The sequence below is a fragment of the Mastacembelus armatus genome, chromosome 16 (genome assembly GCF_900324485.2).
Source record: "Mastacembelus armatus chromosome 16, fMasArm1.2, whole genome shotgun sequence".
NCBI lineage: Eukaryota > Metazoa > Chordata > Actinopteri > Synbranchiformes > Mastacembelidae > Mastacembelus > Mastacembelus armatus.
Window position 1 is genome coordinate 13,467,139 of NC_046648.1, and position 61,787 is coordinate 13,528,925.

The following is a 61,787-nucleotide window of genomic DNA, read 5'->3' on the forward strand; positions in this document are numbered from 1 at the left end:
CACGTACTTCTCCAAAGTCGTCACCCAGGTTTTTCATGTTTAGGCGCTTACTCACATTACTACTTTTCTTTACTTGAAAATCCCAACATACAATTCTTCAGTGCAATACTTTCATATACATAGCATTTATCCTATCCCAATTTGATCATTCGCTCCTTACCTCCAGAACACTCACTTAGAATTTAGCAATTGCTTACCTTTTACTTTGGGGCCAAAAGGTGAGTGCCAGGAGGTCCGGAGTTCAGATCCAGTCCTTGCTGGAAATCCTCAGCCTCAGACTGTGTCCAATCATCCCTTGCAGATCATGTCGGGGTCATCAATTTTGTAAGCGCATTTGTTTTCTTCAGTGAGGACTCATCACAGTAACTCAATTTAGTAGGTTTATTTGCATTGAAGAATCATCAGCATGTACATGGACCTCTCCTTGTTCAGAAAATCGCAGTCTGCAAGCAGTTAGTTGCAACAAACTTTCCAAAGCGAAGATGCTATTCTTAGCATTACTCAAACTTTTGTATGAAAATGTGTGACTATCTGATTGGTCTATACTGGTGGGGAGTAACTGTGGTTTAGACTTAGCTCTCCCTTCGTTGGTGCTCAGGCCGGTCCCAGCTTCTTGGCACTTTCTTCAGCCAATCCCGTGAGACAGCGCTCATCTGTGAAATCTAAAAAATTCTTTACTGACCGTTTCTAGGTGCCCCTCATTCTGAGGTTATCTGACTTGTAACACGTTTACTAAGACAATGGTTTCTGAGTGTAGCCACTTCTGCCTCTCTATTTCTGTTCCTAGTCATGCTATGCTGCACTCAATGTCACTTTCTTTTGCAAGCAGTTGATACAAAGCATATAATAACTTCTAATCCCTACACTAGCAGGGAGGATAGATTAACTAGGGATGAACAAAGGAATGGAAAGTGATAGTTATGTTTAAAGAGGAAGGCGTGGAATTCCACCCTATTGAGATGTCGAAGGAAATAGAGAAACTAATGGGCAAAATTAAGTATGCAAAGGTCTTAAGCAACAAGAGGCTGTTGAAAGACAAAGAACAGAGATTCATTTTTACGCACAGATAACATCGATGGGAGAAAAAATTGGGTGCATATCCCAAGGAACGCAACCAAACTCAGGAGTCATTCGGGATGTACCGATGAATGTAGCTATGGATGAGATTATACAAGAAGTAAAAGAAGGGAAAGTAGTGAAAGCTACAAGACTTGGACATACTGCAATGTAATGCAGCAGGGCCAGGCTCAATTTGTGGCAGTAGCAGTGAGAAAAGAAGAAAAGAAAAAAAAGAAAAGAAAAGAAAAGAAAGAAAGAAAAGAAAAGGATGGAATGAAGTCGATAATGCAACCCTAACCAAAGAATACTTAAGGAAAAGATACTATAGCTATTTAAGAATATACACAGATGGCTCAAAGCATCCAGGGACGGGACATGTCGGAGCCAGGGTGTACATACCAGAGTTAAAAATATCAATCTGTAAAAGAATCACTAATAACCTGTCAGTGTTCACAGCAGAAATAGTTGCCATCATGCTGGCACTACAATGGGTATAGAAGGTTCAGCCACAGAGAGTTGTTATCTGCTTAGACTCAGCTGCAGCTATAAACAGCTTAAATGCAAAGGAAACCTGTAGAGACGACATAATAATAGAAATTCACTTAACCCTACTGAGAACACAAAGAGCTGGAATTATTGTAGATTTTTGTTGGATCCCTGCACATATGGGAATAGAGGGGAATGAAAAGGCAGATCACATAGCGAAAATGGCACTTAAACTAGCAAATAAAGTATCATTTGGAAGAGGGGAAGCTAAAGCCTTAATCACAGCAGCGGTGAAAGGGTCATGGCAAAGCATGTGAATGCAGACAACAGAGGGAGACACTTACAATATACAGCAGTCGCTCAGTATGATGGCATTTCAAGGGAGGTGTAGGAGAGAGCAGGTGGCGTATTCACAGCTTAGGCTGGGGTACATGGGCTTGAGGAAAACACTTTATTTAAAGAGACAACAGACAAATGTGAGGTGTGTGGTATTACAGAGAATGTATAGCACATTTTAATAGAATGCAGGCAATATGCACTGCAGAGAAATGTGCTAAAGGATAAAATATGCAAGTTAGGAAGAGGTTGGAATCTACAAGAAATACTAGGAAAGGGTGACAACACCAAAGAGTGTAGCCAGGCCATTATGGGGTACCTCAATGAAGAGGAAGTAGTAGAAGAAGTACTTTATTATGGATAGGGGAAATTGAATACACAAGACACAGGGGTAATACATAGAGTGTAGTATGGTTTTGTTTTTTTTCTTTCTCACTCTCTCTCTTCTCCCATAGTACTGCATTATCATCCATCAATTTTTTATACCCGCTTATTCCTTAACCCTTAACCAGGGTCACAGTGATCTACTGGAGCCTATATTATCATACATATAGTACATATACATAGACTGTAAGCTGAAGTACTCACCCTAAAGGATACACACTCCGGTACAGTAGGTGGCGGTATGCACCTCTAAAAGCCGGTTGCGACCCGCCAATGAAAAAAGAAGAAAGAGAAGAACAAGAAGAACAAGAACAACAACAACAACAACGAGGAGGCTATCATCAAGTCAGTAATGTTGACTAACCTATGCCTTTAGCTCGTTCAGTAGTTAGGTTATAATTCTTTACTGTTAAAACAGTTGTTTCGGTAGCTAACCAGGTTAATTAGCATTAGTATGCGATTTCTGTAGCGATTAGCTGATTGGCGCTAGTCTTGTTGCTAATGTAGTTAGCTCTAACGCTAGTTAGATGAAGGTACGTGTAATAACTGACATCATGATCAGCATATTTTGATCATACAAATAATGATTTCAAAACCGTATGATTCACAGTGCTTTTGGAATCCCAACGTTAACGTTAGTGCCCAGTTCATTGTTGTTGCTGATGCTTTTACGTCCAAATCGTGTGTTCATGCTAAGTGAAAATAAGCTATTTTTCTCGGGTGTCTAGCTAGCTTATTTAGCTAGTTCTTGTATTGTTAAATTATTTGGCTGACATTAAAATGAGATAGTTTTGTTGGTGTTTGATAAGTGCTTTTGTCTTATAGCATGGCGATCAAGTCAGGAGAAGAGCGTCTGAAAGAGATGGAGGCTGAGATGGCTCTGTGAGTACATCTATTTTAAATGTTTGTTCACCAACACAAACGATCTAATGTTTCCGTCTTCTTCCAAGTGGTATCTCGCAACAGTAATATTAGTGTCACCAAAAATCATGTTGCAGGCGGCCTCAGGTCTCCAAGAACTAGAAAATAAAATAAAAGAACAGTGTCTATAAAGATATGGACTGATACGAAAACATCACATGCTAAATCGCTTGTGGTTATTTCAGCTACCTTATGTACTAACTACAATGACCAGATACAGACACATACACCTGCTGTGAAAAAGTATTCACCTCCTTCCTGATTTTTTTTTATTTATTTATTTTTTGCATATTTGTCACACTTTAATGATTCAGACCATCAAACAAATTTTAATATGCCTAAAGAGTAAATACAAAATGCCATTTCTAAATGGTGATTTCATTCTGTGTGTAACTGAGCTGCTGTGACGAAGGAATTTCCCTTGTGGATCGACAATGTTTATCTAATCTAATTATTAACGGAAAAAGTTGTCCAAACCTGCTTGGCCGTATGTAAAAAAAAAAATCAATTTCAATCAATACCCCCCACCCCCTTTTACTAAATCATGAATGAACTGAGATTAACCAGATTTTTGAAAATTTCACTTGCTAGACCCAGGCCTGACTACTGCCAGATCTGTTGAATCAAGAAATCGCTTACATAGAACCATTCTGACAAAGTGAAGCTCACTAAAACATTTCAAAAAGCAACACATCATGCTATAATCTACAGAAATTCAAGAACAGATGAGAAAAAGTAATTTAAATGTATCAGGCTACAAAGCTTTTTTTAAGGCTTTGGGACTCCAGCGAACCACGGTGAGAGCCATTATCCACAAATGGAGAAAACAGTGGTGAACTTTCACAGGAGTGGCTGGGCTACCAAAATTACAACGATGACTCATCCAGGATCTCATAAGAGAACCAAGAACAACATCGGAACAACAGAAAACTGCAGGTGTCACTTTCCTCAGTTAAGGTCAGTGTTAATGATTCAACAATTAAATTCAATTCAATTCAGTTTTATTTGTATAGCACCAAATCACAATATAAAGCAAAGCACTTTATAAAAAAACAAAGAAAACCCAACAAATCCCTTATGATCAAGCACTTGGCGACAGTGGAGAGGAAAAACTCCCTTTAACGGAAGAAAAAACCTCCAGCAGAACCAGGCTCAGTTTGGGCAGCCATCTGCCTCGACCGGTTGGGGTGAGTGGATAGAGGAGAGAGAAAACAACAGCAACAATAAACAACAAATATACACAATGCATAGACACTGCAGGTTGGTGGGGCCAGTAACTGCACATCAGCAATATACAGGTATGAAGGTAGCGGGAGAGAGGACAAACCGATGGTCCTCGGGCAGTTTAGGCCTATAGCAGTATAACTAAGGGATGGTTCAGGGTTACCTGAAGCCAGCCCTAACTATACGCTTTGTCAAAAAGGAAGGTTTTAAGTTTAGCCTTAAAAGTACAGCGAGTGTCTGCCTCCTGAACTCAGACTAGGAGCTGGTTCCACAGGAGAAGAGCTTAATAGTTAAAGGCTCTGCCTCCCATTCTGCTTTTGGAAACTCTGGGAACCACAAGTACACCTGCACTCGAAGAGCGAAGTGCACTATTGGGATAATATGGTACTATGAGGTCTTTAAGGTATGAAGGAGCTTGATCATGAAGAGATTTGTATGTGAGAAGAAGGATTTTAAATTCTATTCTGTATTTTACAGGGAACCAATGAAGAGAAGCTAATATAGGAGAAATATTATCTCTCTTGCTAGTTCCTGTCAGGACTCTGGCTGCAGCATTCTGGATTAACTGGAGGCTTTTTATGGAGTTACTGGGACATCCAGATAGTAATGAGTTACAGTAATCTAGCCTTGAGGTAACAAATGCATGGAATAGTTTTTCTGCGTCATTTTGAGACAGAATTTTGGCATCTAATTTTGGCAATGTTGCGCAAGTGAAAGAAGGCATTTCTAGAGATTTGTTTTGTGTAAGTTAAAGGACATGTCCTGGTCAAAAATAACTCCAAGGTTTTTCACAGTAGTGCTGGAGGCTATGGTTAAGCCATCTAAAATAGCTATAATTTTAGAAAAGTTATTTCTGAGGTTTTTAGGCCCAAATACAATAACTTCTGTTTTCTCTGAACTTAAAAGTAGAAAGTTACTGGTCATCCAGGCCTTGATGTCAGTTAGACACGCTTGAAGTCTGGTTAGCTGGTTTGTGTTAACAGGTTTCAGGTTAACTTGTGGTCTGAGCTGGGGACCTCAAAGCGAGCATAAAACACATTCAGTTTATCTGGCAGCGTGGTTTGGTTGGTTATAGCTCCCCTGCTCCTTTGCTAGTAATCAGTGATGTGCTGTAGACCCTGCTACAGGTGCCTGGGATCTGAGCTGTCATAAAATTCCCACAGTTTCTGCCATCTGCATAGCAGTGGTAATTAATAGAGTGCTTCCTAATAACATTGCCTAAAGGAAGCATGTACATGGTGAACAGAATTGGTCCTAGCACAGAACCTTGTGGAACTCCATAACTAACTTTTGTGCATGTGGAAGGTTCATCATGGACATCAACAAACTGGAATCTTAAATTGGAACCATTTTAATGCTGTTCCTCTGATACCAGTCACATGCTCCAGTCTCTGTTATAAGATAAAATAGACTGTTTTTCCAGGCTAGATAAAATTCCTCTAAATTTGTGGAGTACGAGTACGAATATGTAAACTGTACCATGGAGCTAATCTCCTTTGATTCACTAACTTCTTTTTCAGAGGGGCCACAGTATCAAGCGTTTCACGCAGTGAAGCTACAGCACTGTCAACAATATGATCAATTTGGTAGGGAGTAGGATTGAGGCAGCTGCCCTCCACTGTGTTGGCACATGGCATAGATGTAAATAAAGATGGAACCATTTTCTTAAATTTATTAACAGTGTTGTCAGATAAACATTTGCTGTAGTGGCATTTTCTTACAAATGCTGCATGATCCATTATCTTAAATTCAAAAGTTATTAAAGAATGATCTGACAAAATAGGATTTTGGGGAAAAACTATGAAATGTTCAATTTCGATGCCATAGGTCAAAACAAGATCAAGGGTGTGATTGAAACAGTGGGTGGGTTTATTAACATTTTGAGTGAAACCAATTTAATCTAAAATTGAATTAAATGCAGTGCTGAGACTGTTATTTTCAACATCTACATGAATGTTAAAATCTCCCACTATAATGACTTTATCTGAACTAAGCAATAAATCAGACAGGAAGTCTGGAAATTCAGTTAAAAACTCTGAGTAAAGGACAGGTGGATGGTACACAATGACAAGTAGAACTGTTTTTTTGTGTTTTCCAGTTTGATGTTTGGATGTGAAAGGCTAATAATAAGAAATTGTTAGAGATTGGGCAAAAATAGCATCCATGGGAGAGTTCCACGGCGATAGCCACTAGTGACTAAAAAGAACACAAAGGCTCATCTCACATTTGCCAAAAAACATCTTGATTATCCCCTTTTGGCTAATTACTCAGTGGACTGATGAGACAAACGTTTAACTTTTTGGAAGGTGTGAGTCTAGCTACATTTGGCATAAAACTATCATACCATTTCATAAAAAGAAGATCATACCAACAGTGAAACATGGTGGTGGTAGTGTGATGGTCTGGGGCTACTTTGCAGTTTCAGTATCTGGTTGACTTGACAAAATTGATAGAACCATGAATTCTGCCCTCTACCAGAAAATCTTGAAGAATACCTAACCATGAGTTTGTGACCTCAAGCTTAAGTGCAGTTGGGTTATGCAGCAAGACAATGTTCCAAAACATACCAGGAAGTCCACCTCTGACTAGCTCAAAAAAAGAAGAAGAAAAAAAAATCTAAAGTAAGGTTCTGCAGTGGCCTAGTCAAAGTCCAGACTTAAATCTGTTTGATATGGTGTGGCATGACCTTAAACAAGTTGTTCATGCTTACAAACAATTCTGCAAAAAAGATTGGGCCAAAATTCCTTCACATTGGTGCCAGTGCTTGATGGCAGTTTTTGCTGCCAACCGAGGGCACAATCAATTATTAGGTTAAGGGGAATTATTTTTTCACATAGGGCCAGGTAAGGTAATGCGGTCCCGCCTTGTACACTGTCCACTGTTCACATGTAAATAATCTCAGGTGAACCAGGTAAATATGTGCACACCCCCGAGAAATGACATAAAACGTCAAACTTCATCATAGAATTTACTCACTTTTTCGGTGCGTTTGGATGATGGCGCGTCACGGACGTGAAGAAGCGCTTCTTGTATTCCACACAGACAAATAGTTTAGCTTGTCCTCAGAGTAAAAACACTGATTTTAACTCAAATGAGGATCGTTTGGCTCCTCATTGTGTTGTATTGTGCTGCACCAATCCGTCCCATCTACATTGACTGAAAGGCTCATTATGCGCGTCTTTGTCTGGTCGTTCAGTGCGTCTTTTGTGTTCTCAGGTAAATCACATGACTATTCATCCTCAGACATACCCTCTTGTATATGGCCTTTCGGGACAAAAAGTGTCTTAGAAAATTTAAATCAGTGTATTGTTTACTGTGAATGTGTGAACAAGATGACATTCACAGCACTCTGAAGTAAACACTTTAGCCTACAACATGCAGGTCTCCAAAGTCTTGTGAACCAATGTTCTGTTTATGTTTTATGGTCTTATTTCAGTGAGTAAAAAATTGTAGTTTTTCACTAACCATGCATAAACACTTTTTTCTCAAAAACACAATCATGTATAAACTTGCTGCTCACATATTATTGTAGCCAATTTTGTGCTGATTACAGTGTTATCAGACTTTAGACATTAATATGTTTAAAAGACACTGAAAAAAGCACAAATGTCAGGACATGTCAAAATTTGTCCAGGCCCCCAAAACCCCCTCAGACCCCAGAGGGTTAACATTTGTTTGATCTGAACCATTTAACTGTGACAAATAAGCAAAATAAATCAGGAAGGGGGCAAATCTTTTTTCACAGCACTGTAATTATTTTTTATTTTTGGTAATATAATCCAAGAAACCATTGTACTTATTGACTGGTATTTTGTCATTCAGGTTTGTTTTTGTCCCACTCAGGCCCAACTGTGGCTCTACATTAGGTCTGCACAATTCTGGGGTTAAATTTGAATCATGAATCATCAATCTGAAATATTTTTTTTCCCCAACTGACATAATCATTTTCTCTCATAGGTGTTAGAGTAATATATTTTAAAACGTTTGGAATTTCACATTGTTTTTTATAAAGATAGAACAAATAATATGATCATTATGCGGAAGCTATACTTAAAATTACATTATAACATCTTCAGTCAAAGCTATTTCTCCACATATAGGGGGCAGACATTTTAAAAATTAATAAATACATCCCATTTTGGGTCTTTCAACATGGATAGCAGTTGCTGCTGAGTTTTTCAGTTGTTGAAATTTAGTGGCCTGAATGTATACTCATGTCTGTTGACACTACACGACTGATGCATTAAGGTAATAACAGAAAATGCAATTTCTGATGAAATCACATTGGGATTGCTGACTGCAGAAAAAAACTTGGAAATCTGAACAGTCGGTTCATTAATTGGCAAAAAATGTTGAATATTTTAGAAAGTAGGAAAGATGAATGAAAAAAGTAGAAGCAATAATGTCCTAAATGTTTGAATCATTTTTCTATTTTGAGATATGTAGACGGAGATATATATAATTGTTTTTTATCTCTTACTGTAGTTTTGAGCAGGAGGTTCTTGGTGGACCAGTACCCATATCAGCAAGCCCACCTCTCTTGGAGGCAGTACCTGTAGCTCTGGCTGTTCCAGCAGTTCCAGTAGTGCGACCCATTATAGGCACCAACACCTACAGACAGGTTTGTACTATTCTAGTAGAATCTGAATACAATTATAATTAGGGATGGGATAATTAGCGATCTGCTTGTGCTGTAGCTGCACAAGTAAAAACAAAACACCAGTTCTTCCTTTTTAAAATATTGGATAGTAGAAATTTGTCACTTGTCATTCCTTTTTTGTGAGTGCATTTCTGTAAGCGTTACATTTACTACTACATGGTACATGTATTGTACTAATATACTCCTGCCTGTGTATATGGGAGTGCAGCAGTAGGGTGGCACTTGTCACTCTGCAGCTCACTGCACATCTGTGAATCTGTTTGCTTGCATTGTTCTACTGTCAGCAAAGCAAATATTAATTTCAGTTGAGTTATTTCTACATAGGCCATATTATAGAATGGCACCTGTTAGGTGGCAGCCAGTTACAGCAGCTCCTCTGTTTGTTTTTTGCAAGTTTTTTTACTAAATTATCCTCTGTTAATCCAAATCAAGTCAAGATCTATGCTTTCTCTCTGATAACGGATGAAAGTGGATGAGTTGGGATCTTCTAATTCCTGTGGAGAGATATATGGATATTATGGAAACTGCATCAGAAAATATACGTTTCTGTGGCAACGGCATCTATTCAACAGAGCAACTGTTAGCTCTCAAGGGAACAAGTCTGCTTCTTGGTATAAAACCTGAAATCCCCCAAGACCTGAGGAGGCTGAAGAGCAGGAGTGAAGCATTGAGAAAAACGTAGGAGATTTAAACCATTTCTCCCAAAAATTATTATGGGAAATGTGAGATCACTCTGCAACAAAGTGGATGAACTTACAGCTTTAGCTAGCAGCCAGCGAGAGTACAGAGAGTGTAGCTTGCTTTGCCTCACCGAGACCTGGCTGAATAAAATATACCGGACAGCTCACTTGAACTGCCTGCTCACTAGTGTGAGCGGACAGAGGCAAACAGAGTGGCAAGAAAAGAGGAGGTGGTCTTGCTGTTTTTGTTAACTCCAAATGGTGCAACTCTGGACATGTAACAGTGAAAGACTGTATCTGTACTCCAGACATTGAGCTGTTGGTGGTTGGACTGAGGCCATACTACCTGCCCCGTGAGTTTTCACACACCATTGTTGTGACTGTTTACATTCCTCCATCAGCTGCAGCACAGAGTGCATGTGACATCATCCACACAGTTGTCGCTGGTCTCCAGACAAAACACCCCAGTGCCCTTATTCTAATTAATGGGGATTTTAACCATGTCAGTATTTCGGGAACTCTGACCAACTTCAAACAGTATGTAGACTGTGCAACATGAGAAAATAAGACTCTTGATCTTCTTTATGCCAATGTGATGGAGGCATACAGCTCTTCCTCGCCCCCCCCCCACTTGGTGGATCAGACCACAACTTAATATATTTAGTACCACCATACAATCCCATAGTAAGACAACAGTCTGCTACCAAGAGGTATGTGAAAGTTTGGTCGAAGGATGCTGAGGAGACCCTGCAGGAGTGCTTCAGGGTTACAAACTGGGACCCTTTCATGGACGCTCATGGTGATGACATCAAAGGCATCTCTCACTGCATCACAGATTACATCCACTTCTGTGAGGACAATGTTGTTCCATCCAAAAAAGTTCGTTGTTTCCCCAATAATAAGCCATGGATGGATGGCTTTCATGTGTCTTGCACTGAGGAGAGGCTTCCGTCAGGCCACTCTGCCATAAAGCCCCGACTTGTGGAGGTCTGCAGTGATAGTTGACTTTGTGGAACTTTCTCCCATCTCCCTACTGCATCTCTGGAGCTCAGCCACAGTGATCTTTGGGTTCTTCTTTACCTCTCTCACCAAGGCTCTTCTCCCACGATTGCTCAGTTTGGCTGGACGGCCAGGTCTAGGAAGAGTTCTGGTCGTCCCAAACCTTTTCCATTTGAGGATTATGGAGGCCACTGTGCTCTTAGGAACCTTGAGTGCTGCAGAAATTCTTTTGTAACCTTGGCCCGATCTGAGCCTTACCACAATACTGTCTCTGAGCTCCTTGGGCAGTTCCTTCGACCTCATGATTCTCATTTGCTCTGACATGCACTGTGAGATGTATGGTCTTATATAGACAGGTGTGTGCCTTTCCTAATCAAGTCCAATCAGTTTAATTAAACACAGCTGGACTCCAATGAAGGAGCAGAACCATCTCAAGGAGGATCAGAAGAAATGGACAGCATGTGAGTTAAATATTTGCAAAAATTTCTACATTTCTGTTTTTTTCTGTCAAGATGGGGTGCTGAGTGTACATTAATGGCTGCAATGGCACAAAGAGTGAAAAATTTAAAGGGGTCTGAATACTTTCCGTACCCACTGTATGTGAAAGTTTGGTCAAAGGATGCTGAGGAGGCCCTGCAGGAGTGCTTCAGGGTTACAAACTGGGACCTTTTCATGGGCGCTAATGGTGAGGACATCAAAGACATCTCTCACTGTATCACAGATTACATCCACTTCTGTGAGGACAATGTTGTTCCATCCAAAAAAAATCATTGTTTCCCCAATAATAAGCCATGGATAAATAAGGACATTAAAGGTCTCCTCAACAAGAAAAAGAGGGAATTCATGGCAAGAGACAAGGAGGAACTCAGAGCAGTGCAGAAGGAACTCAAGAGGAAGCTGAGGGAGGCAAAGCAGCTCTATAGAGACAGAGTAGAGCACAAGTTGAGACAGAATAATATCAAAGAGGTGTGGAATGGGATGAAAATAATGACTGGCTATAAGAAGTCGCACACTGCTGTGGAAGGAGACTCAAAGTTTGCTAATGAACTTAACCTGTTCTTTAACTGATTTGACACCACCTCTGCTTCTTACTCTGATCCATTGTCCTCACACACCATCCCTCCTCCCTACACCACCTTAGCTGATGCCTTGGGTTCTCTTCACATTCCCCCACCCAACATCTCTGCCAGTGCTGCCTCCCCATTGCCCACTGATACCATCTCCTCTATCAGCAACCATACAACATTGAAGTATACCTCACCTCCAATAACTCCTCCCCTGCCCTCATCATCTGACTCCTCATCAACACAATACACAGACCCAGCCTTTGCCACAGAACAGGTGAGGAAGGAACTAGCTAAAGGCCAACAGAGCAAAGGGACCAGATGAGATCAGTTCCAGAGTACTTAAGGTGTGTGCTGGACAGCTTGCAGAGGTTTTTCAGAAACTCTTCAACCTCTCTCTGAGGCTCAAAAAGGTGCCTAAGTTATGGAAAACTTCCTGTATTGTCCCATTACCAAAAAGAACCCGTCCCAGTACCCTTAGTGACTTCAGACCAGTAGCGCTAACATCACATGTCATGAAAGTGTTTGAGAGACTGGTCCTACAACACCTGAGGTCTCAAGTGTCTGAATTTCTGGACCCCCCGGAGTTTGCATATCAAGAACACATCGGAGTGGAAGATGCCATCATCTTCGTAATGCACAGAGCATACTCCCATCTGGAGTGGCAGGACAACACTGTGAGAGTCATGTTTTTTGACTTTTCAAGTGCTTTCAGCCTCACCTGCTAAGTGCAAAGATGCAGGATATGGAAGTTCCTTCAGACATGGTGGAGTGGATCAAAGACTACCTCACTGGGCGGCCACAGTTTGTTCGCTTAGATGGCTGCATATCTGATGTGGTGATGAGCAGCACCGGTGCACCTCAAGGAACTGTATTGGCACCATTCCTGTTTACAGTCTACACCTCAGACTTCTGCTACAACTCTGACAAACTGTCACCTCCAAAAGTTCTCTGATGACTCTTCAATCATCATCAATAATAATAACGAGGAGGAATACAGACACTTGATAAAAAGCTTTGTTGATTAGTGTAACAACAACTGTCTAAAGCTCAATATCAAGAAAACCAGAGAACTGGTGGTGGACTTTAGGAGGAGCAGGAAGACCCCAGTCCCTGTCTCCATCATTGGAGACGAAGTAGAGATTGTGGACTCCTACAGATACCTTGGAGTCCACATTAACAATAAATTGGACTAGTCAAACAATACAGATGCCCTCTTCAAGAAAGGACAGAGAAGACTGTTCTTCCTCAGGAGACTCTGTTCCTTTGATGTGTGAAACAAGCTACTGAAGATGTTCTATCATTCTGTAGTAGCGAGTGCACTGTTCTTGGCAGTTGTGTGCTGGGGTGGTGGCATCAAGGCTGGCCAACAGACTAAACAAGTTGATCAGGAAGGCAAAATCTGTTGTTAGACTGGAACTGGACAGTTTGGAGGCTGTGGCAGAGAGGAGGATGGTGGACAAAATCAACCCCATATTGGACAATTCTGCCCACCCACTTCATGAGGAACTGTGGTGAATGGGAAGTTCATTCAGCCACAGACTAATTCCCCCTAAAGCCAAGACTGAGAGATTCAGGAAGTCTTTTGTGTCCACGGCCATAAGACTCTATAATTCCACAATATAAACAATAACGCGCGCAAATACACACATGCATGTACGCACACACAACCCCCCCCCCAAATAAATTATTAGTTAATGACTTTATTAACTTTACTTTATGAATTACTATTAATACTATTAATATAATTTAAATAATTCCAAATTTAATAACTGCTGTAAGAATTGAATTTCCCCTTGGGGATTAATATACTACTACTACTACTACTACTACAACTACTGCTACTACTGCTGCTACTGCTGCTACTACTACTACTACTACGTCTTCTTCTTCTTCTTCTTCTTCCTCTTCCTCTTCCTGAACTGTGCTCAGTTTGGGTGGTAAGGGTAGGGTTGGGGAGCAGAGACCGATGGAGTCCTCAGGCACTCTAGGCCTATAGCAGCATAACTAAGCATAAGCCTGAACCAACCCGAACTATAAGCTTTGTCAGGAAGGAAGATTTTAAGTCTAGTCTTAAAAGTATAGAGGGTGTCTGAACCCAGACTGGGAGCTGGTTCCACAGGAGAGGAGCTTGATCATTGAAGGCTCTGCTTCCCATTCTACTTTCGGAAAGTCTGGAAACCACAAGTTCTAGAGACTTGTTTTATGTGTGATTTCTCTTGGTCATAAATAGCTCCATGTTTTTTTTACCGTAGTGCTGGAAGCCAGAACTATGCCATCTAAAGTAGTTATATTGTTAGTAAAGCTGTTTCTGAGGTTTTTAGGCCCAAATACAATAACTTATGTTTTCTCTGAGTTTAAAAGTAGAAAGTTACTGGTCATCCAGGACTTTATGTCCTTTAGACACGCCTGAAGTCTGGCTAACTGTTTGTGTCATCAGGTTTTATAGATAGATACAGCTTCCTAATAACATTGCCTAAGGGAAGCATGTATTGGGTGAAGAGAATCAGTCCTAGCACAGAACCTTGTGGAACTCCATAGGATACAGAGATAAATATTAAAATTAATCAATGTCAACCATGTGAAACAAATAGAGCTGAATAAAGTTTAATAAAATTGGATGATATACCTGAAATATAGTAAATTAGGGTGTCTGTGTCTGCAATAAAGTTTTGGGATGATAAGCATGTCAATGATGTTCCATCCCTCAAGCAAAGTTCCAGAGACTAGTAGGATGTTCCAAAGTGCATTGAAGCAGTGGTCTTGGCATAATGCTTAACTTGGAAAAGCATCCAGATGAACCTCATAGAATGTGCGTGATAAGGTTGTATTTGGTAATAATATGACCTAAACAAAGCATATAATTAAAAAATGCCACAGATGAAGCGACATCACCAGCAACCAGAAAAAAAACGTTTGACAAGCATGAGCTAATCTTGTCTAAGGATCTATTCACCCCAGCCCTGTTTGGTCCGTTTTAATCAAACTCTAGTTCGTTTTCTTGGAAAGTCTGGTTCTTTTAGGGAGGTGTGGTGTGGATCAAAGAAGCAAAGGCTGGTCTGCCTAAAAACATAGGTCTTGGCTCAATTCAAGTGGACCAGAAACAGGAAGCGAACTACAACGCAGGGCATTGTGAATGAACAAAATAGAAGTTGCCCTGCATTCACCAATAGATGAGCAAGGTTCCTTGTTCAATGTTTGAATCATCTTCTCCTTCAGTGCTACCACAGGTGAGGGGCAGCATACTTATTCAAAATGTCTGGTTCGTTTAGCAAAGTGCAGTGTAAAAGCGAAGTCAGGCCAGCTGAAAATGTAACAAATGTTGCAGCTTGGTCCCCAATCAAACCGAGTCTACTGGACTATTAGGTGTGAAAACAACTTAAGACAGTATCCCTATGATGAGCACATTTTTCAAGATGGCCTAATAGAATGTCCAAAGCTGAGCTAAGGTCAAGGAAATGTAAGTAAAATAGTACAGAAGAGCATCATTTGTTAATAGGAGACGGTTGGTTACTTTGATGAGGACAGTTTCTGTGCTGCTTGAAATACAGTGAATAAAATAAAGGTTTGTTAAAAAATTATTAGGTAAAATATCTGAATGACTTGAAGATTTAATATTTTCCGTCACTTTTTTTTTTACTCCACTGGCTTGTCCAGCAACCTATACAGCAAAGAGACTTATATGTGTATATTTACAGTCATTTTGTTGAGTAGTCACTAGCGTTAGATGGACTCAATTGAAGATCATATTGAAACCGCTGAAAAAGTAAAAAGGTTTATGTTCACCCTAAACTACAACTAGTGTAATGCAAATGAGAATTATGCCCAAAAGAAAGACTTGAAAGTGCAGCTAATAAAGTATGCAGTGGAAACAGTTTGGAATGAGTGTTGACATTCAGACAACCTGAGAGATGAGATTGAGATGCTGTTTCATCTCCTCCCATCCCAATGTTGTCGCAATTGTTTAACACTGCTGGACATGGATGAATGAATTTCATAATGCACTTCTGCTTGTTGTTATGCCTAGCCTAGCTCTTCATAGGGTAATTTAGACTATATTTAATATAATTACAAATGTGACTTATATATGCTTTTTCTGTTCAACAGGGCTGTTTTTGCTAAAAGCGACTTATACACCAGTGCAACCTATAGCCTGGAAAATACGGTAGTTGTGTTCTTGAATGTTCACAGTGTAACAGCCTCAAATCAATTGAAGAGTGCTAGGTTGACATGTACAAAGACAGATCTGGAGTTAACTCAAAACTGATTACAATTTGCTACATAGGTGGCTGGTTCATCGCTGAATTGATATTAAAAAGATATCTGCAGTTATGAAAGTGTCAGGGAAATTATACTGGAGATACATAGAAATGTACAGTACAGAAACAAACGCATAACAAATCTCTTATCAGCTGAGATATAGTAATTAAAATTTTTCATTTTAGCTCAAATTAAAAAAAAAAAAAAAACAGAGCTGAAAGAGTAAGTGTCTTGAAGTTTCTGTGTATAGCATTTAGAGTATCTTATTTTCTTCTAGGTCCAGCAGACATTAGAAGCAAGAGCTGCTAGTTTTGTTGGGCCTCCACCACCACCCTTTGTGGGACCAGGTGAGCATACTCTTTCGCACACATACACTAATAGGCCACTGTAGGATCTTACCAAACCATAACAAAATTTATAGTGCTTGTGCAGGGTTCTTTGTTTCCAGTGCAAGTTCCAGAGGCTAAATTTCAACATCCCCCAGGGGGTAGTACTAAATCAATGCCTTTTATTGGTTTAATCAGATTCTACTAGAATCCCTGTTTTTTATGTAGGGTGTTTCAATGCCATTACTGTAAAGAAATTTTAGCTTATCCTCACAAATGATAATCGCTTTTTGGTATGCCAGGAAGAAGAGCATAAACTGAACAAATCCAAGTGTGCAAAGCTTGTACAGACTTACCCATGAACACCTGAAGCTGTAATTGTTACTAAAAGGACTTCTACACAGTACGTCAGATGTTTCATTCATACTCACTATGTAACTTATGTCTGTCTCAGTCCCTCCAGTACGTCCGCCCCCTCCTCCCATGATGAGACCAGCATTTGTCCCTCATATCCTGCAGAGACCTGGTAAGGTTACCTCTAGACTACTAGCTTTCTAGTTTGTTCAGCTAACAGCAGCATTCCTGCTTTAATACATTCAGCAGTAATGGTATGGTATTAAAATATTAACTTTTAATTAATACATTGACTAGCTTCTTTTAAGAGGGAACATTTAACACATATGTCACATGTACACTCGCATGTGAAAGTGACTTATATGGCCAAGTATGGTGACCCATACTCGGAATTTGTGCTCTGCATTTAACCCAATTCCAAAGTGCACACACACAGCAGTGAACACGCACACCGTCAACACACACCCAGAGCAGTGGGCAGCCAGCGCTGCGGTGCCCGGTATGACTATTGTAGATAAGGAGGTTGATATCTGTCAAATATTATAAAAAATCAATTTGATTTCAGCCCATATTTGGTTTACAAAAGCTGCCAATGTAACAAATAACATGTAGTATTTTTATTTTGTCAATAGAATCATTTAGAACATGCAATGTAACTTTATCTATCATCTACTGCGAGGGGCTTGGGTGGAATTGGGAGGAAGGGTACACCTTTGACAGATCAGCAGTTCATCACATGGCCAACATATAGAGAAAGGCAAACACTCACTCACATTCACACCTATGGACAATTTAGAGTCCCCAATTAACCTACCATAAACTGCATGTCTTTGCGTTGTGGGAAGAAGCTAGAGTACCCAGAGGGAATTCAATTCAATTCAGTTTTATGTGTATGGTGCCAAATCACAATAGAAATCATCTCAAAGCACTTTACAAAAACAAAAAACCCAACAAATCCCTTATGAGCAAGCACTTGGCGACAGTGGAGAGGAAAAACTCCCTTTAACGGAAGAAAAAACCTCCAGCTGAACCAGGCTCAGTTTGGGCAGCCATCTGCCTCGACCGGTTGGGGTGAGTGGATAGAGGAGAGAGAAAAGAACAGCTACAATACACAACAAATATACACAATGCATAGACACTGCAGGTTGGTGGGGCCAGTAACTGCACATCAGCAATATACAGCTCCAGGACCAGGGACACCTGCAGAAGGTACAGAGAGAGAACAGAGAAAGAGGGAGAGAGCAGAACTAAAGTGATCCCGCCTCGCACTGACCACACTTTTTCACATGGAAATTATCTAAGGTGAGTCAAGTAGTTCTGTGCATGCCTCTGAGAAATGGCATAAAACGTCAATCATTCATCATAGAATTTACTCACTTTTTCTGCGTGTTTGGATGATGGCACACTACATGAGTGAAGAAGCACTTTGTATGTTCCAGGCAGCGCTGAAGAGTTTGTCCTCAGAGGAAAAACATGACTCAGATGACGTTTGCATCTGCATTGTATTGCACTAATTCCCTCTCCACATTGAGAGTAGCTTAATAGCTAAAGGCTCTGCCTCCCATTCTAATTTTGGAAACTCTGGGAACCACAAGTAGACCTGCACTCTGAAAGCGAAGTGTTCTATTGGGATAATATGGTACTATGAGGTCTTTAAGGTATGAAGGAGCTTGATCATGAAGGGATTTGTATGTGAGAAGAAGGATTTTAAATTCTATTCTGGATTTTACAGGGAGCCAATGAAGAGAAGCTGTTATAGGAGAAATATGATCTCTCTTGCTAGTTCCTGTCAGGACTCCTGCTGCAGCATTCTGGAATCACTGGAGGCTTTTTATGGAGTTACATCCTCATAGTAATGAGCTGCAGTAATATAGCCTTGAGGTAGCAAATGCATGGACTAGTTTTTCTGCATCATTTTGAGACAGGATGCTCCTAATTTTTGCAATATTGTGAAAGTGAAAGAAGGCAGTTCTAGAAATGTTTTTGTATGAATAAAGGACATATATTCTGGTCAAAATTAACCCCAAGGCTTTTCACAGTTAGTGCTGGAGGCCAGTGCTGTGCCATATATTATATTGTTAGCTATATTGTTAGCTGTTTCTGGGGTTTTTAGGCCCAAATACAATAATTGCTGTTTTCTCTGAGTTTAAAAGTAGAACGTTACTGGTCATCCAGGCCTTTATGTCTTTTAGACATGCCTGAAATCTGGCTAACTGGTTGTGTCATCAGGTTTCATAGATAGATAAAGCAGAGTGTCATCTGCATAGCAGTGGTAATTAATAGAGTTCTTCCTAACAACATTGTCTAAAGGAAGCATGTATAAGGTGAACAGAACCTTGTGGAACTCCATAACTAACTTTTGCGTGTGTGGAAGGTTCATCATGAACATGAACAAATTGGAATCTGATAAATAAGATTGGAACCATTTTAACGCTGTTCCTTTGATTCCAATTACATGCTCTAGTCTGTAATACAGTGCTGTGGTAAAATCTCAAGATTAATGTTCTTGACGATAAATACATTTGTTTATTCATTGAAACTAGCCACTCACTTCTTGAGTATGTTATGAACTGAATTTAGAAAATTACATTTACTCTTATCTGACCCTCCTGCATGATCCTCTGCTGACATTCATAAAATGGAATTTATAAATTATGTATGTTAATATCTTAACACTGTATTGTTAGGTGGTCAGAGGCTGCAGATGATGCGCGGTCCACCAATAGCACCACCTCTGCCCCGCCCTCCTCCACCTCCTCCTATGATGCTCCCTCCTTCTCTGCAGAGCCAAACACCTCAGGGTGCTTCCCAGGCCATCCAGCACATGGCTGCTGTACCTCAGGTCAGAGCAAACAAGCAGTGTTGGTATGATATTCATCCACATTTGGTGAACCAATGTACCTGAAGATTGCTCACCACATCAGTTTGTGTACACATAATTGTCTTTTCTTACTATGATGTTGTCAGCAGTTGCTGTTACTATGAACAGAGCAAAAATACTGGACTAAACTTAATTTCTTTTTTGTATCAACATTACTAATTATTTCCCACATCAGTGGCGTACTATGTGCCTTAAGTTCTTGTCTGCTTTTGTCTCCCACTCAGGTTGGTGATATAGTCTCGATGGTGTCAGCCCCGACCCCTAGGGGAGCCCCACCTCCTGTCAAACTGACGCCATCAATTATCCAGGCAGCACCAACTGTTTATTCTGCTCCTCCTGCCACTGTTGGACATAAAAGAATTGATGTTAGAGCTCAGAGACAAGCTAGAATGGTATTTACGTTTTGTTTGATATCTTACTAAACAAAGTTCTGAGTGCTCTGCTCATGTGTGTTTGGGCAGTAGTGACAGCAACAATACCATACCTTACTTTTAATATAATGAACTGGTCAGCACTACTAATGTGTGAGCTGCTGGTATAGCATCAACCTCACTGGTAATGAATTTTTTTGGAGTGTGTTTGATGTGGCTCTTTCAGGAAGAACTGGCAGCACGAGTTGCAGAGCAGCAGGCAGCAGTAATGGCAGCAGGTCTACTAGAGAAAAAGGAGAGTGACGACAGCAGCACCATTATTGGACCCAGCATGCCTGAGCCTGAGCACCCCCTCACTGAGGTACTTTTAAAAGCTGCACTCTGTTTCCTACTGTTGCTGAAGATACTGTTGATTAAGAAAGAATTTAATAAAGATGCAGTCTACCAAATGGTCTAAAGCATGTAGTTTAATCTAGAAATAGCTAATTCAATTCAATTCAATTTTATTTGTATAGCGCCAAATCACAATACAAATCATCTCAAGGCACTTTACAAAAACTAAAACTAAAAACCCAACAATTCCCTTATGAGCAAGCACTTGGCGACAGTGGAGAGGAAAAAACTCCCTTTAACGGAAGAAAAAAACCTCCAGCAGAACCGGGCTCAGTTTGGGCGGCCATCTGCCTCGACCGGTTGGGGTGAGTGGATAGAGCAGAGAGAAAAGAACAGCAACAATAAACAACAAATAGACACTGCAAGTTGGTGGGGCCAGTAACTGCACATCAGCGATAAACAGCTCCAGGACCAGGGACACCTGCAGAAGGTACAGAGAGAGAGAGAGAAAGAGAGAGAGGGAGGGAGAGAGCACAAACTAGGGGAGAGAGAGCACAAGGTTAGTAACATTCAATGGTGGAATATACATGAGGTGGGAGAGAAAGGGGGGGGTTAGGGTAGGGGAGCTCAGTGCACCGATGGTCCTCGGGCAGTCTAGGCCTATAGCAATATAACTAACTAAGGGATGGTTCAGGGTTGCCTGAAGCCAGCCCTAACTATATGCTTTGTCAAAGAGGAAGGTTTTAAGTCTAGCCTTAAAAGTACAGAGAGTGTCTGCCTCCTGAACCCAGGCTGAGAGCTGGTTCCACAGGAGAGGAGCTTGATAGCTAAAGGCTCTGCCTCCCATTCTGCTTTTGAGAACTCTGGGAACCACAAGTAGGCCTGCACTCTGAGAGCGAAGTGGTCTATTGGGATAATATGGTACTATGAGGTCTTTAAGGTATGAAGGAGCTTGATTATGAAGGGATTTGTATGTGAGAAGAAGGATTTTAAATTCTATTCTATATTTTACAGGGAGCCAATGAAGAGAAGCCAATATAGGAGAAATATGATCTCTCTTGCTAGTTCCTGTCAGGACTCTGGCTGCGGCATTCTGGATTAATTGGAGGCTTTTTATTAAGATATTAGGACATCCAGATAGTAATGAGTTACAGTAATCTAGCCTTGAGGAAACAAATGCATGGACTAGTTTTTCTGGGGTTTTTTACAGTAGTGCTGGAGGCCAGGGCTATGCCATCTAGAGTAGCTATAATTTTAGAAAAGTTATTTCTGAGATTTTTAGGCCCAAATATAATGACTTCTGTTTTCTCCGAGTTTAAAAGTAAAAAGTTACTGGTCATCCAGGCCTTTATGTCAGTTAGACAGGCTTGAAGTCTGGTTAACTGGTTTGTGTTAACAGGTTTAATAGATAGATATAACTGAGTGTCATCCGCATAGCAGTGGTAATTAATAGAGTGCTTCCTAATGATATATCCTAAAGGAAGCATGTACAGGGTGAACAGAATCGGTCCTAGCACAGAACCTTGTGGAACTCCATAACTAACTTTTGTTCGTGTGGAAGGTTCATCATGGACATGAACAAACTGGAATCTGTCCGATAAATAGGATTGGAACCACTTTAACGCTGTTCCTCTGATACCAATCACATGCTCCAGTCTCTGTAATAAGATGTAATAAGATGTGATAAGCATCTCATTTGAAAAATAATCAGCTTTAATGTCTGTTGAGATTGTTCATCATCCAGGCCATGGTATATCCAAAAGTGCTATAGGTGACTACTGGACTTTGAAGTTCTTGCTTCTGTTTGGAGCAACATCCCTCATAATGGCCATATGGGCCAAGGACCCACATATGAACTCAATAGCTCACAGAGCAACTTGGAACTCCCCAGCAGTCAGTCAGGTCAAAAGCAGCATGTGCTGCTATACTTTTGGATAATGGCCATTAATTTGTTATAACAGCCGCCACTCCACCAGACTTTAAAAACTGGCTGCTGGATTTGCCACAAAAGTATAAGTGAACTTGGCCAATAAGACCCACATTCTTGAGTGGGACATTTTTTAAATGTATACACATTATTTTATATGGAATATTTTAGTTGCTGAGTAAACCATTTTAAACCATGGCATATTGTAAGTTAAAGTGACTTATGTGGCCAAGTATGGTGACCAATACTCAGAATTTAACCCATTCCAAAGTGCACACACACAGCAGTGAACATACACACCTGGAGCAGTTAGGGATCCGGTGCAGCGCCCGGGGAGCAGTTGGGGGTCCGGTGGGTCATTGAGAGTGGACAGGGTGCTGGCTATTCACGCCGTGCCACCAACAACCTGAAGAAAAGGGTAACCTGAGACTCAAACCTGCAATTTTGAGATTACAAGTCCGACTCCCTATCAGTTAGGCCACGACTGCTGTTTTACCGCACAGTGCACAGTTTACCTGATGCTTGAGCTGTATTAAAATATAGTGTTATGTAGTAGACTGCCGCTTGTTGTGACCACAGTGTAAGTTGGCATACCCTCAGCTATGTCCACTCGGGTACAAGTCTTCATTATTGCAGCTAGATTGATAACTAGTGTCCAGCTCCCCTGTTGTCAGGGTTGGCTAAGATCGACTGCAGTTATCACTATAGTCATGATTCTGACCATGACTGATGAATTTGAGCATTTGCCAAAGTAATCATTCTTGTTTCTGTTCCTTGTGACCATCACTTCTGTGATACCTTTCACTTCTAAAAATGTCTACCAAAGATGTACAGATAAAGAGATCATATGATGTGTGTATGTTCCTTCCAGACTGTGGAAAGTGCAACGGAGGACAAAAAGAAAGGGAAAGTGGAAAAGGTGAAGAAGTGCATCCGTACGGCAGCAGGGATTAGCTGGGAGGACCCCAGTCTATTGGAGTGGGATTCAGGTATAATGTGCCGCAGGGACTGGAGGACTGTAAAATACTTCAGGCATCTTTGGGCTCTTGAAAAAGGTCATTTAAAATAAACTGTAATATCATTCTTCACTAAAAAAGGTAACATTAAAACAGTGCTCATGTCATCCTGTCAAATGATATTCAAACCCAAAGGTATTGGTGGGGGTTTCCTATAGACTTGTATTTCTAGGTTACCACTGGACCTGATGTTGACCTCACAGTCCAAAAAGGCTAGCCTGTTTTCTTTGGTGCCCTCTCTGGGAAGCATCACATCCTGGTTCACTTCAGAACCAACAACACACTGAGACAGAGACTAGTTCACCCTAAAGACCGGACACCAAAACAAAAGATGAGCAGTGTAGCGTATGCTGTCCAGTGTAGGGTAGAATGCTCCATTTAAAGGACACAAGACACTCATTTGAACTCAGTGATGTACATATTTTGAAAAGAGAAAATAGATGGTTTGAGAAATAGAGGAGTCAGAGAAGCCATGCATGTTCAAGTGGAATAACCCTCCCTTAACAGGGGTGGGGGGCTCACACAAAGCTACTGCTTCATTGTTTCACTGTTTCCAAAGTTTTATTTTTGTTGGTTATGACTAATAACACACATATTGGGTATACCTTAGTTTAGCTGCTTCCTTCCGTGTCACTGTCAAGCATAGGCCTGTATTCTTTACAAAATCAAATATAAAATCACAACAAAAATATTTTAAAAATGGATATATTGGTTATATTAGGTATGTTTTATTAATTACAGAATGAAAATATCATCTGAATCTTGGAAAATTATGTTTTCTCTCCTGCAGATGATTTCCGTATTTTCTGCGGCGATCTTGGTAATGAGGTCAATGACGACATACTAGCCAGAGCTTTTAGCAGATACCCATCTTTCCTCAAAGCTAAGGTTAGGTTGCTTTTCTATATATCTTCTGTAATTACTTTGACACTAATGATTTAAAGAAAATTTTACAGTCTTTTCAGGTTTGTCAACATTCCTACAGGTCATAGATCATTCTACTCATGTCACATGAAGTTTGGTAAATACGTCATACTTTTGTTTTTTCAGATAGCCCATTAATGGCATCTGCTGTCATATTACCCAGGCTTATCTGAGACATTATGTATCTGATCATTTAAAACTTGAATGATAATCATTCAGGTAAATTCCAGTACAGTACATCAATAAAACATTTAGCAAAACAGAAGGTAGTAACTGAAAAACAGGATATATAATTAGCCCATATTCAAAATAAATTGTAAACTAATTACAATCATGTGACGTTGCACAACAGTACTTGAAAAAAATGCATACTGAAGAGTGGGTTATGTTCAGGTGATTGTCTCATCTCATTGGTTAAAATGTTTTGTATACATGTGTCGTTATAATATCAGGTGGTGAGAGACAAACGTACAGGAAAGACCAAAGGTTATGGCTTTGTCAGCTTCAAAGATCCAAATGACTATGTCAGAGCCATGAGAGAGATGAATGGTGAGTCTCTTTTTGCAGATGTGCTAAACTCAACTTGTGGATTTTGTTGATATAGAAATTAGGGCTAGAACAAATAAGTATTTTAATAAATCAAATAATTGTTCAGTTATGATTTAGATTTAAGTTCTTTCCAAATGAAATTAGAGAGGTCTGTTTTCAAAGTTACTGTCAAAATATGAACCCTAAACAAGGTTGTACAAATAAATGCAAATTATTTCTTATTTCTTATTATTAAGGGATCTTACATTTTGGCACTTCTTTACACTTCTGTGAGTTTTACACATAGCCAAAAACGAGCAGCACATTAACCATAATGAAGCGACATGCTTTTCAATTGTCAGATTGAATACGAACCAGTACTTTTTTTTTTTCAAGAGTTCCCTTGTATAACATCTGGGTAGTGTTGTGGTGTGAGCCTGTGGTGGGCCAGGACATTTCCTAGTGGCCCGTGGGTCGTTTCACCTGCTGTGGAAAGTCAACTTGACCAGTGATAACATAGCATCAGCATAAGATGATGGATATTAAGTGTGACTCTGTTTTTGTGTGGTGCTCTGCAACACCTGAATCAATATTTTCATTGCACATGTGAAAATGACTATCTCTGGATGAGATAGACATCTCATCACATTGTCTGGAGTTTAGATGTGAAAACAGAACGATTTAATCCATACAGACTCTGACCTGGGTTCAGTGGTGAGAACAGCAGTGTGTATGGAGTAACTTGAGAAGCACGAGTTACAGTTGTAATTGGCCTGAGAACCGTACACATTTTACTGGAATATTGATATTGAGACCACATAACAGAAAAATGAGAACAAAACGGTGCCATTGCTATCGACATAATTTAAAAATTAATAAATCACTCTGCTTCTGCCGTTTCTGTCTCCGCAACTGTTCACTGTATGCCGTCATAAACAGCTACATCACTAGTATTGATAAGATATTCGTTGCCAGCTGTTTTAATAGTTGATTTTTTTACCAATTTTTCAACTTTTTGTTGTAACCCTAATAGAAATTGACTTGGTGACTTTCAACTGTAACTGAATATTTCCATCCCTTGTCCTTGAGTTCTTTTGTGAGTTCATATGCTATAGTATTCTGTCTCTCTCTCTCTCTCTCTCTCTCTTTCGCTCTCTCTCTCTCCCCAGGAAAGTATGTTGGCAGTCGTCCCATCAAACTGAGGAAAAGTATGTGGAAGGACCGCAACATTGAAGTTGTTCGCAAGAAACAGAAGGAGAAGAAGAAACTGGGCCTGAGATAGTGTCTCTATAAGTTGGACTGTGTGTTGTTTCTCAGTGGACAGACACTTATTTTTATCTGTTCAGTGAGATGTACTGAGATTATATAGGTATTGTCTTCTTGCTTTTTCAAATAAAGCTGTCATTTCTAAGCTATGTTCAATTCAATTCAATTCTATTTATTTGTATAGCGCTAAATCACAATACAAATCATCTCAAGGCACTTTACAAAAACAAAAAACATTTGTTGGGTTTTTTGTTTTTGCTCCCTTGTGAGCAAGCACTTGGCGACAGTGGAGAGGAAAAACGCTTTAACGGAAGAAAAAACCTCCAACACAACCAGGCTCAGTTTGGGCGGCCATCTGCCTCGACCGGTTGGTGTTAGTGGATAGAGGAGAGAGAAAAGAACAGCAACAATAAACAACAAATAGACACTGCAGGTTGGTGGGGCCAGTAACTGCACATCAGCAATATTCAGCTCCAGGACCCGGGGACACCTGCAGACGTTACAGAGAGAGGGAGAGAGCACAAAGTTAGTGACATTAAATTATGTAATATACGTTTGAGGAGAGGGGAAGGGAAGGGAGTGTTAGAGTTAGGGTAGGGGAGCTCAGTGCGCCGATGGTCCTCGGGCAGTCTAGACCTATAGCAACATAACTAAGGGGTGGTTCAGGGTTACCTGAAGCCAACCCTATACGCTTTGTCAAAAATGAAGGTTTTAAGTCTAGCCTTAAAAGTACAGAGAGTGTCTGCCTCCTGAACCCAGGCTGGAGCTGGTTCCACAGGAGAGGAGCTTGATAGCTAAAGGCGCTGCCTCCCATTCTGCTTTTGGAAACCACAAGTAGAGATACTGGGACATCCAGATAGGAATGAGTTACAGTAATCTAGCCTTCAGGTAACAAATGCATGGACTAGTTTTTCTGCATCACTTTGAGACAGGATGTTCCTAATTTTGGCAATGTTGCAGAAGGCATTTCTAGAGATTTGTTTTGTGTAAGTTAAAGGACATGTCCTGGTCAAAAATAACTCCAAGGTTTTTCACAGTAGTGCTGGAGGCTATGGTTATGCCATCTAAAATAGCTATAATTTTAGAAAAGTTATTTCTGAGGTTTTTAGGCCCAAACCAATAAGAGGCAATAACTTCTGTTTTTTCTGTATTTAAAAGTAGAAAGTTACTGGTCATCCAGGCATCGATGTCACTTAGACACGCTTGAAGTCTGGTTAACAGGTTTCATAGATCGATACAACTGAGTGTCATCTGCAAAGCAGTGGTAAATAATGGAGTGCTTCCTAATGACATGTCCTAGAGGAAGCATGTACAGGGTGAACAGAATCGGTCCTAGCACAGAGCCTTGTGGAACTCAATAACTAACTTTTGTTCGCGTGGAAGGTTCATCATGGACATGAACAAACTGGAATCTGTCCGATAAATAGGATTGGAACCATTTTAACGCTGTTCCTCTGATACCAGTTACATTCTCCAGTCTCTGTAATAAGATGTTGTGGTCAATGGTGTTGAATGCAGCACTAAGGTCTTGGAGGACAAGTATAGAAACAAGTCCATTATCTGAGGCTAAGAGAAGATCGTTGGTGACTTTTAACAGTGCTGTTTCTGTACTATGATGTGCTCTAAATCCTGATTGAAAATCTTCAAATAGTTCTTTTCTGTGTAAGTGGTCTGATAGCTGCTTAGAAAACAGCTTTTTCTAGGATTTTAGAAATAAATGGTAGGTTGGATATTGGTCTATAATTAGCCAAGACTCCTGGATCAAGACTTGGCTTTTTGAGTAAAGGTTTGATCACTGCAGTCTTAAAGGCCTGTGGTACGTAGCCTGATACTAGAGATAAATTTACTAAGTCTAATAAAGATGAGTTGATTAATGGCAGGGTGTCTTTAAGCAGTCTAGTCGGGATGGGGTCTAAGAGACACGTTGATGATTTCGATGAAGCAACTACTGATGTAAATTCAGAGAGATCTATGGGAGAGAAACAGTCTAGACATAACTGAGGTCTTATAGATGATTCAAGAGCTACTGTAGTAGAAGATTCATTTATTGCAGGCATAGGAAGCATCTGCTGAATTTTTATCTCTAATAGTTGTGATTTTATTTGTAAAGAAACTCATAAATTCATCACTGCTGAGAGCTAAGGGAACACTGGGCTCAACAGAGCTATGACTTTTTGTCAGCCTGGCTACAGTGCTGAAAAGAAACCTGGGATTGTTCTTATTTTCCTCTATTAGTGATGAATAGTATGCAGTATCTGGCTTTACGGAGAGCTTTTTATATGTTAATAGACTGTTTTTCCAGGCTAGAAAAATTTCCTCTAAATTTGTGGAACGCCACTTCCTTTCCAGCCTTCGTGATGCCTGCTTTAAGGTACGAATATGTAAATTATACCATGGGGCTAATCTCCTCTGATTCACTAACATCTTTTTCAGAGGGGCCACAGTATCAAGCGTTTCATGCAGCAAGGCTACAGCACTGTCAACAACATGATCAATTTGGTAGGGAGTGGGATTGAGGCAGCTGCCCTCCACTATGTTTATACTTGGCATAGATGTAAATAAAGATGGAATAATTTTCTTAATTGTATTAACAGCGTAGTCACATTAGCATCTGCTGTAGTGAAATTTTCTTCCAAACACTGCATGATCCATCTTAAATTCAGAAGTTATTAAAGAATGATCAGACAACAGGATTTTGGGGAAAAACTATTAAATGTTCAATTTCGATGCCATAGGTCAGAACAAGATCAAGGGTGTGATTAAAACAGTGGGTGGTTTATTAACATTTTGAGTGAAACCAATTGAATCTAATATAGAATTAAATGCAGTGCTGAGACTTATTTTCAACATCTACATGAATGTTAAAATCTCCCACTATAATTATAAATTATCTGAACTAAGCATTAAATCAGACAGGAAGTCAGGAAATTCAGTTAAAAACTCTGAGTAAGGGACAGGTGGACGGTACACAATGACAAGTAGAACTGGTTTTTGTGTTTTCCAGTTTGCATGTGAGAGACTAAGAGTGAGGCTCTCAAATGAGTTATAACTGCTCTGAGGATGAAAGTTTAGTAATAAGTTTGAGTGGAGAAGAACCTGTCAAAAGAGGAGGCAGTGATCCACATCGACTTCTCTGAAAACTACACATGCAAATATACAGTGGGTACGGAAAGTATTCAGACCCCTTTAAATTTTTCACTCTTTGTGTCATTGCAGCCATTTGCCAAAATCAAAAAAGGTCATTTTATTTCTCATTAATGTACACTCAGCACCCCATCTTGACAGAAAAAACCAGAAATGTAGAAATTTTTGCAAATTTATTAAAAAAGAAAAACTGAAATATCACATGGTCATAAGTATTCAGACCCTTTGCAGTGACACATATTTAATTCACATGCTGTCCATTTCTTCTGATCCTCCTTGAGATGGTTCTCCTCCTTCATTGGAGTCCAGCTGTGTTTAATTAAACTGATTGGACTTGATTAGGAAAGGCACACACCTGTCTATAGACCTTACAGCTCACAGTGCATGTCAGAGCAAATGAGAATCATGAGGTCGAAGGAACTGCCCAAGGAGCTCAGAGACAGTATTGTGGTAAGGCTCAGATCGGGCCAAGGTTACAAAAGAATTTCTGCAGCACTCAAGGTTCCTAAGAGCACAGTGGCCTCCATAATCCTCAAATGGAAAAGGTTTGGGACGACCAGAACTCTTCCTAGACCTGGCCGTCCAGCCAAACTGAGCAATCGTGGGAGAAGAGCCTTGGTGAGAGAGGTAAAGAAGAACCCAAAGATCACTGTGGCTGAGCTCCAGAGATGCAGTAGGGAGATGGGAGAAAGTTCCACAAAGTCAACTATCACTGCAGCCCTCCACCAGTCGGGGCTGTATGGCAGAGGGGCCCGATGGAAGCCTCTCCTCAGTGCAAGACACATGAAAGCTGGCATAGAGTTTGCCAAAAACCACATGAAGGACTCCCAGACCATGAGAAATAAGATTCTCTGGTCTGATGAGACCAAGATTGAACTTGTTGGCATTAATTCGAAGCGGTATGTGTGGAGAAAACCAGGCACTGCTCATCACCTGCCCAATACAATCCCTACAGTGAAACATGGTGGTGGGAGCATCATGTTGTGGGGGTGTTTTTCAGCTGCAGGGACAGGACAACTGGTTGCAATTGAAGGAAAGATGAATGCAGCCAAGTACAGAGATATCCTGGAAGAAAACCTCTTCCAGAGTGCTCAGGATGTCAGACTGGGCCGAAGGTTCACCTTTCAACAGGACAATGATCCTAAGCACACAGTTAAAATAACAAAGGAGTGGCTTCGGAACAACTCTGTGACCGTTCTTGACTGGCCCAGCCAGAACCCTGACCTAAACCCAATTGAGCATCTCTGGAGAGACCTGAAAATGGCGGTCCACCAACTTTCACCATCCAACCTGACAGAATTGGAGAGGATCTGCAAGGAAGAATGGCAGAGGATCCCCAAATCCAGGTGTGAAAAAGTTGTTGCATCATTCCCAAGAAGACTCATGGCTGTACTAGCTCAAAAGGGTGCTTCTACTCAATACTGAGCACAGGGTCTGAATACTTATGACCATGTGATATTTCAGTTTTTCTTTTTTAATAAATTTGCAAAAATTTCTACATTTCTGTTTTTTTCTGTCAAGATGGAGTGCTGAGTGTATATTAATGAGAAATAAAATGAACTTTTTTGATTTTGGCAAATGGCTGCAATGACACAAAGAGTGAAAAATTTAAAGGGGTCTGAATACTTTCCGTACCCAATGTAGCTCAGAGGTTCAAGCTGTCCACTTTGGTTCCTCACACCAACAAGCTACTCTGCACATTGGTGTTTTGTACATAGATGTGAAAAAGAGCCCATCAGTTTTAGCACAGTGTCATCTTCCAAACATAAAAGCCCCCCAGCTATATGGGGGCACATAAATCCAGTGCTAAATTATCTACAAGCCACATACCCGCATGTCATGTACCCACCTGGTAACCACACCTCTGCTCTATCCACTCACCCCAACCGGTCGAGGCAGACCCCCCCGCTCTCTCCCTGTACCTTTTGCAGGTGTCCCTGGTCCTGGAGCTGTATATGGCCCCACCAACCTGCAGTGTCTATTGTTTGTTGTTTATTGTTGCTGTCCACCTGAGGCAGGTGGCCGCCCAAACTGAACCTGGTTCTGCTGGAGTGCTTGCTCATAATGGGGGGGGGGGGGGGGGGGGGGGGGGGTTGTGTTTTGTAAAGTGCCTTGAGGTGATTGAATTGTGATTCGAATTGTGTATATCGTCATTATCAACATCAGCAAGTGTGATGAAAATAAAATATGACTTAACAGCTTGGCGGGACAATAAGACTTTATTTAAAATTGCAAGTTATCAGTATGGAAATTACAGGCTTTAGAAAGCAATAATAATTTGAATCAGACAATGTGTTGGCTACCCTAAAATTAAAACAAAAAACATCAGGGACACAAGGCAGAGAATTATGGTAGCAACAGATAAACTGGTCCCTGTTTCAGGTGACAGTATTATAGAAGAAAAAACAAGTTCAGTTCTCACCATTTACACTTGACATACAGCTGACACACAATATTGCTGCAGATTAGTACAAAGCTGCAAAATATGTGTGCTTGTACAACACTAAGAGACATGAGTAGAAAGATGATTGTTACTGGTGTTCATGTTTGTAGGGTGTGGTCTGTCACACTGATGATACATAAATGACTGTGTTACATAAATTTCAAATGCCATACTGAAACAAACAGTGATTGTCTCCCTTTATAAATCTGACAATTCAAAATGTGAAGACACTGCTTTTTTTCCTTGAAACTTCTTTTTTATCCACCTGCAGAGCAACATGTTACACTTGGTGTTGTCATGTTCAAGTATTAAGCAGCTCTGTCAAACACCACTTCCTAACAACTCCTCCACAGCTGTCCGTCCACTAAAGATGACGTCATTGACTGACACACCATCATAAGAGGAACCAACCAGAGATAGCGAAAGACTGTTCTTCTTTATGAAGCTACGCATGGACTCTGAAAAGGCAAACAACAAAGTAATCTTTCACCACATCTTGCAAATGTATCATTTTTATATGTAACATAAATCAATACTCACCTACTCTCCGAAAGTGTCCTTGATAATACTGAGGTATACAGTCCTGATGAAAGAACATGAATGATTTCATTAAGATAAACCTTTTTAATTCCTGAAGGAAAGTTCAACTTATAGGTAATATTACCAACAACAACAACAATATAAAGGCCAGGGGGCAAAACAAACATACAGTATCTGTTAATAGATGGCAAATATATTAGAAAAATTTATAAAAAACTAACAATAGAGAACACTACTAACATGAATTGGAATTTGACTTATTTTCAGAGTTCTGAAATCTTCTGCACAAAAATAATGGTCAAAAGCCTGACCCTCATTAGTCAGAGTACAACAAAATATCCCCATATCCCCTGTGTTTTTAGGTGAGTCACATTCTCAAACTGAAGAGTCAAGGGATCTGCCATACTTTGTCCACAGGTAAGAGAAAAGCATGTAAAAAGGCAGATTACTAGTTTAACCAAATATGTCGTCACATGTCATTCATACAATACAGTGTTGCTGCTATGTACTATTAAAAAAACAGTTCACATTGAACACAGAAAATGCAATAAGAAAATACAATACAAGGCAATACAAAGAGTAAAGAAGAGTAATAAGGTGCATGATAGAAATCCATAAATGATATATTGAGAAATGTCTAAGATCACAACAAGTTGTAAAGTTGTTATTTATAGTGCAAAGGTTGCTGGCGTTTTCACGTCCCCAGACAAAATCCTATCCTACCCTCTGTATAGCCACCCGGCTCCAGCTGGGTGGTATGGTGACTCCTAGGTGGCGGCTCACTATCTCAGTGGCTTTTGCTAACAGAAGCTCCTCTGTTACTGCTTCTGGAGCCCCAAATACTTCCTGAAACCAGGCCCCACCCATCATCACCTAGAAGACATTGACATGAAAGACCTTAGGTCAGTCTTGTGGAATCATAAAGAAACTTGTGATCATAAAGACATGTTTCTTGACAGCGAAACACTGCATACATGTTCTGTCACTGTATGTTGATACATGCAGAAATATTTTGCTTAAAGCTACAATATTTTGATGAGATCAACAGATCAAATGTTTAAATGACATCTGTTTCTCTTAATTTATAACTCACCTTACCTTAACCTAAACCCAAGACAGGCATAACCAGTCATCTCTGCAGTGACCATACCTTAACAAATATGTAAGGCTAGCCAAGCACAAAAGACTGTTCTATACTGTGCTATAGGAAACACTTTGAAAGGAAAACAGACTGTTGCTGTGTGAGTCTACCGTCAATCTAGTAGACTGTCCAGTGGGTCTGTTGTGTTGAGGGAAGAAAACAGAGTCGTAGACCACCCCGAGTAAACCCCGATCCTCTGACGATGGAACCAGGTGACCAAAACCCTAAAAACATATACAGGGAGAGGTTTTATTAGGCCCAAGCACCGACCGAAGGTCACAGCGCAGGGACTATTATAATTTTTCAACATGCAAGAGACGACTAAGCTGAATAAATATCTTCAGCTGCTTTGTTGTCAGATTTTAATCACTTATACTCCCCATGAGCCTGTACCCACGTGATTAAACAAAGTCACAATAGGCGCAATGGCGCCCCCTCTAAATGACTTGCAAATTTGAATGGAGAACTGAAATTTTGTTTGTTAGAACTGTACCAAATTTGCCAGAAAAATGCTTTAGGGCATCTTGGTGATGGCAGACAGCCACCATTGTTTTTCAATGAGATCTACACTGTGAGATGAAAATGCATGGAGAGCCAAACATTTAGTTTGTCAGAATGGTACCTAATTTGGCAGAAAAATCCTTTCCAGCATCCCGATCAAAAAAGCCAATTGGACTCATGCTCTAATTTCCATGCTGTTGCCGTGACGTTGACCAAGAGCCACCATTCTATTTCATTAACAGGTGCATAGTGGAAAATGTAATTAATGCAAAAATGCCTGCTGCTGCTGCCGTCTTGCATTTCTGTGTCTGTATGTGCCTGTATCACTGTGGGCTCAGAAATGTGCCCTCTGCGGCTGTTTACAAAATCCCACACCTCACCTTTCCGGGTTCAAATTCTGCTCTCATTTAAAGGGCTCCCAGTGACGTGACTGGAACCACGGTTTGACCTTGGTATTGAATAAATCTTGTGGTTTTATGAGAGACAAGACTCTTTTCACTGTGATGTGTAGATTTGCTGGTCTGCATGTGTCCACGGGTGTGTGCAATGGTTTGTGTGGCTGAACATGTTTGTTAATGTCTTAATACGTGTGTCTGTGTGGTTTTGTGCCTCAGTACATCTGGAAATGTGCGTCTGTTTACCACTGCTTCTGTGGTTACCATGTAGATATAAAGTGTTTCGCTGTCTGTCTCTTAAACGCACATTAACCTGAAAAAATCCTCCACCTCGGCTTCCTGGCTCTGAATCCTGCTGTTGTTTGAAGGGCTCCTGGTGAAGCGGCCGGCAACGCGATTCGGGGTCAGTGCCGGCCGCAGATTGCTCGTTGAGGCGGTCAGCTAGGGAGGCGGTTCGCAGTTCTCCTGGTCATCGCCGCTTGTGGCTATATTTATTTTGATCATTTTCATCAACAATAGTCACTCAAAATATGATTACATATCACCAGAGCCACAATGATGTGTGTAATTTTTTAGGTGTCACCTGGGGAAGGTGAAAGATGCTATTACAAAAGGGGAATGTGCCTGGTGCTACCTCTCAAAAGTTTGTTTGTGCCACATATTATCATCAACTTTTTGTGAAAAGGACAAGAATGTTTTTCAGGAAATTCACAAACTCAGTACATTTCAGAGTGTAATTGTGATACTAATTTGATGGCTTGTGATTTTGTTTTTAATTAATCCATCCATCCATCCATTTTCTTCCGCTGATCTGGGGCCAGGTCACGAGGGCAGTAGCCTAAACAGGGATGTCCAGACTTCCTTTTCCCTGGTCACTTCCTCCAGCTCTTCTGGAGGGACACCGAGGCATTCCCAGGCCAGCCGAGCGTGTCCTGGGTTTTTCCCTGGGGCCTCCTCCCGATGGGACATGCCTGGAACACCTCCCTAGGGAGGTGCCCAGGAGGCATCCGAAACAGATCCCTGAACCACCTCAGCTGGCTCCTTTTAATGTGGAGGAGCAGCAGCTCTACTCCGAGCTCCTCACCCTGTCTCTAAAGGAGCACCTGGCCACCCTGCAAAGGAAGCTCATTTCAGCCTCTCGTATTTGAGAATCTTGTCCTTTCGGTCATGACCCAAAGCTCATGACCATAGGTGAGAACAGGAACGTAGATTGACCAGTAAATCGAGAGCTTTGCCTTTCAGCTCAGCTCCTTCTTCACCACAATGGACCAGTATATCGACTGAATTGCTGCTGCAAATGCACCGATTCATCTTTCAATCTCACGGTTGTACAAAGACCGGATAGCCTTTAGAAAAGGGCCCCGGACCCCATACTCCTGGAGCACCTCTCACAGGATGTCATGAGGGACATAGTCGAATGCCTTCTCCAAGTTCACAAAGCACATGTGAATGAATCGACTGCTTTTAAATACTTTAATTTAAGGGCCCTTACAAAAACCCATTCAGAATTCAAAAAGAGTTTTCTGTATGTGTGTCCTAGTGTAGTTCTCACTGTTACAGGAAGGATGGAACCGTCATACTCCAGATTTACAACAGCTACTGTTACTGTGGAGATGTCCTGCAGCTCCTGGATGAGAGGGATCCAAGTGGAGGGCAAGGCTGAGGAGAGGGCTGAGGGTTAGGGAAACAAAGAGAAGTGCTTGCTTTATACAGGGTGTGATTGCAGGAATTAAATTTACACAATTTAGGTAATAGGGTAAAAAAAATGATTTAACCTATTTAATCAGTGACTACTTTAGGCAAATATTGAAGAATTATACAGGTGCTGCAAATGTAGTTCAAATAAGCATAGCTCTTGGTGGTTACAACTGGACACTAAGGGCCATGACTTATTTCATGTAAGACAAAGCATTAAAGTCATACTTTAACCACTAATTACCTTTAGCAGGCAGTGCAGAGATGATGTGATCAGCTGATATGACTCCATCCTCCAAATGGATCTGGACACAAACATATTACAAAAGCTGCTAAATGAAAAAAGTATAGGAGAACTAAACAGTCTAACACATTTCTTTAATTAAAATGTTGACCTAAAATCAGAGAATTAGTATTCCAGTGGTGGAATGGCCAGGGAGTCCTCTGAAAAATTAGGATTTATCATTTAGGAATTGTGAATCTCTGTAATCCAATGAACAGTTGTCATTTTTGATTTTTAGCCTTTTTTTTTTTTTCTTTTACACCCTCAGACAAAGGAATTCAGTGTACGTCATGTTTTGAGAATCATAAACCTTTGCACAAAGCTTTATGGCATTCTATAAAATTCTAGAAAAATCAACACTGCTATCCTTTGATTCATGATGCAAAAATTAACATTATTAAAATAATTTGCAGACACTGCAGAACTTCAAAATTTACTGCTGCGTTAATAAAATGTATAATTCTTTCCGATAAGAACAATAAGATAAGATACGATATGATATGATAATATAGGATAAACCTAGAGGGGAAAATTATGTTCTGCAGATGTGGGATGACAGACTGTGCTAAACCAGTTAAATCCTCAATAACATCACATTCATAATCAGGTTGAGGTAAATGTAGTTTTTTCACTAACCTTCCAACCAGACGCTGAAGGGCTAATCTGTTTAACAGCTGCCTCTCTGTGAAGCTGCACAGTTCCACTCTGTTGTAGGGAGTTAGTGATTGATTCTGGAAGGGACTCTACTCCTCTGCTCAGAGACCACTGGGCCCATGACTCTTTAACAGATCTCTGAGCCAGAGGGCCAGGGGGGACCACCAGACTGGGACCTGCAGGGCAGATTTTCAGACACACGAGTCTAGTAGATCGCCATAATTTGTCTTAGTCTTCATTGAATCAGCATACAGTCTTACCTCCTTGTTGCTAAACACGATAGAAATCATTCTTTACTACTTTACTATATCAGTACAGTGAAACACAATGCAATATATATAATGCAATATATAACATGATGGGCTGATCTTAATGTTAAAGTGTTTTCCTTTTAAAGTGTTTCCCATATCAGGAGCCATACACACCACTTTTGTGAAGCGCAATGTTACATCCTTGCTTGAGACTTGAGTAGAGATTGATTACACTCTAGTGTAAGGTTTTATCTGCATGTTTTTTGTGTTTTCATCAACTAAGGTCTACTTGCTACTCACATGTGCACAATGTGGGAAAGTTCAAATGTGTCCTCCTTTTGAATTCAAGCTGCTGTTGTATAGTTGTGTATCACTATAGTCTTTTCACAAATCATGTTACTTAATGATGAACCAATTCTAAACCTGTGCACTCATAAAAGGATAGGATTAACAGTAGCAAACCATTCTGGTTATTTTAGTCTATTCAAATCAGGACAGATTATTCCTCTTTCCTGAGTAAGCAAGGGAGGGTAAGCTTTAATTTGTTGTTGCAGCTGTAATTGCGTGTGTACATATACTTGGTACTACACACTTCGCAGCTGTGTTAGATTCCTTCTTTCATAATTTAATAATTTTTTGTCTATATTTGATAACATCTTTCTTTAATGCAGCCAAGCAGTACAGCTACTAGCAGGTCATAGAGATTGTGTCTGTCCCTCGAACATATAAATCAAATAAATCAGATGTTAACAGAAGAGGAGCTATTCATAAAAACCTAATAAAAATTAAGACCACTCCTCTTATTGAACAGAAAAACAGAACAATTTCAATTTCAATTTTTTTTTGTATAGTGCCAAATCACAATACAAATCATCTCAGCAGTCAGATGTGGATTATTAAATATCAGGTCTCTTTCATCTAAATCTCTGTTAGTAAATGATTTGATAACTGATTATTCATGTAGATGTTGAAAATAATAGTCTCAGCACTGCATTTAATTTGATATTAGGTTCAATTGGTTTCACTCAAAATGTTAACAAGCCCACCCGCTGTTTCAATCATACCCTTGATCTTGTTCTGACCTATGGTCGATATTGAACATTTCATAGTTTTGCCCCCAAAATCCTATTTTGTCAGATCATTCTTTAATAACTTTTGAATTTAAGATGATGGATCATGCAGCATTTGGAAGAAAATTCCACTACAGCAGATGTTTATCTGACAACGCTTTTAATAAATTTAAGAAAATTATTCCATCTTTATTTCCATGTGCCAACACAGTGGAGGGCAGCTGCCTCAATCCCACTCCCTACCAAATTGATCATATTTGTTGACAGTGTTGTAGCCTCACTGCGTGAAATGCTTGATAATGTGGCCCCTCTGAAAAAGACTTTAGTGAATCAGAGGAGATTAGCCCCATGGTACAATTTACATATTCGTACCTTAAAGCAGGCATCACAAAGGCTGGAAAGGCAGTGGCGTTCCACAAATTTAGAGGAAATTTATCTAGCCTGGAAAAACATTCTATTAACATATAAAAAAGCTCTCCGTAAAGACAGAACTGCATACTATTCATCACTAATAGAGGAAAATATGTAGTTCAAGATGGCGCCGCGGATGGCTGCCTCGGTCTGGAGCTCTCCAGTTGTTTTGTTATTTTTGTTAGTTTGTCCTGCACTTTGTTTCTGTAACTTATTAAGTTTCACTCGGGCTGAACTGCTAAGCATTCGGCAGCACTCCCAGGATATTTTTCCTCCAATTTTTGCACATTCGGACGTTTTGTGGAGCGTTTTAGCTGGCGGAGCAGCTGCGCTTCTCAGAAAGCGCAAACGCGGGAAGCGCGCTGATGCGCTGGTGAAACTTCGTCAGCGCGGCCTCAGGACAGCGCTGCCCAGCATACACCTGGCGAATCTCCGCTCGCTACCCAACAAGATGGACGAAATACACCTGCTTATCCGGATAAACAAGGACTTTTCGAACTCTGCTGCTCTGTGTTTCACGGAGACCTGGCTTAATGGAGCCATACCGGACAGCGCGCTCCATCTGCCCGGATTCCAGCTGATCAGAGCGGACCGCAACTCAGACGCAACGGGGAAATCGCGCGGTGGTGGGACATGCTTTTACATCAATGAGAGGTGGTGTACAGATGCAACAGTGTTGAAGAAGATCTGCTGTCCTGACCTGGAAGCACTTTTCATTAACTGTAAACCCTTCTACTCACCGCGGGAGTTTTCCTCGTGCGTTCTGGTCAGTGTTTACATTCCCCCGCAAGCGCGCGTGTGCGACGCGCTGCATCAGCTGGCTGAGGAGATCGCAAACACGGAGCAGCAACACCCGGACTCTGTTTTTATCATCCTCGGAGACTTTAATAAAGCACACTTGAGCCACGAACTGCCAAAATTCAGGCAGCACATCAAGTGCCCCACCAGAGAGGGGAATACTCTGGACCACTGCTACACCACAATAAAGGATGCATATCACGCCGTCCCCAGAGCAGCTTTAGGACTCTCTGACCACTGTCTGGTCCACCTCATACCAACATACAGGCAAAAGCTTAAATCTGCTAAGCCTGTAGTGAGAACTGTCAAGAGATGGACCAGGGAAACAGAGCAGGAGCTACAGGCCTGCTTTGAATGCACTGACTGGAGTGTTTTTCAAGCTGCTGCCACAAACCTGGATGAACTCACGGACTCTGTTACATCTTACATCAGTTTCTGTGAGGACATGTGCATTCCCACCCGGACCTTCTTAACATACAACAACGACAAACCATGGTTCTCTGGAAAACTCAGACAGCTTCGTAAAGCCAAAGGAGATGCCTACAGAAGTGGTGATCGGGTCTTGTATAATCAGGCCAGGAACACACTGAATAAGGAGATCAGAGCAGCTAAGAGGAGCTACTCCAAAAAGCTGGAAAACCAGTTTACAGCTAACGACTCTGCTTCAGTGTGGAGAGGCCTGAGGACAATAACCAACTATAGGACTCCATCCTCCTCCCCAATAGGCAATCAAACGCTGGTGAACGATCTGAATGAGTTTTATCGCAGATTTGAATCACCCCCCACCCGCTCTGATTGTCCTCCAGAGCAACCATTAACACCTCCATCCATCAACCCCCTCTCCCCCGCTCTGATACTTCAGACCAGTGTGGACGATGTGTGTCGGCTCTTCAGGAAGCAGAAGAGAAGGAAAGCACCAGGACCAGATGGGGTTTCACCATCATGCCTCAGAACCTGTGCTGACCAGCTGGCTCCCATCTTCTCTCTGATCTTCAACAGATCACTGGAGCTGTGTGAAGTCCCTGCATGCTTCAAACGCTCCACCATCATTCCCATCCCCAAGAAGCCAAAAATCACAGGACTCAACGACTACAGACCAGTGGCTCTGACATCCGTGGTCATGAAGTCCTTTGAAAGACTGGTGTTGGCCCATCTGAAGAACGTCACTGGACCCTTCCTGGACCCCCTGCAGTTTGCCTACCGATCCAATCGGTCCGTGGATGATGCAGTCAATATGGGGCTGCACTACATCCTGCAACATCTGGACAAACCAGGGACTTATGTAAGGATTCTGTTTGTGGACTTCAGCTCAGCATTCAACACCATCATCCCATCACTCCTCCAGAATAAACTCTCCCAGCTCTCTGTTCCTGACTCCACCTGTCAGTGGATTACAAGCTTCCTGACGGATAGGCAACAGCTAGTGAGGATGGGGAAATTTACTTCTGGCTCCCGCATCACCAGCACCGGCGCCCCCCAGGGGTGTGTTCTCTCCCCACTGCTCTTCTCCCTCTACACAAACGACTGCACCTCCTGTGACTCCTCTGTGAAACTCCTGAAGTTTGCAGATGACACCACTGTCATTGGTCTCATCCAGGACGGTGAAGAGTCTGCATACAGACAGGAGGTGGAGCAGCTGGCTCGCTGGTGCAGTCACAACAACTTGGAGCTAAACACGCTCAAAACAGTGGAGATGGTTGTGGACTTCAGGAGAAACGCCCCCACCCACCCCCCTCTCACCATTATGAACAGCACTGTGGCACTAGTGGAGTCATTCAGGTTCCTGGGCACCACCATCTCTCAGGACCTGAAGTGGAACTTCCACATCGACTCCATCACGAAGAAGGCCCAGCAGAGGTTGTACTTCCTGCGCCAGCTGAAGAAGTTCAACCTTCCACAGACGCGGCTGACCCAGTTCTACTCAGCGGTCATCGAGTCGGTCCTGTGCTCCTCCATCACTGTCTGGTTTAGTTCTGCCTCTAAATCAGACATCCGAAGACTTCAGAGGACAGTCCGGACCGCTGAGAAGATCATCGGTGTTACCCTACCCACCCTCCAAGTCCTGTTCACCTCCAGAGTGAGAAAAAGAGCTCGGAAAATCACTCTGGATGCCACCCACCCGAGTCACCACCTCTTCCAGCTCTTACCGTCTGGCCGGCGCTTCAGAGCTCCAAACATCAAGACAGCCCGGCACAAAGGAAGCTTCTTCCCTCAGGCCATCCAACTCTTAAACTCGTAGCTCTCCACCATTCCCTTCCACCACCTGCACTATGACACTTGCACCTTCTTGCTCTTTGCACACCAATTAGTTCCCCTTTCATCCTGTTTCTCAGGTTATCTGTGCATTTTTCTCTTAGTCTTTAGTTTTTTGTAGCATTTCTGTAGCATTTATGTTTACTGTTTGACCCTTTGTAGCATTTGTATTTATGTCTGTTTGCACTGGAGTACCCCCCCCCCCCCCTGTACCAAAACAAATTCCTTGTGTGTGTGTGTGTGCACACTCACTTGGCAATAAAGCTCATTCTGATTCTGATTCTGATTCTGATAAGAACAATCCCAAGTTTCTTTTCAGCACTGCAGCCAGGCTGACAAAAAGGCACAGCTCTGTTGAGCCCAGTGTTCCCTTAGCTCTCAGCAGTGATGACTTTATGAGTTTCTTTACAAATAAAATCACAACAATTAGAGATAAAATTCAACAGTATTGTGTTACCATGAAAACTGATGTGTTGGGCTGCAAGCAGCCAGTGCCCCTCATGCTGTCCTAAGGTGCTGTGTGACTGTTACTCCTTGCAAGTAAAACTTCTATATAATCTTATATAAACTGTCGTTCGTCCTCTGAGTCAATTTGTTAAAAGAATTTACCTAACACCTGCAATAAATGAACCTTCTACTAAAGTAGCTCTTGAATCATCTGTAAAGTGCCTTGAGATGATTTATATTGTGATTTGGCGCTATACAAATAAATTGAATTGAACTGAATTGAGGTCTATTAGGCTCTTCGTTATTTCTATATTAAAATGTTTTCTCATGCAACTGTATGTGAATATTTAATTTTGGTATCATCCTTTCATGTACACTCACAAAATCAAATGGGAAAGTTGCAACAAAAGGTTGACGTCAGGTAGCAAGTAGAGTACAGTTTGAACTGTACCTGAACCCAGCATTAGGCCCAGTAGCAGTGAACCTCTGTGCTGCTCTGCGTTGTAGAACAGAGGCAAACAAGAGCGCATACTCAACTTCCTGCAGTCCCCTGCAAACACACCACGACACAAACTGTCTGCAGCAATGTCTGCAAGCTAGAGGAAAATAAAGAAAATAAAAATAATATAGAAACAATCGAATATTTTTGACCAGATAAGAGAATTGATGACATTAGAAAATATTAATTTAAGTTCAAATTTTAAAATCTCAGTAACCTGTTTTAAATCTTAATACAATAATACTGCTATTTGTACAGTGAAATTATTGACTGCTGTAGTCATCTATCTACACTGGGTACGGAAAGTATTCAGACCCCTTTAAATTTTTCACTCTTTGTGTCATTGCAGCCATTTGCCAAAATCAAAAACGTTCATTTTATTTCTCATTAATGTACACTCAGCACCCCATCTTGACAGAAAAAACCAGAAATGTAGAAATTTTTGCAAATTTATTAAAAAAGAAAAACTGAAATATCACATGGTCATAAGTATTCAGACCCTTTGCAGTGACACATATTTAACTCACATGCTGTCCATTTCTTCTGATCCTCCTTGAGATGGTTCTGCTCCTTCATTGGAGTCCAGCTGTGTTTAATGTAGAAATTTTTGCAAATTTATTAAAAAAGAAAAACTGAAATATCACATGGTCATAAGTATTCAGACCCTGTGCTCAGTATTGAGTAGAAGCACCCTTTTGAGCTAGTACAGCCATGAGTCTTCTTGGGAATGATGCAACAATCCTCTGCCATTCTTCCTTGCAGATCCTCTCCAGTTCTGTCAGGGTGGATAGTGAACGTTGGTGGACAGCCATTTTCAGGTCTCTCCAGAGATGCTCAATTGGGTTTAGGTCAGGGCTCTGGCGGGGCCAGTCAAGAACGGTCACAGAGTTGTTCCGAAGCCACTCCTTTGTTATTTTAGTTGTGTGCTTAGGGTCATTGTCCTGTTGAAAGGTGAACCTTCGGCCCAGTCTGACATCCTGAGCACTCTGGAAGAGGTTTTCTTCCAGGATATCTCTGTACTTGGCCGCATTCATCTTTCCTTCAATTGCAACCAGTCGTCCTGTCCCTGCAGCTGAAAAACAACCCCACAACATGATGCTCCCACCACCATGTTTCACTGTAGGGATTGTATTGAGTAGGTGATGAGCAGTGCCTGGTTTTCTCCACACATACCGCTTAGAATTAACGAAAGAAAGTTCAATCTTGGTCTCATCAGACCAGAGAATCTTATTTCTCATGGTCTGGGAGTCCTTCATGTGTTTTTTGGCAAACTCTATGCGGGCTTTCATGTGTCTTGCACTGAGGAGAGGCTTCCGTCGGGCCACTCTGCCATAAAGCCCCGACTGGTGGAGGGCTGCAGTGATAGTTGACTTTGTGGAACTTTCTCCCATCTCCCTACTGCATCTCTGGAGCTCAGCCACAGTGATCTTTGGGTTCTTCTTTACCTCTCTCACCAAGGCTCTTCTCCCACGATTGCTCAGTTTGGCTGGACGGCCAGGTCTAGAAAGAGTTCTGGTCGTCCCAAACTTTTTCCATATGAGGATTATGGAGGCCACTGTGCTCTTAGGAACCTTGAGTGCTGCAGAAATTCTTTTGTAACCTTGGCCAGATCTGTGCCTTGCCACAATTCTGTCTCTGAGCTCCTTGGACAGTTCCTTCGACCTCATGATTCTCATTTGCTCTGACATGCACTGTGAGCTGTAAGGTCTTATATAGACAGGTGTGTGCCTTTCCTAATCAAGTCCAATCAGTTTAATTAAACACAGCTGGACTCCAATGAAGGAGGAGAACCATCTCAAGGAGGATCAGAAGAAATGGACAGCATGTGAGTTAAATATGAGTATCACTGCAAAGGGTCTGAATACTTATGACCATGTGATATTTCAGTTTTTCTTTTTTAATAAATTTGCAAAAATTTCTACATTTGTTTTTTTCTGTCAAGATGGGGTGCTGAGTGTACATTAATGAGAAATAAAATGACCTTTTTTGATTTTGGCAAATGGCTGCAATGACACAAAGAGTGAAAAATTTAAAAGGGGTCTGAATACTTTCCGTACCCACTGTAAATGAAGATCATTGTTAAATTCTTCGTCTCACCTCTTTTCCCAGCCTCCTTGAAACAAATGAATGAATAGATTCATCATCCCCCACGCCTTTCTTCACCAGGATTTCCTTAGCAACACTCAACAGGAGGGGACGAGAGAAGGGTGGGACTCTCCGCAAAAGCCCACTAAAAGAAAGATGGAAAGACAAGCAATGAAACTCAAAAACAAAGTAAGTTTTAATTCTCAAAGTGATGGAAAAACACTTTTTAGGTAAACCTGTTCAGGATTTTGGTCACGGTTTTTGGTTCGGTTCGGAGTATTTTTTGACAGAGGTTGGGAATTACCCCACACACACACACACACACACACACACACACACACACACACACACACACACACACACACACACACACACACACACACACACACACACACACACACACACACACACACACACACACACACACACACACAAACCTTATTCCTGAAGGCATCCTGTGGAGCTGTCCATTAACATATAGATATCTGTTCTTGGAGGCAGCATGACTGTGGGTGATTGGCAAAATCTCCCCTGCAAGACCAAGGTCATCCACCTACATGCACATGCGCACATTAGACTTAAAGAAATTATTTTTGGTATCCCCCAGTTCACTGTTGGAACTGCCCCATAACAATCAGTTTTCCCTTCTATTCTTTTGGCAGATTAGACTGCCCCCCAAAAAAGAAAGGAAAAGCAGTCACTTCTCATATGCATTTCATTGTCCTGCACCATGACTGCTATACTCTCTTGTCCCTACTGAGGGCATAGCTTCTCCATGCTTCACTGTTTTGTGCTGTTGTGTAGGTGGAAGTGGCTGCTCTGTGAGTGAGTATACATGTTCCATGAGATGTGAGGAGAGGGGAGAAATAGACAAAAAGTTGATTCAGTAATTCATACTCCTATTACACAGATTTATTACACACAGCGTTTATGTCTTTTAATTTTGATTATTATAACTTACTGCTAATGAAAACCCAAAATTCAGTATTTCAGAAAATTCGAATATTTTGAAAGACTACTTACTTGACAGTTGACTTGACGATCACTGACACTCTGCACAAGGAGGGTAAGACACAAAAGGTCATTGCTAAAGAAGCTGGCTCTTCACAGAGTGATGTACCCAAGCACATTAATGGAAAGTTGCATAGAAGAAAAAGAAAGTGGTAGAAAAAGTTGCACAAGCAACAGAGATAACCCCAGCCTTGAGAGAATTGTAAAACGAAGCCTCTTCAACAACTTGTGGGAGATTCACAAGGAGTCCTCTTTTCAGATGAAAGTAAATTCTTCCAAGGTCAGCACAGCCATTCACCAGGAGGTTTTAGAGCACTTATGCTGACCAGCTTTATGGAGATGTTGATTTCATTTTCCAGCAGGACTTGGCATCTGCCCACATTGCCATAAGATTCTATAGCGTATTGTGAAGAGGAAGATGCGAGACACCAGACCTAACTACGCAGAAGAGCTGAAGGCCAGTATCACAGCAACCTAGGCTTCCATAACACCTCAGCAGTGCCACAGACTGATCGCCTCCATGCCACGCCACATTGCTTCAGTAATTCATGCAAAAGGAACCCCGACGACATATTGAGTGCTGTACATGTTCAGTAGTCCAACATTTCTGTGTTCATTTCATTTTTTTTTTTATTGGTCTAAGTAATTTTCTGAGATACTGAATTTTGGATTTTCATTAAAACAACTTCATTAAATTAAAAGAAATAAAAACAAACAAAATACGAGCTTCACTTTTTGAATTGAATAACAAATAAATCAACTTTTTGATAACATTCTAATTTATTGAGATGCACCTGTAGTTAAATCGAAGTATGCTGCTATGACACTATTTTGTTGTGGTTGTGTTTTTTTCATTAGCTAGTTTGCTGAAGTTGTTTATTGTTACTTGTCTTTTGTTTTCCTGTTAGACCTGAAACATGTGAAGGAGATTAACCTATTGTTCTGTGTCTATGAATACTCTCAGTCGCCCATTTGAAGTTACACTCCACTCCAAAAGCATTGGAACAGTGAGGCCAATTCCACTGTAGACTGAAAATGATCCTTTTACCTGCTAAAGAGGAGACTGAAGGAAGCAACCCCTCAAAACAAACAACAGCTGAAAGAGGCTGCAGTGAAAGCATCACAAAAGAAGAACTGATGCTGGTATTGCAAGCAAAGAATTTGCAACTAAATATTAAGTCTTATTTACTTTAATCTATTTTAAGTCTATCTGTTTCAATACTTTTGCTCACCTAAAAATTTGATGTTCTGCTACAAATAATGCAATGAAGTTGTGTATCAGATTCAGATGTAAATACCTGTAAATAAAAGCTGAAATGTTGGTCTCTTGTCTTATATTTAATTTGATGTCAAACCCAAATGCTTTCAGTCTACAGCAAAAATAAAGGAATTGCCCTCATTGTTCCAATACTTTTGGAGGGCAGTGTTGATACATGGCAACTGGACTTCTGGTTTTTAGGTCGAAACATTTCACTACTCATCCAAGTAGCTTCGCCAGTCTGAGGGAAAGCTGGTATGTAATTTCAAATTTAACATTTAGGTTGGTCTCACTTCACCTAACTAGGTTCATTAGGTAAACAACAGAAGTGAGCACAGGTGAGGGTCGTTAAGATCTAATGGTCGACTCTTGCGATTTCTCTAATCCACAGAGTGAAAGATGTGATGTGTTCCTTAACTTCCTTGGAAAAGATGAAACAGCATCCTAGCAGACTGAAGGTAAGTTATGTCTGAGCCCCCCACCCTCATAATCCTGTGGCACTTACTAACATTAGTGTTAGCTTGTTTGCCTGCCATCTGTGCTCACTGCTTTGGTCAGCCTGTGAGTCACATGGCAAGTAGCCCACTGAAGAAACAGTGCTATTTATAACAGTCAGTTTATAACAGTCCACCATTATTCATTACTGCTTTCAAAATATGTTGACAGAAAATCATCCATTAACACAGCCCCCCTACTACAACCTCGTTATTATGGTAGAACTCACCATATTGAGTGTGTTGTGTCCCACTGCCCCAGCAGGCCGAATTCCTCTGGGTCCATGTTCAAACACTGCCCCATCTGACCTTCTGGTGGACCACAGCCAACCTCCAAAACGACTGCTAGATTCCAAGACAATAACCTTAAAAAAAAATAAAGGACAAACTCTGCAAAGTTCAGCTGAATGTTAGACTTGACTAAAAAGGAGAATGTGGTAAGAAAGACTCAAGTATGGAAGATTTATTCACCGACACAAAAAGAGCATGGTGACAATTAAATGGAAGCAAAATCAATTGCCGAGGGTTCTTGGTGTTAGTCTTGGGGTCTCAGTGCCCCCAATGGATTGCATTTTAATTTTCCAAATGGCAAGGCGGATTTCCAAATTGCATGTTGAAATTGCATATTGAATTGCCAATTGCAAAACAAATTGCAAATTGAATAAATAGTCCATAAAACTTCCATAATCAAGGTCCAAGTTTCCTTACATTAAATATTACATATTAAATATATTTTCAATCATTTTACTCAAATATTAAATGTGTTAAATATTATAGGGATGGGTTATCCTGTCGTTGTATTGGGATTTAAAAGTTCCACAACATTGCACTTCCAACTTTTAGCTGATGCAGACATCCATTAATATTTGTCAGTGTCAAAGTTATATTAGCATGGGTGTCATTGCAGTTTAAATGCAGACGGATTTTAAAAGAGCTTTATTGTATTTCTTCATAGCAGTATCAATCAATCAAAGTTTATTTATAAAGCACTTTACAACAACACAAGGAAGACCCTTGTATCACCCTTAGCAGTATTTTTGTTATTTTTCTGACAACATACAAAAAGCATGATACATCAAATTAGGGCTGAGTAATATGTCAGAATAAGCTGATTAATTAATTTTTTTTGGTTTTGAATTTAAAAAAAGTCCTACTCACAAAACTGTGTGTGGCTGGGAGTTCTCTGCAGTTTTGACACTAAACCATTTTATTTCTTTGGATTTGCCATTGTGCGTTAATTTTGCCAGTCAACAAGCTTGACTAATGATGATGAAACAATAGCAAAAAAAAAAAAAAAGTTATGTTACTTCAGTTATATTGAAAGGGTATAGTTTAGCAATGTCTGATGTGATGTTGTGTAATGTCCTTAAACTCTTTTTGAAATAAAAGTAGCGCCACAACAGATGTTTGAGCCCCTGGGTCAATCTGGATTTCTGAGGTTCTGATGACAACCCCACTCCTAACTCTAAAATGACAGCTAAACAGCAACGAATATTAGCTTTGTCAATTTTTGCTGTTATTTTTACTTAGCAAATGCATATTGACACTTTGCAAGTGCTGCTTTTTGTTACTGCCACACAGCTTGAAAGGCTATGACCTGTACTACTAGCGCAATTCTTCATCATTACAATTTGTAAAAGATAAGTCTTGCTAGTGATGTTTATTATTTTGTTGGTGTTACTAGGGAAAAAATTTTAAGTTTTAATGATACTATTTTTATCCTGTTTAGCCTCAAGCTTAAGTACACAGAAAAAAATAAAAATGGTAAATCATTTATAACAAAAAATATATATGTAAATTAATTGAAAAAAAAATCTTAATTTTTTTGGCCCTACATCAAAATTTTACCATCTACACTCCATAAAAGTGGGAGCCCAGCCAAGGTCCTTCCAAAAGGCACAACACATAATGCTCCAGTTAAAGACTTACAGTGGGAAAGGAAAGTATTCAGACCCCTTTAAATTTTTCACTCTTTGTGTCATTGCAGCTATTTGCCAAAATCAAAAAAGTTCATTTTATTTCTCATTAATATACACTCAGCACTCCATCTTGACAGAAAAAAACAGAAATGTAGAAATTTTTGCAAATTTATTAAAAAAGAAAAACTGAAATGTCACATGGTCATAAGTATTCAGACCCTGTGCTCAGTAGTGAGTTGAAGCACCCTTTTGAGCTAGTACAGCCATGAGTCTTCTTGGGAATGATGCAACAAGTTTTTCACACTTGGATTTGGGGATCCTCTGCCATTCTTCCTTCCAGATCCTCTCCAGTTCTGTCAGGTTGGATGGTGAACGTTGGTGGACAGCCATTTTCAGGTCTCTCCAAAGATGCTCAATTGGGTTTAGGTCAGGGCTCTGGCTGGGCCAGTCAAGAACGGTCACAGAGTTGTTCCAAAGCCACTCCTTTGTTATTTTAGCTGTGTGCTTAGGGTCATTGTCCTGTTGAAAGGTGAACCTTCGGCCCAGTCTGACGTCCTGAGCACTCTGGAAGAGGTTTTCTTCCAGGATATCTCTGTACTTGGCCGCATTCATCTTTCCTTCAATTGCAACCAGTCATCCTGTCCCTGCAGCTGAAAAACACCCCCACAACATGATGCTCCCACCACCATGTTTCACTGTAGGGATTGTATTGGGCAGGTGATGAGCAGTGCCTGGTTTTCTCCACACATACCGCTTAGAATTAACGCCAAAAAGTTCAATCTTGGTCTCATCAGATCAGAGGCTTTTTGGCAAACTCTATGCGGGCTTTCATGTGTCTTGCACTGAGGAGAGGCTTCCGTCGGGCCACTCTGCCATAAAGCCCCGACTGGTGGAGGGCTGCAGCGATAGTTGACTTTGTGGAAATTTCTCCCATCTCCCTACTGCATCTCTGGAGCTCGGCCACAGTGATCTTTGGGTTCTTCTTCACCTCTCTCACCAAGGCTCTTCTCCCACAATTGCTCAGTTTGGCTGGACGGCTAGGTCTAGAAAGAGTTCTGGTCGTCCCAAACTTTTTCCATATGAGGATTATGGAGGCCACTGTGCTCTTAGGAACCTTGAGTGCTGCAGAAATTCTTTTGTAACCTTGGCCAGATCTGTGCCTTGCCACAATTCTGTCTCTGAGCTCCTTGGACAGTTCCTTCGACCTCATGATTCTCATTTGCTCTGACATGCACTGTGAGCTGTAAGGTCTTATATAGACAGGTGTGTGCCTTTCCTAAATCAAGTCCAACCAATAATTAAACACAGCTGGACTCCAATGAAGGAGCAGAACCATCTCAAGGAGGATCAGAAGAAATGGACAGCATGTGAGTTAAATATGAGTGTCGCTGCTAAGGGTCTGAATACTTATGACCATGTGATATTTCAGTTTTTCTTTTTTAATAAATTTGCAAAAATTTCTACATTTCTGGTTTTTTCTGTCAAGATGGGGTGCTGAGTGTACATTAATGAGAAATAAAATGAACGTTTTTGATTTTGGCAAATGGCTGCAATGACACAAAGAGTGAAAAATTTAAAGGGGTCTGAATACTTTCCGTACCCACTGTACATACATTGAAGCTGGTGAACATCTCTGTTAATGAGTCAAACAAATGCAAAAGATTGAGCAGACATGGTAAGCATGACAAAACACCCACTGACTCTTCCTAAAAGTACCGCAACACAGCTGATGTTTACCAAAGACAATCCTGGCACTCCACACAACTCTTGGGAAAATGTCTTGTAGACAGATAAAACAAAGGATAAAGTGATTGGGAAACACACAGCACTACATATGGCATAAAAATCAAAGAGAACTGTGTACGAACAATGAAGTATGGTGGGGGAAGCATCATGATTTGGGGCTGCTTCACTGCATCTGGACCTGGACAGCTTGCCATTGTGGAGGGTAAAATAAATTCCCAAGTTTATAAAATAAATTCCCAAGTTTATTATGTTATCTTTCAGCATAATGTAAGGGTGGGTGGTTGCAAGCTGTGGAGCTCTGAGATGATTTTATTGTGGTATGGCACTATATAAATAAATTTAAGTGAATCCAAACAGATGCTTTGGAATGACCTCCGGAGAGCCATTTATACCAGAATATGTCCGAGTTGAAACAGTTCTGTAATGATGAATGGTCCCAAATTTCACTCAAATGTTGAGCAGGTCTTATCCACAGCTACAAGAAGCACTATTGCCACTACTGCCTCCATTGCCTTTTGTGTATTTAATGGGTGCATTGAATAAATCAGATCACAATCTGATGACCAATTTATGCAGAAAACAAGAAAAACACAAAAAGGTACCATTACTAATGACAACGGCCTGAGATATTAGCAGGGAAGGACAAATTCATAACAGAAACTGTAAGCCAATGACCTTGTCTGCTTCTAGGAATCTCACAAAGCTACAGTGAATCCGGAAAGTCCACAGGTGGACTCCAATCTAGTAGAAACACCTCAAGGATGATCAATGGAAACAGGATGCACCTGAGCTCAATTTTGGGTGTTATTGCAAAGACTGAATACTTATGTACATGTAATTTTTTCCATGTTTTATTTTTAATAAATTTGAAAAGATCTCAAACTTCTTTTATATTGTCATTATGGGGTATTGTTTGTAGAACTTTGAGGAAAACAATGAATTTAATCAATTTTGGAATAAGGCTGTAACATAACAAAATGTGGGAAAAGTGAAGTGCTGTGAATACTTTCCCGGTGTACTGTATGCCAAACAAATCATTACTGGATTTCATAAGAACATTTGATAAGAAACCAAATTAAGGGTATCACTGCGTAAAATAAACACGACTAAGGGTCTCACATTACCTGTTTACATTAAAGCAAGCTAAATGTCACTTCAAACTATTTTCACCTACTTAGGGGTATCAGTAACTAAAATGTATGAAGACCTATATAAGCACAACTTTAAGACAGCTCTTATTCAAACAATACTAGACATGAAACCCTGGCCAACTTTCCCCATCACTGACAGGAAGAACCAGTTCTTTGAAAATAGTGATTCCAATGAATTTCTAATTTCTATTCCAAATGATTGCTATATTTATTGCAAAGTTACTTTTTTTAGAATTATACAGAATCCATAAGTTAACTTTCTGTGCCAAATTTGGTACAGTTCTGACAAACTAAGTGTAAGTACATAGGGGGGTGCTATTGCATGTATTGTGATTTTGTTAAGTCACATGGGTTCAGGCCAGTGAAGTCTACAATTCATCAATTGGTCCGTTTGAAATCCGACCATGCGTGTGAAACATGCAAAAGCTGGTGACTGTGCGATGAAATACACTCACCTCCCATAGGCGCAATGTATTTTCACTTTTGTCGGGGGCGCTGAAGAGCCATTCTTTTGAGTTCGTTTATGAAACACATAAAATATAAAATTTTCATGCAATTCTGAATGGCATGCAAATTTTGGTGAGTTTTCACACACGTTCAGGGGGACAAATATGAGGCTGTTGCGGAACGTGAAGAATAATAACGAAAAAAAAATATTTCTAGAATATTTCTAACGATTTCCAGGCCCACGCCCTCCCGGCACCCGCGTATTATACATTTTCGGAAAGGTCTCGCGCATTGCCACGTCACGGCGGGGTGGGTAGACGCTAGACGATGCCTAAAGCCCCCCCATTCATCCCTTGCCCATTGAGCAATTATAATAGTCCCTGCGCTGGGACCTAAAAAAAAAAAAAAATTCACCGCTCTCCCACCATTAATGGTTGAATGACATGATGAGGCTCATGTAAAAGATTTACTAAAATTTGGCAGCCATTCCTCCTTTATGTAGAAGATGGAATAATCCCGAGTAGTTAAGCACAATGCCCCCCCCCCCTATTTCTGCCTTCTTTTTCTAATATTATTTGCATAATAATACTAATAACACCGTGTGTCTCTTACCTTGGTTACCTGGAGGCTTTTGCACAGGTAGTAGGATGCCGCTAGACCCCCAATCCCACCTCCAAGGACTGCAATACTTCTCATTGGCTGATTGCAAGCACAAATTACATCCAATAACCATAAGAATTTTAACACAGACTCAGAAGAACTGAGAGGAGAGCAGAATCAATATGCTATGGCAGGGTGCGCCTAGTAACTGACAGCTGTTGACTGTGATATGGGAGTTAGTTTATCAGCCATGTAAACTGTCATCCAGTGTCTTACTGTTCACCTTTATAGCAGAAAAAAAAAAATCGGCTGAGAGGAGTTCTACGGCTTTTCTTGTACAGTCAATGACTGTACAATGACTTTAGTTTTTACAATTAAAACTAAAGAAATAAAATACTGAAGTGCGTGCAGTCTTAATCTTCATATTTAATGTGCTTTGTCAGAGATTTTCATAAAAATGTTTTCCTCACGACACAATAAAAGCATCGTCAGAAGTCTGAAAAATTATTTTAGTGAAGGGGATAATTTGAGGACAGAAACTATATTAAACATTGCATTTCTAAGTATTCGACTTTAGTTTTCAAGTAAGAAAGATAATCTCGCCATGAAAAATAAAATAAAAACACAAGAGAAGTCTGTTTTTCAATTTAAAACGAAAATGTTGAGTGGCAATACTAGAAAGCTGAAAACGTTGGGATTTTTTTCCCGCAATTTCACAAATCTGTAAATGTATATTGAACACTACGGTCTCCTTGATAATCTGGTCCACATTTGACATGCCTTGAGTGCAGAGTTGTATCTAACTTTTATCCTTACGTAGATAAGGAAAAAGTTTCACATATACAATAAAATTTTCACACAACTTAAACTGCCATTTAAAAAGATTACAGGAACCTTCTTGTTAATCATGTTCAGGGTTGATAGGTAGGCTAACGTTATAGTCTAGGAAACGTAGGGTTAGTTGTTTTTAAGATAACGTTACCTGTTCTACTGCTGTGTAGAGGATGAAGAAAAACTTTAAAGTCGCGTTTTTCAGAAAAGGGCGCTCTGAATTGTTATGGAGCACGTAATATCCCGTGGTCCGCGTGCTTGCGTTCCAGCCGCTCTTATGTCCAACTCTGTACCCCTCACTTAGTATTCCTCCTAGCGTAATGACGTAAGAAAGTTTCCCTTAACAAGACTTAGCGATGTCCTCAATAAATTATTATTATTAGTATTGCTATTGCTGCTGCTGCTGCTGCTGCTGCTTTTTTCATTTTTTTCCTCCTCCTTCTTCTTCTGCTGCTTCTCCTTCTTCTTCTTGTGTTTAATAGAGGTTGAGTATCCAACAATGAAGCATTACCGCCACCTTCTGAAACGATTGTGAACCAGGATAGTCGTATTTCCTTTTTACTGTCATTACTTATTACCACAGTACTTGAATATGACCTACACATCGCCTCCCATGGTTTGAACCCTTCCACCCACCACAACACTAATTATATAGCTATCATTACTCCCTTCCATATATCTTCCTCCTATATCAGTATCCAGCCCTTCTTTACTCTTCTCTAATAATGTAATCTAATAACATCTACCACCACTCCTTCATATAGCCATAGTGGAATAACAGGAAGAGGGACAACCAAGGCTATATTTAACCCCACTATTCCCACATCCTCTACTTTTTTTTATGTCCTCTTGCATTTTTAATTACATAACCTATATTCCTTCTGCTTTTCCAAATTACTCCATCATCTCCATGTAACCATGTAACCCCCACTTAACTATCTTTTCCACTATTTAATTTATAATTCATGAAAACAACACACTAGTTATACTCCCCTGAGGAGTTCTACTTTATATTACACACCTACCACTGTATTCCTTTTCTACTCTTACTGCTATCCCTCTATCTGTTAGAATTTTTGTTATACACCTATTCAAGGTAAGGCAAGGCAAATTTATTTGTATAGCACCATTCATACACTACGCAATTCAAAGTGCTTTACAAGGCATATAATTACATTAAAAGCATTGAAAAGAGCATCTAAAAACAAAGACATTTAACATAAAATAAATTTAAATCAAATAAAGTAATTAAAATAAGACATAAAAGCACATTAAGAAAACAAGGATGAACAATTATTTGAAGGCAGCAGTAAACAACAGTGTTTTCTGTCCTGATTTGAATGAGCTGACAGTTTGAGCAGACCTCAGGTGTTCAGGAAGGAGCATAGTAACTGAATGCTGCTTCACTTTGTTTGGTTCTGGTTCTGGGAACACACAGTAGACCTGTCCTAGATGATCTCAGGGGTCTGGAAACCCTAATACATCTTGAATATATTTTGGTCCACAACCATTTAGTGCTTTATAAACTAGCAATAAGATTTTAAAATCTATCCTTTGACTAACGGGAAGCCAGTGTAGTGATCTAAGAACTGGTGTGATATGGTCCAGTTTCTTGGTGTTTGTAAGGACTCTGGCAGCAGCATTCTGGATTAGCTGCAGCTGCCTGACTGACTTTTTGCTAAGACCTGTAAATAAGCCATTACAATAATCTAACCTACTGAAGATAAATGCATGAACAAGTTTTTCTGCATCTTTTTTAGACAGAAAACCTTTTATTCTAGCAATGTTTTTAGGTGGTAATAGGAAGATTTAGTGATGGATTTTATGTGGTTGTTAAAATTCAGGTCTGAGTCGATTACACCAGGGTTTCTGGCTTGATTTGTAGCTTTCAATGACATGGAGTCAAGGTGAGCAATGACCTTTGACCTTTCATTTTTGGGCCAAAAGCAATCACTTCTGTCTTGTCTGTATTGAGCTGGAGAAAATTCTGGCACATCCATTCTTTGACTTGATTAATACACTCACATAATGAAATTAGAGGACTATAATCATGAGATGATACTGATATATAAAGTTGGGTGTCATCTGCATAGGTATGGTAGTCAATGTTGTAGTATTCCATAATCTGAGCAAGGGGCAGCATGTAGATATTGAATAAGAGAGGACCAAGAATAGACCCTTGAGGAACCCCACATTTCATTTTTGTTCGCTCAGACTCATAATTACCAAGTGAGACAAAATAGTCTCTATCTTGTAAGTAAGATTTTAGCCAATTTAACACTTTGCCAGTAACTCCCACCCACTTTTCTAGTCTATCAAGCAGCACATCATGATCAACTGTGTCAAATGCAGCACTGAGATCCAGTAGTACTAAAAGAGAGGTTTTGGATTCATCATTATTCAAATGTAAATTATTTAAATTTTTAATAAGTGCAGTCTCAGTGCTGTGCGTGAAATCCAGACTGAAGGGCATTAAAAAGATTGTTTTGCACCATAAATCTGTGAATTTGTTGAAAAACTACTTTTTCAATTATTTTTCAATGGAAAAATGGAAGATTTGATATTGTAGTTGATATTGTAGCCTGTAGTTACTTACTGCTGAAGCATGGAGATTAGGCTTTTTAAGAAGCGGTTTTATAATAAGTTTTTAAGGCCTGGGGAAACTGCCCTGACTGAAGAGAACTATTGACAATCTGCAATACACTTGGAGCTAAGCTGTTAAAAACATTTTTTTAAAAATTTGTTGGTAAAATATCAGGGCAGCATGATGTAGATTTTAATTGTAGAAGCGTTTCTGCCAGAGATCTGTGATCAAGGAGATCAAAATGTTCTAGATTCACTGGAGAACAAGGAGGCACAAGTGCTATTGTCATGTTCCTTGGACTGCAGCTGGATATAGTTTGTCTTATCTTTGATATTTTGTCTGTGAAAAAAGCTGCAAAATCATTGCATGACTTTTTGGACAGCAGTTCAGAAGGAACAGAGGGTGCTGGGTTTGTGAGTCTGTCTACAACAGAAAACAATGTGCGGGCATTATTGCTTTTACTAGTATTGATAACCTCTGAGAAAAATGATTGCCTTGCATTTTTTAATTTTTGGTTATAGTTGTGAAGACTCTCTTTGTACAAGTCAAAATTAACCTGGAGTTTGGTTTTTCGCCACTTGCGTTCTGCGTGTCTGCATATTCTTTTCTGAATTTTAACCACTGTGGCATTTCTCCAAGGTGACTTTTTTCTTGCTGACAATACCTTGGTCTTAACTGGGGCAATGGAATCAATAACAGTCATAACTGTGGAGCTGAAACTGCTTACAAGATCATCAACAGGGGCTGATGGCATGGTTTGTGATGGTGCAAAAGCCTGAATGAATAATGCACAACTCTTCTCGTTAATATTCCGCTTTTTGACTACCTCTGTTTCACCTGTGTTCAAAACAGCAGGGGTGGTTGTTTTAAAAAAAACACAGCAATGATCAGAAAGAGCAACATCGGTCACCACCACCACCCTTTAGAGATTATTAGATCCAGTGTGTGTCCCATGATATGTGTTGGATCTGTTACATGCTGAGAAAGCCCAAAGTTGTCCAGGATGTTCAAAAGTTCTTTTGCACTTGTATCATTGAGATTATCAACATGAATGTTAAAGTCACCCACTAAAACAATGCAATCAAAATCAATGCATACAATAGATAGTAATTTAGCAAAATCATCAAAAAAATGTGCATTGTACTTTGGGGGTCTATAAATAGTTGCTCGACAGGAGCATTTGGTATGATTAGCAACATATTCAAAGGAGTCAAACTTTCCACATGATATGTTTTTGCATTTGAGGCTATCATTAAATAAAATGGCAACTCCACCTCCTTTTTTATGTATTCTTGTTTCACTCATGAAATTGAAATTTGGAGGGGTTGATTCAATAAGAACTGCAGCATTATTATCTTGTCCTAACCATGTTTCAGTTAAAAACATAAAATCAAGCTTGTGCTTAATAATAAAATCATTGATTAAAAATGATTTGCCTACCAAAGACCTGACATTTAAAAGAGCTAAATTTAGTGTGTTAAAAACATTGTTTTCCCCATGTTCTGGGACATACTGTGGTTGGCAAAGGATCCTTAAATTTGCAGAATGCATTGGGTGAATCTTATTTCTCTGTAGATTTACCAAACTTTTTCTGTTACCTATCAAAACTGGGATTGAAACAGCTATTTGCATACTGGGCCCCGGCTTTTCCTGGAGACAGCCATGACTAACAGTATTGCAGCCTGGACCCAGCACATATCAGTTAGAGCTTACTGTGCTGTTATCAGGCTGTGGAGACAAAGAATGGTTTCGGTGACGTTGTGGAGGAGGGGGTGGTGGATGCTGCAGTTTTGATGATTGCAGCAGAGTTTGCTGAGGAATTGGTGGGGCATGCCGCTTTGAAGGGCTTCTGGGGGTGAAAATGACACTGGGGGAGGAGGTCAGTTTGGGCCCAGTAGTGATGTGCTTCATCAGGTTGGCGAGGTTCTTGGTGATAGGGAATAGGATGCCCCGGGAAGATGGTGAACTAGGTAGGGTTTGCGGGGTTGTGGGAAGTGAATCCTCACAGACAATGTCTGCTAGTGGAGGGGGTGTGGCCTCCTCATCTTTGCTCTGACTTCTCTCCATGTTAGAGCATTCGGGGGAGAGTGTTGGCTCTGAATGTTTTGATGTTTCTTCGTTTTGTTTAGATTCCCGTCGTATCTTGTCCTTGGCAGAGGGAAGACTGTGGCGCAGGAAGAAAAATAGGTTGGAGGTGAAAGCTTTTACTCCTGATTTATTTAGGGACAATCCATCTCCCTTAAAAAGATGCCTGCGATCCCAGAAATAGTTAAAATTGTCAATAAAATGTACTGAATGGACATCACAAGCAGTTGAAAGCCATGTGTTCAGTGCTAGTAACCTGCTGAATTTCTCGGTTCCTCCTCTGACTGGTGGTAGAGGTCCACTGATAAAAACTTCTGCATTTAGCAACCTTACTGTGTTTAGCAGATTATTAAAGTCCTTTTTGAGGATTTCGGACTGCTGCTTCACAATATCACTTGCCCCTGTGTGTAGTACAAGGTTTTTCAGAGTTGGATTTTCTGCAACAATGTTCAGGATTTTGTCAGTAATGTCAGAGACCATATCTTTTGGGAAATACAGCACTTTTGTGTTGTTACTGCACATCCATCTCACATCCTTTATGTCAGAGTCTGAGGCCCTGTTAGCTTTCCTCTTAGCTTTCTGTCTTCTGATGTGCTTTCAGACCTTACCCCTCTCTGTGGATGTGGCGGATTGTCCAAGTGATCAGATGAAGATCCAGGGTCCTGCAGTAGTGGAGCGAATCTATTTTGTAGCTGTACAGTTGGTTCCTTAGGAGTTTTGTTGCTCCTTTTCCCTTTAGCTGTTATCCATGGCTGTGCTTTCCTCTGCACAGGAGTTGAGGAGGATGATAATGAATGATCTCCACGTTCATCTCTAACCTTTGCACTTTAGTTTCCAGCATCGTGATTTTCTGTAGGAGTTTGCTGTAATCGTTCTCAGAGAAGGGAGGCATGGTCATCGTATCAAAAATAAAAATAAAATCCTCACTAAAATTCCAAATGCAGTTAAAAAAGGGGTAAAATAATGTTAAAAAGTTTATTATAAAATCATTGGGTAAGAATAAATGAAGTAAAAAGGAATAAAAGCAAAGTAAAACTGGCAGAAGCAGGAGCAAGCAGAAGTGCGTCTGCACTCTTCAGAAGCAGGAAGCAGAGCTATTCATTCTCCCACTCACTCCTACTCCTAATTTTATCATTCAATCTTCTTTCACTCTCATATCACGTGCTTTCTTGATTTGAAAAAACACTGATACCATACTTTCCTTATTCACCTGTGCCTTCCAAATTTCATTCTCTAACCTTACTGATGAATAAATTGTACTTCTTCCCTTCCCACTTTGATAATAACATAACTCTTTAGAGTCCAACAAAACCTTTCAACCACCATCCTCTCCATTACCTTCGTTATATGTGATGTCATACTTATGACCTGTAACTTTCTGCTAATCTTGGATCCTTTCCTCCCTTACATATAGGGACTATTACCACCTCTCTCTTCATTTGTCATATTGTTATTGTGCCTGTACTGTTACCCCACACTTTATCCAAAGGTGTACTTCTTCCAATGGAGTCACAATACCTCCAAAACTCCTCTTTCTCCCTGCCTATTGCCTATTTCTTCTTATATTCAACCAAAAAAAGTAATAAAAAAAAGTATGATTCTTTGATAAACTCTTAAAAGTCTTATTACTCTTTTATGGCATCTGTACACTCCTGCGTCAACCATTGAGCTATTTTCCTCCACCCTCCCCTATCCCTTTTAGGAATTTGACTCTACAGCCCTTATAATACTTTGGGTTTTTTTAGTATTAATATCATCTATGAACCATCTCATACCTACCTCTTACAGAAGTTTCTTCACTAATCATTTCAATTCTTCCCAATTGCCTCTCCAATTGTCCATCCCCTCTTTCTCCTCCTTTTCTTCTACTCCCTCCACCCCATAGAGCTATCAGGAAGTGATCACTCCTTATCATGTTGTCTTTCTGTACCCAGTCTGATATCGCAGCCAACCCTTCTGACCCCAATGTCAAATCTATTTCTGATTCTGTTCCCTTTACCAAATTTGCTCCTGTTCCTGTGGGATGATAGGCAATTTTACTTCCTGTCTCATGCTCTTGTTTTGAAGACCCATACCGGATTTGGTTTCCTACTCACTTGATTACGTAATTGATTTCACCTGTGTTCTCTCCTCTGCTCTCAGTTTATATACCCTCGTCAGCCACCGACAAACTGCCAGATTGTCTGTAACTTGTTTGGTTATCCTGAATTTATCTGTTCTATGCGATCTGGCCCTGTCAGGATTCCGATAGTATGATTAATTTTAGGACCAGTAATTGTGCCCACTCTGGTACTCAAGGTTCAAAAAATACTTTATTTAACTGAACTAGGCAAAAACAGGGAACAGAATCACTTGGCTTGGCAGGGACAGATCACGGCAGGAAAACTCAAGGACATAAAACATGGGACAAAGACATGGACACAAGGGAACAAGGCATGAGGGTCTGGGTCACACACACCTGGGGAGACGCACCAGACCACACAGACACATGAACGCAAGAACAGGGAGTCAAGGCATGGAGCAGTCTTGGTCACACACACTTGGGGAGACGCACCAGACCACACAGACACATGAACATGAGAATGGAACAAGGCATGAACACAAGGGAGCTAGACGAGAACACTTGGGAAACAATGAACGTGAACACAAAGGAAAAAACACAGTGACACAAGACAAGGCATGGGAAAAAGACCAGAAAACAAACACAAAAGGTGGCAGTAGTGATGGGCAAATGATACCGAGGCTTTGGAGCTTTTGTCTCTCTTCCTGAAGTGGAGTGATTCGAAACGCTGTGTTGGAGCTTGTATCAAAACACCCGAATGTCATCGCTGTTTCGCTTCGCACTTCATTGCTTCAAAATGTTTCAAAGCTTTTCATTGGCTTATAGTCTTTCAGTGTGTGTCATTGGCTCATGGCGTTTCAATGCATTCTGAGCCAATGACAGCTTGACAGATTTGACAGATTTGAGTGGTTTGGTGCCATACCAGATATATAAGATGCATCATTCTGCTTCAGGATTTGGAGAGTGAGAGTGAGAGTATTTTGGCAAGTT

The 61,787-nt window shown here is 40.5% G+C and overlaps 2 protein-coding genes across 8 annotated transcripts; one reads left to right on the top strand and one right to left on the bottom strand.

The window, feature by feature from the left end:
- Positions 1-2,532: 2,532 nt before the first annotated feature.
- Positions 2,533-26,157, top strand: rbm42 (RNA binding motif protein 42). 3 transcript variants are annotated; one of them, XM_026293975.1, is made up of 12 exons: positions 2,533-2,610; positions 3,091-3,147; positions 8,896-9,031; positions 16,351-16,420; positions 16,854-16,925; positions 19,441-19,595; positions 19,859-20,026; positions 20,232-20,366; positions 23,137-23,254; positions 24,072-24,169; positions 24,658-24,754; positions 25,903-26,157. In XM_026293975.1, exons 2-12 carry the CDS (start codon positions 3,092-3,094, stop codon positions 26,013-26,015), a joined length of 1,218 nt encoding a protein of 405 aa, XP_026149760.1. In that variant the 5' UTR covers positions 2,533-2,610; position 3,091; the 3' UTR covers positions 26,016-26,157. The 3 variants fall into 3 exon arrangements, with proteins under 3 accessions (XP_026149760.1, XP_026149761.1, XP_026149762.1); XM_026293976.1 differs by lacking the exon at positions 25,903-26,157 and adding an exon at positions 25,130-25,825; XM_026293977.1 differs by lacking the exon at positions 25,903-26,157 and adding an exon at positions 24,247-24,302 and having other exon boundaries at positions 24,658-24,760.
- A 5,186-nt stretch (positions 26,158-31,343) lies between these two features.
- Positions 31,344-54,529, bottom strand: ppox (protoporphyrinogen oxidase). 5 transcript variants are annotated; one of them, XM_026293603.1, is made up of 14 exons: positions 54,218-54,529; positions 53,257-53,334; positions 47,603-47,737; positions 45,633-45,662; positions 45,047-45,162; positions 44,622-44,754; positions 42,477-42,621; positions 36,778-36,971; positions 36,103-36,163; positions 35,716-35,834; positions 33,378-33,491; positions 32,850-32,999; positions 32,127-32,169; positions 31,344-32,044 (listed from the first exon to the last, which is right to left on the bottom strand). In XM_026293603.1, the coding sequence occupies exons 2-14, from the start codon at positions 53,329-53,331 to the stop codon at positions 31,908-31,910; spliced, it is 1,452 nt and encodes a 483-aa protein (XP_026149388.1). In that variant the 5' UTR covers positions 53,332-53,334; positions 54,218-54,529; the 3' UTR covers positions 31,344-31,907. The 5 variants fall into 5 exon arrangements, with proteins under 5 accessions (XP_026149388.1, XP_026149387.1, XP_026149392.1 ...); XM_026293602.1 differs by having other exon boundaries at positions 53,248-53,334; XM_026293607.1 differs by lacking the exon at positions 53,257-53,334.
- Between the last annotated feature and the right edge of the window lie 7,258 nt (positions 54,530-61,787).

What these genes read in the sequence shown, in the direction of transcription:
- rbm42 (XM_026293975.1), top strand. Translation starts at nt 3,092, where the DNA reads ATGGCGATCAAGTCAGGAGAAGAGCGTCTGAAAGAGATGGAGGCTGAG. An exon ending in ACATGGCTGCTGTACCTCAG is followed by an intron (nt 19,596 to 19,858) that starts GTCAGAGCAAAC and finishes TCTCCCACTCAG; the next exon opens with GTTGGTGATATAGTCTCGAT. An exon ending in CTCAGAGACAAGCTAGAATG is followed by an intron (nt 20,027 to 20,231) that starts GTATTTACGTTT and finishes TGGCTCTTTCAG; the next exon opens with GAAGAACTGGCAGCACGAGT.
- ppox (XM_026293602.1), bottom strand. Translation starts at nt 53,331, where the DNA reads ATGAGAAGTATTGCAGTCCTTGGAGGTGGGATTGGGGGTCTAGCGGCA. An exon ending in CTCTGCACTGCCTGCTAAAG is followed by an intron (nt 35,835 to 36,102) that starts GTAATTAGTGGT and finishes CCTAACCCTCAG; the next exon opens with CCCTCTCCTCAGCCTTGCCC. An exon ending in AGGACACTTTCGGAGAGTAG is followed by an intron (nt 32,045 to 32,126) that starts GTGAGTATTGAT and finishes TTGCCTTTTCAG; the next exon opens with AGTCCATGCGTAGCTTCATA.